The 72089-nt window shown below is 33.6% G+C and overlaps 1 pseudogene; it reads right to left on the reverse strand.

The window, feature by feature from the left end:
- Positions 1-31838: 31838 nt before the first annotated feature.
- LOC141552698 (beta-Ala-His dipeptidase pseudogene) lies at positions 31839-37564 on the reverse strand (annotated as a pseudogene).
- Positions 37565-72089: the final 34525 nt, after the last annotated feature.

Genomic DNA, 72089 nt, shown 5'->3' on the forward strand with positions numbered 1-72089 from the left:
CTAGATTGCAGGTAAGAAAAATTGGTTTGGAGGGGTTAAGAAGATTGGATATATATCTATATCTATATCTATATCTATATCTATAGCTATATATAGGCTTATAATGTGGGGTGAATTAAAGCTAAAATTTCCTAATTTTGAAAACAAAAATTACATATTCAGCATCAAGAACATTATTTTCTTTCTTTGGAGATTTTTTATTTAAATTAGGGGGTTTGGTTTGAGTGTATAATACAGAACTGTTACTGATCCTACTCAGAGGTCAGGGAAAACAGTTGGTACCCTATGATCCTTTATGAAGATTTTGGTCATTTGAGTCTAGTCCTCTTAAGAAACAGATTTTACAAGTCCATTATATACTCAGACTAAAATCCAGGAATGTAAAGAAAGGTAAAAATTAAATTAAAAATAAATTGATACAATCAGGAAATATGACACCCTCTCCCTATCAACACTTCATGTTTCTTCAACTTTACCATTTGTCCAATTTTACTTTTGCAGGCATTTTCCTTCTCATTGGTTTTGTATTTCCTTTTGGACTACTCTCATTTCTCTTCCTAATTTTTCTCTATCTTTCTTACTTGATTTTCAAAATCTCTTTTGAGCTCTTCCAAAGCCTGAATGTAATTTTTATTTTTCTTGGAGGCTTTGGATGTAGGAGCTTTTAATTTGGAACTTCTGAGTATATTTTTTGATCTTCCTTGTCAGCATAATAACTTTCAATGGTCAGAAACTTTTTGTATTGTATTCTCATTTTTGTAGCTTCTTACTTGACTTTTAACTCTTTTTAAAATTAGGGTTCTGTCCCAACATTCAGGGGTTTTGTGCAGCTGTTTTCAGAGTTCCTTATGGGGACCAGATCATGAGCACTCTTTTCTGTTTTGGAATTGTTAAGATTGTCCCTATCTCACTATAGCTATAAAATCTAGTGTGCTAAAGCAACTCAGTCCTTCCTCAGTCCAACAAAGAGAAATTCTGTGAGCTCAGGCCTCCAGAAGCTGCCACCCCCCACTGCCCACACCTACTTTGGTGCTCACTCTTGGTTTGCTGGTTTTTCAAGGTCCTCTAACCCAAAGACAAACTTTTCCTACTGAACTTGCAGGTTTTCTTTGATGTCTCTGGGTCAAAAAACTACCAGTGTGCCCTTTGATCTCAGAGGTGAGAAGAATGAGGCAAGAGACTCATAGAGTGTGAAAAGAGCTCTAGTTTATTATGCTATACAGTCTTGTTGATATACATTTTTGCAGGTGTAATCATTAGGCAATGCCTAATCACCATTTAGAGAAGCATCTCATGGGGTTTGCATATGCATGGTATCTGCCAATGGGAGAAGAGTTAATCCAGCCATCTAGCAACCTGCTCACAGGGGAGAAACCCTGTTAAGCATTCCTATTTAAGAGCAAGTATACTGTGACCCTCAGATGAAATCCTTTCCCATGGTCACAAATCTCTGATCCTTATTCAACAAGGGCGTTTCTGCAACATAGCAGAAAACTTACTGTGCACCAAAGGTGAGGTAGCCTGGGTACTCTCTCAGTGGAGTTCCACACCCTAGCAATTCCGCCTTCTTTTATCTTTTATATTAAAAAGTCCTTTCTTGAGCCACAACCCCTGAAAGGACAGCAGAGAAAGATCTACAAGGACATCTTAATATTACAGGGCAACAACAAAACAATAACAACGTAACAACACATAGGGCAATCCATGATTCTAATTTTAATCACCATGAAGAGGTATTATCAAACCAATGTATGATTTTTTTTGAGCAGTTTTGTCTGGATTTAAATCTTTATGATAAGCTTTCTCTATGTCAGATTTTAGTTTATATAAACTTTCTATTTCACCTTCAGTTGTGTTATGTAGAAATAAACCATTCAAATTCCTCTTGGTACTCTCCCAATCATAATCTTTTTTTTTTTTGTATGATTATACAGCAAAGGGGTTACATAAATTTTGTATATCTGTAGTCACATTGTTATTGAATCTGGAGTTTCAAAAACTCTATTTCTGCTCCTATTTCCAATGATTCTTCCCTTAAATCTTTTATTATATATCTAACTTGTACTATATTGTTTTGTACATTAGATATGGACATTGCAAAAGAGACTGATGAAACTATAAGTGAGACCAACGTAGTGATACTTAATTTGACACAGCTGATACATCTCTTTTTTCTAATGGGACTAAGGTCAGTTTGCTTCTTTTCTGTTATGGTATTGAACATATGATCTTTCTTTTGACAGGAAACATTGATACATTGTTAGGATTACTAGGTGAGAACTCAGGTTGTCTGGACAGTGACAAGGTGAGAATTCAGGTTGTCTGGACAATTACAAGGTGAGAACTCAGGTTGACTTGATAGAAGGAGCAAGCTCATTGGCTGAAGTGGTTCTTCCCAGAAGCCCTTGCATTATCTCACGCCCATTCTCTGGGAGGATAAAGAGGACAGCACTCCAGGAAGAGGGGAAGACTCTGCATTACATCAGCCCTGACGGGGCTCTCTGCAGGAAGGGAAGTCACTTCTAAGGACAAGAGTTAACAGCAACTGTCTGGAGACAACGGTTCACTACAGGAAGAAGAATCTGTCCGAGAGATTTGAGTAGACACAGCAGATCTCTTCCCAGAGAGCGATCCGGCAGCTTCTGGAGACGACAGCTTGCTACAATACATGAGCTCTAGTGATACATTGATACTTGAGCTCTAGTGACCACAAATATAGTCTGATTTTCAATTTCATTCTCTAAACAATCAATGACTGTTCATTTCCAACAAGTAACATTGTAAAAATCTAATGTTTCTTTGGTAACAGTTACAGTCTCCTCAAATGAACACATTTCTTTTCTAGACAGGCTTTAGTGTAGAACTAAATCCAATTCTCATGCCTTGAGCCCAAGATGTTTTTCCATGTGCTAAACTGCCAGCCCATAATGACAAAACAATGTATGACAAGAATGATAAAAATGTATCCCATGAAGGCTTATGCTTTCTAAGGGGGCAATCTGGGTTATCCCTTTATGTAGACACACCACAGCAACCTTCTTGCATGGATGAGGGTGTTGCTATGACAGGACATCGCCTGCATGTCCAGCATGTGTGTCACATGATACCCCATTACCCCCATGAGATAATCCTAGGCCATGGTGGGTCCATCATGATAGCCCATCTCTTGTCCTCTGTTGCCAGTTCTTATTGTGTGTGACACAAACCCATATATATATATATATATATATATATATATATATATATATACACACACAAAGCATCCTATTAGTAGCCTTGTGGGCACGTCTTTTCCTCTTTTTGACAGTTGCCTTTTCTTCCTTCTTTTTCTCTTCTGCTTTATGGACAACTTTGAGATGTCTGGTGGGAATCCTATGGAAATACAAGCATATCCTTGTCCTCACATTAAAACCCTAGAGGGTCCCTCCCATCACCATGGTCTTGTTCTTAAGGGGCCTTCTTAACTAAGATGGAGTTTTATCTTTTAGTGATTCTATGTCTATGCTCACCAAAGAGTATTTCATAGCTGGACTTAAATCATTTGAATTGAATTTTAAGTAATTTATTGTGTATTTACACTGCTTTATATCTTTCTGAGTGACCCTACCTCCATTTTCCTCTTTTTGTTTTTTGATGAATCTCTTGAGGGTCTTGATTAATCCTTTCTACAATGGCCCATCCTGTGGGGTTGTAAGGAATCCCACAAATATGATATCTGGAGAATTCCTGTAAGAACTGTTTTAATATTTTTGAGGTGTATGAGGGTCCATTATCAATCTTGATGGTATATGAGATGTCCATAGAGGCAAAACAGTGAAATAAATGTTTTATTGCATGTGAAGGCAGCTTCCCTTTGTTGAGAGTATGCAGCTACAGAGCCTGGATAAGTGTCAAATATAACATAAATGCATGTTTTTCCTATATGTGTAACATTCATCTGCCATATATCATTTGGCCTGTTACCTCTGGGGTTAGTCTCAAGCCCTACAAGTCTTTGAGAATTATATGTTGGTTCTGAGAAAGCAAATTTATCCCTGTCCTCAGGGTGAAGGGGGATAGAATAAAAGCAATCCTTAGTATTGATTATCTATAAGGATCATTCCCTAGGGATTATATTTGGGGACAGCAAACCTGCCTGTAAAGTATTCATGTCTTCCAGGACTGAGTTTATTTGTCTCAAATCTGTCAACATCCTCCATTTACCAGATATTTTCTTTATAACAAATACAGGGGAGTTCCATTGGCTGTTTGTTTCCTAAATGTGTCCTAACTCTAATCATTTGTATAAAAATTGATGTAAAGAAGCTGTTTTTTGGTCAGGAGCCATTGCTCCACCCATACCAGTGTGTTTGTAGTCCAAGTAATTTTGGGAGCATTGAAAGCCACAGCAGCAATGACCCTAAAAATCTGTGGTGATTTTCATCCCTAAGTGGTGTAAAATATCCCTATCCCATAAAGTAACATATAAGCCATCTATTATCAAAGGAAAAATGGTTCCTGTCTTTATCTTTTTGTCAATTTATTGGTTCAGCGGACATCAAAGCCTCCTTACTGTCTCCTACTTCTACTACTAAGTTGCTCAAAGTATAAGTTTATGTTTGCTCCTGAAGTAATCTGAGTGGCAGTCAATCAATAAATGGCTCCTTTTCCCTCCTTTATGATTTCCTTGGGATACAGACCCAGTAAATGGCACTGCTGGGTCAAGAGCAATATATGATGCAATGATGTAATAGGAACTGTGTCCCCCTGATCTTTATGGGTGTGGATCTGGGTTGAAAAAACCCTAAATCTTAATCCCTTCTAACTTTTGGGAACAATCCCACCCTCATACTTGATTCTCAGGGGAAACTCCCACAATAATCTCCACCTACAATTCAATTGGAGATTTTGGCCTGAGACATAATTACCTCCCATTACTGTTTAGTCTCTCAATTCATTTGGAGATTGCTCCCTAGCTTTGGACAATAGAAACCTAAATATAATCTGTGTTGTAAAACTCAAACCTTCCCTAATTCCTATCTGGAACTGGCCCACTGGGAAGTTATTTCTCAGTGTAATAAACCCGTTTTTTGACAAAAACCTCTTCTGGAGATTGGGATAGGAAATTTTTTTGCAAGAACATATACCACCAGCCAGGGAACTCCATTGCTGTTAGGGTATCTCTTACCCCTCAACATATTCAGTTTTATAGCCCTTTGGGCATAGTTCCAGATTGCTCTCCAGAATGGTTGGATCAATTTACAACTCCACCAACAATGTATTATTGTCTCAGTTTTCTCACATGCCCTCCAACATTTATGATTATCTTTTCCTGTTATTTTAGCCAATCTGAGATGTATGAGGCAGTAACTCAAAATTGGTTTAATTTGCATTTCTCTAATCAATAGTTATCTAGAGCATTTTTCATGTAACTTTAGATAATTCATCATCTGGAAATTACCTGTTCTTATCCTTAGGTATCTATCAATTGGGGAATAGCTTATATTCTTTTTTTTTTTTTTGAATTTTTTAAAATTAATTTTATAATTATATATATATATATATATATATATATATATATATATATATTTTTTTTTTTTTTTTTTTTTGACAGAATATATGCCTGGATAATTTTTTACAACATTATCCCTTGTACTCACTTCTGTTCCACATTTTCCCCTCCTTCCCTCTACCCCCCTCCCCTAGATGAGAAGCAGTCCCATACTTGTTAATGGTGTTATAGTATATCCTAGATACAATATATGTGTGCAGAACCGAATTTCTTGTTGCACAGGAAGAATTGGATTCAGAAGGTAAAAATAACCTGGGAAGAAAGGCAAAAGTGCAATAGTTTACACTCATTTCCCAATGTTCCTTCTCTGGGTGTAGCTAATTCTGTCCATCATTGATCGACTGGAACTGAATTAGATCTTCTTTTTGTTGAAGATATCTACTTCCATCAAAATACATCTTCATACAGTTTTGTTGTTGAAGTGTATCTCCTAGTTCTGCTCATTTCACTCAGCATCAGTTCATGTAAGACTCTCCAAGCCTCTCTGTATTCATCCTGCTGGTCATTTCTTACAGAACAATAATATTCCATAACATTCATATACCATAATTTACCCAACTATTCTCCAACTGATGGGCATCCATTCATTTTCCAGTTTCTAACCACTACAAAAAGGGCTGCCACAAACATTTTGGCACATACAGGTTCCTTTCTCTTCCTTAGTATTTCCTTGGGATATAAGCCCAATAGTAACACTGCTGGATCAAAAAACTGTATGCACAGTTTGATAATTTTTTGGGCATAATTCCAAATTGCTCTCCAGAATGGTTGGATTCTTTTACAACTCCACCAATAAAGTATCAGTGTCCCAGTTTTCCTATTTCCCCTCCAACATTCATCATTATTTGTTCCTGTCATCTTAGTCAATCTGACAGGTGTGCAGTGGTATCTCAGAGTTGTCTTAATTTGCATTTCTCTGATCAATAGTGATTTGGAACATTCTTTCATATAAGTGGAAATAGTTTCAATTTCATCATCTGAAAATTGTCTGTTCATATCCTTTGACCATTTATCAATTGGAGAATGGTTTGATTTCTTATAAATTAGAGTCAATTCTCTGTATATTTTGGAGATGAGGCCTTTATCAGAACCTTTAACTGTAAAAATGTTTTCTCAATTTATTACTTCCCTTCTAATCTTGTTTGTATTAGTTTTGTTTGTATAAAAGCTTTTTAATTTGATGTAATCAAAATTTTCTATTTTGTGATCAATAATAATCTCTAGTTCTCTTTTGGTCACAAATTCCTCCTCCACAAGTCTGAGAGATAGATTATCCTATGTTCCCCTGATCTATTTATGATCTCATTATTTATGCCTAAATCATGGACCCATTTTGATCTTATCTTGGTATATGGAGTTAAGTGTGGTCCATATCTAATTTCTACCATACTAATTTCCAGTTTTCCCAGCAGTTTTTATCAAATAATGAATTCTTATCCCAAAAGTTGGAATCTTTGGGTTTATCGAACACTAGATTGCTATAGTTGTTCACTATTTTGTCCTGTGAACATAACCTATTCCATTGATCAACTAGTCTATTTCTTAGCCAATACCAAATGGTTTTGGTGACTGCTGCTTTATAATGTAGTTTTAGATCAGGTACAGCTAAGCCACTTTCATTTTATTTATTTATTTATTTTTTTATTAATTCCCTTGAAATTTTCTGCCTTTTATTCTTCTATATGAATTTTGTTGTTATTTTTTCTAGGTCATTAAAATAGTTTCTTGGGAGTTTGATTAGTATAGCACTAAATAAATAGACTAGTTTAGGGATTATTGTCATCTTTATTATATTTGCTTGGCCTAAGATGGCTAGTATTCTTATAAATTTGACACAGTTCTTTATACATTTTAGAAATGACACCTTTATCAGAAATACTGGCTGTAAAGTTTTTTTTTTTTTTTTTTTTTTTGGAGCTTTGTATTTTCCATTTTTTTTTTCCTATTGGTTTTCTTTGTGCAAAAACTTTTTAATTTAATATAATCAAAGTTATCCATTTAGCCTTTCATAATGTTCTCTAGATCTTCTTTGATCATAAATTCTTACCTTCTTCAAAGAGTGGATAAGCAAATTATCCCTTGTTCTCCTAATTTCCTTATGATATAATCCTTTATGCTCAAGTCATGTATCCATTTTGACCTTATTTTGGTATGAGATGTGAGATGTAGGTTTATGTTAAGTTTCAAACATATTATTTTTCAGTTTACCTAGAAATATTTGTCAAATGGTGAGTTCTTATTCCAGAAGCTGGGGTTTTGGTTTTTATCAAATACAGATTGCAGTAGGTCTTGATTATAGTGATATGTGAATCCAATATACTCCACTGATTCACCACTATATGTCTTAGCCAGTACCAAATTGTTTTAATGACTGCTACTTTGCAATGTAGTTTTAGGTTTGGTGCTGCTAAGCTATCATCCTTTGTATTTCTTTCATTAATTCCCTTGATATTCTTGATATTTATTTTGCCAGATAAATTTTGTTATAATTTTTTTCTTGCTCTATAAAACAATGGTTTGGCAGTTTGGTTGGTATGACAGTTTTATTGGTATGACACTGAACTAGTAGACCAATTTAGGCAGAATTGTTGTTAGCTCTGTCTAGCCTTGAACAATTGATATCTTTTCTAATTGTTTAGATAAAATTGTGTGAGAAGTATTGTAGAATTGTATTCATATAGTTCTTAGGTTTGTCTTGGCAGGTAGATCCCCAGTATTTTATTTTGTCTACAGTGATTTTAAATGGGATTTCTCTTTCTATCTCTTGTTGATGGACTTTCTTAGTAAGATATAAAAATGTTAGTGATTTGTGTTTGTTTATTTCATATCCTGAAACTTTACTCAAGCTGTGAATTGTTTTACTCTTTTCATTTTGATGCTAGATGATTTTCTAGGATTCTTTAAATATATCATTATGTCATGTACAAAAAGTGATAGTTTTATTTCCTCATTGCCTATTCTAATTCCTTTTATCTTTTTTTTTTTTTTTTATTGCTAAAAGCCAACATTTCTAGTATGATATTGAATAATTGTGGTGATAATGGGTATTTTTGTTTCACCCCTGATCTTATTGGGAATGCATTCAGCTTCTCTCCATTACAAATAATGCTTACTGTAGGTTTTAGATAGATACTGCATATTATTTCTAGGAAAACTCCCTTTATCCATATGCTCTTATTTTTAATAGGAATGAGTGCTGTACCTTTTGTCAAAAGCTTTTCTCCACCCATTTAAAATATCATATGATTTCTGTTGTTTTTATTTATATGGCTATTTATTTTATTTATATGGCTAATTATGGTAATAGTTTTCCTGATATTGAACCAGCCCTGAATTCCTAGTATAAATCTCACTTGGTCAGAGTGTATTAGCCTGGTGATAAATTGCTATAATCTCTTTGCTATTGTTTGATTTAAAATTTTTGCATAAATATTCATTATGGAGATTGGTCTGTAATTTTTTCCCTCTCTGTTTTGGCTCTTCCTTATGTCATAGAAGTAATTTGGTAATACTATTTTACCTATTTTTCCTTATTTTCCTTATGCATAGAATTGGAATTAATTGTTCTTTATATATTTGTTAGAATTCATATGTGAATCCATATGGCCCTGGAGATTTTTTCTTAGGGACTTTATTAATGACTTGTCAGATTTCTTTTTCTAAAACGGGACTATTTAAACCATTTATTTCCTCTTCTGTTAACATTGGCAATGTTTATTTTTGTAAATATTCATCCATTTTAGTTAGATTGTCAGACAAGCTGCCATATAGTTGGACAAAAAAGCTACTAAATATTGCTTTAATTTCTTTTTTGTTGGGGGCAAATTCACCCCCTTCATTTTTGATGTTGGTAATTTGTTTTTTTTTCCTTTTTCTGATCAAATCAATCCAAGTTAATTGCAAGTTGTCTGCATACTGGTCTGTATCTTATAGATATTCAGTAAAAGTTTGTTAAACTGTAATATGGGAACTCTCCAGGCCATATTATGAGAAACAGGTGATGCAACAGATGGGACAATGTCCAGTTAAGCTTGAACATTTGCAAACAGGGACAATGGTATTGAATGACTCTAAATAACTGACCCATGGTTTTTCTGCATATTTCTCACAATGACAGTTCAAAATCTCCAGAGACTCTCTATTACTTATGAAGTAAAGTAACATCTTAGTTAGCATTTGTACGTATATAGAATCTGGCTGCAACTCATTGTGCTAAACTTATCTTATTTCTCTTGTATATTCATTATATCATGTATCATCTTTTATTTTCTCATCTTTATGCACATTGCAGGCCATCTCTATTTGTAATACAATCTCTTCTCAATCTACCATTAAATTCCTTCTCTTCCCTGATAACATTGATTGAAAATATTCTTTCTTACCTTGATTTTTCCTAGAGTACTTTGTATCTTTTTGTTCCATATTCGATTTTGCATTCTACAGATTTGATTATATACTCTATTATCCCCACCTGATAAATTGTAAATTCTTTGAGAATGAAGGCTAAAAAAATATATTTTTTTTTGGTCATTGAGTGCTTAGAGCCTTCAAAAAATATTTAATAAATATTTACTGAATTTAATTGAACCAAACCCAGTCTACATATTAATGCTCAAACAATTGAGAAATGGGATAAAAAAGTCACCTCGGACATTTTAGAACAAGGCACAACAAGGCACAACATATTATTTTTCAAATAATATATTAACAAGGAAAGAATTATTATATTCCTCTGGGACAAAGATTGCTTTAGGCAGAGGTCCTTCCTGTTGAATACATATTGTCTGTCACTGGCTATACATGTGGCAAGGAAGAATCCATTTCCCTAATTAGAGAATGCATGTTATAATCAAATACTACTTACTTTTTTCGACGTGGTCTATATCATTATAATTCTTTTATCTTCATAGGTATATTACTTGAAGAGAGAAAAGACTTTGGGAATATATAGGTTAGGTAACATAAATATTATTCCAAGCAGTTTTTGAAGAGAAAAAAGATTTTGAGAAAATATAGGTTAAGTATCATAAACATTATCTTAAGCAGTTTTTTCTCCTGGCTCTACTTTTGATTTTCAACTGTGTCATCATGTCTTAATTTAAGTGTCACACTGGAAATTTCCTTAATACCTGGGGCCTCCTCACCCTAGAATATCCATCAATCCCTTTGGCCTCCTTACCACCTGTGCTTGAAAGTTTCTTATTCTAGAATATTCTTCTGCTACATTAGCTCCTGTTTCTCATTTGTATCTTTCAGAACCTTATTTTTGTAAAGGAGCCACACTGTTCAATTTTTATTCCTTCTTGACTATTGGTCAGTTTTTCTGGATTTTAATATTATATGCCCAAGTATACTATTTTCTACTTTCTCATCCTTTTGTCTATCTTCCTGTTTGTGTGTTATCTTTTACTATTTTTATATAAATATACAAAAATATAAAACATCATATAAATATGATGATTTAATAAATATAATATAATGTAATATAAAATTCATATTTTTATTTGCTCTTATTTATTTCCCCAAAGCTTAGTATGCCTAACACATTGTAAATTTAACAATTACTTGTTACCTTGCTTTTGTATAGAATGGAATGCTGAATCAATTTTTTTTTATGAATCAAATTTTAAAAAGATGAAATAGGATAAATTTAAAATCTTTTATTTTAGTTTTAAAGTCAATTCCACAAAGAGAGGGAGGGAACAAGATTTCTTAAATGCAACATATATGAAAAAGAACTCAGAATTTTATATGATTATAGATTCAATGTGATTCAAGAATATTAAGTAGGAGCCAAAAATACTAATCTTATCACAGGCTTCATTAAGAAAAGTAACATCTTGACTCTTCCTCTACAAAATGGCTAATATAGAAATGTTTTGCCTGATTGCAATTGTATAACCACTATCAGATTGCTCATCATCTCAGGGAGGGAGGAAGGAAAGAGAAATACAAATTGAAACTTAAAGCTTTAAAAATATTTTAAAATGTTTTTATTGGGGCAGAAAATAAAAAAAACATATATATATATATATATATATTTATATATTTAAAAGGGAGGAAGCAATATCTAGAATGAATATAATGATTCTTGTGTTCTTAGTCTTCATTTAATCATACCTGGGTCATTATGTCAATTTCCTAGCCCCACATTTTTAAAGGAACATTGAAATATAAAAGCATTTTTACAGGAGAGTCTTAAGGATGCTGAGCAGTCTTGAAATCAAGTCAAACAGGAAAAGAACTGGAGATATCTAGTCTGAGGCAGAAGTCTTGGTTAACTCAGGGGCAGAAACAAATAATTTTCAAATATTTGATCATTTATAATATGGAAGATGATTTTGTTCTTCACTTATGTCCAATTCTTTCTGACCTCATTTGGTTTTTTATTTATTTATTTATTTTTATTTTGGGGCAGATATTGGATTGGTTTACCATTTCCTTCTATAACTCATTTTACAGATGAGTTTACAGTTTATTGAGGCAAAATAGGTGAAGTGATTTATTCAAAGTCACACAACTAGTTAGTGTCTGAGGTTAGTTATGATCTCAGATATTTCTGATTCCAAGCCTATTATTCCATTCACTGTACCACCTAACGCTCTGGAAGAAGATGAGATATTTTATTATTCAAGAAGGAAGATCCAGGAGCAAATGGGTAGAAATTACAGAGGGCCAAGTATTTGATTCACTGTAAAAAAAAAAAACAAACCCAAAAACCTTCAAAGAATTATAGATTTCTTTTTTTAAAAATCTGAATAAATTATGGCATGAATGTAATGGAATATTATCATTCTATAAGAAATTATGAGCAAGATGATTTCAGAGAAGCCTGAAAAAACTTACACAAACTTATGTTAAGTGAAGAATGAAAAACATTCTTTTCATTGTATATTTACACTATACTATATATAGTGTAAACACTATACACAGTAATAGTAAAATTATGTGATGATCAGCTGTGATGGACTTATCTCTTTTCAACAATGAGATAATTGAAGAAAATTCTAGAGACTTGAAATGGAAAAGGAACTATGAATACTCAATGTTTTCTTTTTCCTTTTTAATGCTTTTTTTTCTCTTTGATCTAATTTTCCTGTGTAGCATGAAAAATGTGGAAATATGTTTAGAAGAACAGCACATGTTTAACCTATATTAGGTTGCTTGTAATCTAGGGAATGGAAAAATTTTGAACACAAGGTTTTTCAGGAGTGAATTTTGAAAACTATCTTTTCATGAATTTTGAAAAATAAAAATCTATTATTATAATAATTAAGTTGCAACAACAGGATTATACTATGATCAATTCTGCTGAACATGGCTCTTTTCAGTAGTAAGGTGATTCAGGCTGGTTCTGATGGTCTTGTGACAGATACAGCCAGAGAGAGGACTGTGGGGACTGAGTATGGATCACAACATAGTATTTTCACCTTTTTGTTGTTATTTGCTTGTATTATGTTTTCTTTCTCATTTTTTCCTTTTTTGATCTGATTTTTCTTGTATAATATGATAATTGTGGAAATATGTGTAGAAGAATTGTACTTGTTTACCATATATTGGATTACTTGATGAATAGGGGAAGGGGTGAGGAAAGGGAAGGAGAAAAACATTTGAAACACAAGGTTTTGCAAGGGTGAATGTTGAAAATTATCTTTGTATATGTTTTGAAAATAAAAAAGTTTTAAAAAGAAAAAAAGAAAAATTAAATAGCAGTGAACTGTTCCTGAAAAACATCTTTTTTCTGTGTCTCAAATATAAATCTCCAAAGCCTCTTCTGGTCTGTGGACCCCCTTGTATTTTGTACTGGGGTGCCTTGGCACTAGTATATGATTTTCCTTCCAATAAAACTTTTCTGCTTTTAACTCATTTGAACTCCTCTTCATTTTGAAGGGTAAGCTTTGCCCATTTGACAAGTGGATTTTCCACAGAATAACATGGTCAAGTAACACAAGGGTTGAGGGAAGACAGATGACTTGAATTCTTCCCTGTTGAAAGAAATGTCCCTCATGAAGAGATCACAAATTCATTGAGGTATAAAAGCTAGGTGAAATGCAACAGATTTCCACATGAGATAATAAGTTCTCTACTACCAGAACTGTCTGATCAAAGGCTGTCTGACCCTTAGCTGGGGATCCAACTTACATTGTAGAAGAGATTCAATTGTCTGGCAAGGATTTAAATTATCTTACAATGTTGAGATTGTATGCTTCATGATTGTATATAATTGTTTTCAAGTTGCCTCCCCCTTTAGAATGTAAGCTCCAAAAGAGTAGGGAATGTCCTTTTCCTTTCTTTGTAACCCTCATGCTTATGTAGTAGGTATTTTAAAAATATTTGTTGACTAACTTCTGTATTTTGGTTTTTCCAAGGCCTGCTATCCAGAAGATTGAGAGCTAGAAAAGAACTGAGAGAGTATATAAACTTCATTTTATAAGTAAGAAAAATGAAGTCTAATGAGGTTATGGGAACTGTTCAATGTCACAAAGGAATAACAGCTTGGATTCAAAACCAGACTATGTGACTATAAATCTATTTCTCTATCCATTAAAGTATGATTGTCTTCAGAGTTAGTTGACTAACAGGAAGAGCTGGTTGAACAATACCAATTTAATCTTTCAATGTTCAGAAATATATACCATGCAATTCTCTGAGGTCATTTTGCATAGGCACCTTGAGGCATTTCTGGGAGGACATATTTCAAATTAATCAATAGCCAAATAAATCAAAGCAATTTTTTTTGGCAGTCATATCTGGCCTCCCTCCCAGGAAAAGGTTGGCACATCTAGCACACTCATGCACCTGACCTGAGCAAACTTCCAATTGTTACTTTTCTCCAATAAAAAATATCATCTTTCAAATCAAAATGATGTGACTTTTTAGAGATTGAGTAACAATGGCTCCTGAAAGGATCTAGTTGAGATAAAACATCAGTCATGGTGATAGTCAAGCCAAAAATACTCTTTTCATTGTATAAAATAAGTCCTTATTCTTTGACTTTCTCATAGGTTCCCTTTTCATCAGACAAATAATAGCAATGGAAGAATGATGGGCGAAAGAAGAATCTACATGGAAATTATTTGTAGTGTTATTTTGAATACCATCTCTTCACACCAATTCCTAACTCAATAATGAGATTTTTTTCCATCCACTTCAGTCTTAGAATGAATCAAGTCCTGGATCTGGAGTTAGGAAGACTTTTCCTGAGTTCAAATCTGGCCTTGGGTACTTAATATCTATCTAATTCCAGGAAAGTCACTTAACACTGTCTACCTCAATTTCTTTTTCTGTAAAATGAGCTGGAAAAGGAAATGGCAAATCGTTCAAGTATCTTTGCCAAGAAAACCCAAACTAAGGTCACAAAGAGACAGACATGACTGAAATGACTGCACAAGAAAACTTGTAAGTGAAGAGCGAATAAGAAATGCTCAGTATGAGATGTAGGTTTAGAAAGTTTATGTCCCCAGTAATGAGACTCTTTTCAGATCTCCAGATACTCATCTGCTCTAAGATGGTATACATTTAAATTATTTTTCCTAGCAGCTTTTGTTGCTGACTTGTTGCTGATTCAAGCTTGTAGCTTGAGAGGAATCTTATAGCATATGCTCTCCAATTATTTAATGTGTATCTTTGTAGATGTAAGGATTTTGATAGTCCTTGCTGTGGTTGTTAACAACATAAAGATTAAAAAAGGATTTTCTTTTCTTCTTAGGAAAAAAAGAGAATGCTTTAACTCTTTTGAAGGAAATGTCCCATCTCTTTTAAGTCCAAACTATAAATATAATCAACTGTGATTTTTTTATATTACTTTTATAGTTTCACATTTACTTTACTCATATTAATTTGGATTTGATCCAGCCCCTTCTTTTTTACAGGAAAACTGAGGTCCAAAAAAAGGAAGATTATTTGTTCCAGCTTTTGTTGATGAGTTGTTTGTCATGCCTGACTCTTTGTGACCTCATCTGGGATTTTCCTAGTAAATACAATGGAGTAATTTGCCATTTCTTTCTCCACTTCATTTTACAGATGAGAAAACTGAGGCAAAGAGGGTTAGGTGACTTGCTCAACTGTAAGTGACACCATTGAATTTGATTTGAATTTGAATTCAGATCTTCCTGTTTTCCTGGCCCAGTTTAAAGCATTATCTAAGTAATCCTGCCCAAAATAAACAATGTGATTCTATATGGTCATCTAAGTTTTTTGATTCCAATGCTCATTTAACTCTACCAGGCTTCCTAATCATTAGAAAGAAGTTGATTCAGCATCAATTTACTTCCACTTACTTAATTGCTTTATCATCAGTGGCCAACCAGTGCTCTAAAACAATATGTACACCACAGGTGAAGAGATCAGAGAGGATCAGGAATATCTATATCTAAGGTAGAGTGATGGTAGTATAAGTGGAGGGAAAAAAATGGGTGATGGAATTTATATGATAACTTTATTATATATTTAATTGGAATGGTGAGTTGTACATAATAGATTAACAGCTTCATGTGCAATCATCCTGTTTATTATGGCTGTATTATGAAAATATTTGACTTATTACATAAAATTTAAAAAATTAATTTTTTAATTAAAAAAAAAAATTCCCAGGTGATCAAGAAGATGAAAGATCATAGAATATCTAATTAAAGGCTAGGAAAGAAGAGAATGAAAAATAAATGAAAACTATTTCATAATTTTGCTACATTTTATTTTAGTTATATATTTGTTTTTCAAAGTGGTAGAAAAGGAAGTATTTGGTTTAAAATTAGTCAACAAAGTGGCTCAGTGGATAGAGAACTGAGCCTGGAATGAGGAAGACCTGAGTTCAAATGTGGCCTCAAACATTAACTGACTGTGGGAAAGTCGCTTAAACTCTTTTTTCCTTTGACTGCTAGAGAAGGAAATGAAAAGCCACTCTGGAATCTTTGTCAAGAAAATCCTGTACATGGTCACCAAGAGTCAAACATGACTGAATGACTGAATAAATATTCACTACATTGTGATAAGAATGAGGACATGAAAAATGTGTGTGTGTGTGTGTGTGTGTGTGTGTGTGTCTATGTGTGGAGAAAGGACCTGTCCCTTTTCTCAAAGAACTTCCATTCTCTTGCAAGAAACAACATGTAAATAACTATGTACATATTAAGTAAAGGGAGCATAATCTCAGCAGGAAGGCACTACCAATGAGGGGAACTTAGGTTTGAATACCAAGTAGCTACCATTAAATACCTGTGTTCTCCTGAATATGTTTTTATGATATGAATCTGGAAAAGGAGAGAATTAGATTGCATGATCTCTAAGATTCTTCCTAGCTCTAAATCCTGTAATGCTCTGATGCTGCCTAGACTGGATGCCCTGCCTCAGCCAAGTCAGTTTTTTCTCAGTTGAAGGAATTGTATAGAAGGTAGGAACTCTGAAAAAGGTGTACTTGAATCCAGAACAGCAGAGTACTTAAAACTAAGTACTACTTAATGTGATACAATGGTTCTAAAAACATATACTTAAATGATAAGGTAATGTGATAACTCTCCTCACCATTGGCACCTGCTGAATGTGATGTGGTGAATGTGTTGAGGCTAGGATTGGAGGGTGGAGGGAGAGAGTCAGAGTCTCTCTGCTGCATCATGCTCAGCAGGGAAGACTTCAGGCTCCAGACTCTAGGGATCCATCTTTGATGAGCCATGTGGCAGCTTGTCTGCCTCCTTCACTTCTCCTCTTAAAGACCAAGAACTTTGACTGATCCCGAGGCCCTCCAAAGAGCTAGCTTGGACATTATAGAATTGTTCATATTTAATTTGAAGAAGAAAAGAATCAAGAAGACATGAGACCAGTGTTCACATATTTTGAAGGACTGTCATATGGAAAAGTGATAGATGTTTTGGAGGATAGATTTGGAGGATAGACTAAGAGCAGCGCCAGAGTGAGAACCAATAAACATTTATTAAGTGTCTACTGTATGCAAATACTATATTAAGTTGTGGGGATGGAAAGTAAGACATATGTCTGTCCCTGTTCTCAAGGAATTTGTATTCTAATAGAAAAGATATGTACAAACAAAATATATACATTGTAAGTAGGAAGTAATCTCAAAGAGAAGATGTTGAATTATGAAGGGAGCAAGTAATTCCAGAAATGAGGATGGAGAATTTCCAAGGTAGGGGGTAATTTATTCCAAAATAAGAGAAGATTCAATATTGAGAAGATGCAAGTTGACTAGTTTATAGGGAATACAGTACATCTGAAGGAACAATGTGAAATAAGATATGTCAGAAATAGTTTCTGGAGTGGAGTAAGCACTAAATCACTGTAAATTTCCCAATTTACCATAAAATAGTGCTCCCAAACAAACCCTAGAATATCAGAATCAGATGAGAGGAAGCCATCTTTCAGCCCAAGAAACTTGGAAAATTGGCAAGAAAAGTCCGTCTTATTCAGGCTAAAGGAGAATGAAGTTCAAGACAGGAAATGTCCCAGCAAACCAGCAATAAGTCCCCCTCTGCAGATCAGTGGGATATTATGAGCCCCAGTGTAATGAAAAAGACAAACCAATACCCCATACACACAAACCTCAAGTTTAGTTCACCAAAGAAGATGATTCCTTAAAAATTAGAATTGAACAACTGGAAACTAATGACTCTATGAAACACCAAGATATGATAAAACACAGTTGAAAAGGAAAAAAAAAAGAGTAAAATTTCTCAAAGGAAAAACAACTGAACTAGAAAATAGATGCAGGAGAAATAATCTAAGAATTATCAAATCACTTGAAAGCCATGATTTAAAAAAAAAAAAGCTTGAACATCTTTCAAGAATTATTATCAAAGAAAACCACCCTGCTATATTAGAGGGCAAAATAAAAATTTTAAAAATCTATGATTCACTGCCAGAAAGAGATTATAAAATGAACATTTCCATCATAGAACATTACAGCCAAATTCCAGAACTCATAGATCAAGGAGAAAATATTGCAAACTATCAAAAAGAAAAAATTCAAATATCATAGAGGTCAGGATTATATAGAATTTGACAGTTTGTACATTAAAGAATCATAGGGCTTGGATATGATATACCAACAAAAGAGTTAGGATTACAACCAAGGAGCATCTAGCCTGAAAAATTGAATATAGCCTTTCAGAAGAAAAAAATGATATTTAATGAGAGAACCTTTAAGCATTCTTAATTAAAAGATCAGAGTTGAATTTTAAAAATGACTTCCAAATACAATACTCAATGTAAATATAAAAAGGTTAAAAAGAAAAAGAAGAAAGAAAAAACATAAATTCATTAAGGTTAAGCTGATAATATTTTAAGATGTTAAGATAATATTTATAACAATATTTTTACTATAAGAGCAACTAGAAAGAGTATATACATATATGACAAAATATATGACATAAAGAAGGAGAGAGTTTGATGGGATGATGCTCAAAAAATAAAATAAAGGTATGAGAAAGAAAGTTGCATTAGAAGATAAAGGTGGGGGGATTGAATGGAGTAAATTATCCCATATGAAAGAGGGATGAAAGAACTATCATAATGGAGGGGGAATAGGAAGAGGGTGGAAGACAAAGCTTAATTCTTAATTAGAATCAGCCCAAAGATGATAACAAACAGACTAAGTTAGATATAGAAATCAGTTTTCTATAGGAATAGGAATAATAGAAGGGGGGTGAGACTATTAAAAAGAATGTTATATTGGAGTAGGTAGTGATCAGAAGTAAAAAACCTTATGAGAAAGGAAAAGATGGGATGTAAGAGAGAGGGATAAACCAGTAAAAATAGGATGAAGGGAAATATAAAGTTAATTATCATAAATATAAATGTGAATGAGATAGACACCCATAAATTAAAAACAGATAACAGAATGGATTAAAAACTACAATCCCACAACATGTTGTTTACAAACAAAATAAAAATACACGAAGCAGAGAGATACACACATGGCAAAGGTGAGGGACTGTAACAAAATTTATTATAATTTAGCTGAAACAAAAAAAGCCAGAGTAGCAAGCATGATCTCAGACAAAGCAAAATCAGAAGGAGTTATAATGAAAAAAGATAAAAAAGAAATTACATTTTGCTCAAAGATACTGTAGACAATGAAATCATATCAGTACTAAAAATATATGCAGCAAATGGTTTAGCATGCATATTTTTGAAGAAAAGGAAATAGAAAATAAAATTACATTATTGGGGAACCTCAACTTTCCCATCTCAAAATGAATAAATCTAACAAAAAGTTAAACAAGAAAGAAGTTAAATAGATGAATAAAATTCTGGAAAAGTTATACATGCTAAATCTCTGGAGAAAATTGAATGGCAGTAGAAAGGAACATAACTTTTTTCTTAAAAGCACACGGCACCTACACTTAAACTGACTATTAGGACAAATAAACCTCACAGCCAAATATAGAAATAACAAATAATAAATACATAATTTCAAGATAAAAATGCAATAAAATCATATTCAATAATGGACAATGAAAAGAGAGATTAAAAATGAATTGGAAATTATATAATCTATTCCCCAAAAACCCAAGGGAGTAAAAAACAAATCACAGGAACAATAGCTAATTTCATTAAGTTTATTAAATTCATTGTTGTCACCAAAATTTATGGGATGCAGTGAAAGCAGGGCTTAAGAAAAATATTTATATCTCTAATTGTTACATCAATAAAAAAGACAGAAAAAACAGAACAATGAATTTAGTAGATCATGGGGAAAAAAAAAAAAAAAAAACTAAAAAAAGGACAAATTAAGCACCATCAATTGAACACCAAATTGGAAATCCTGACAATTAAAGAAGAGATTAATAAAATTGAAAGTAAGAAATAATAAAGTCAGAAGCTGGTTTTATGAAAAATGCAATAAAATAGACAAACTATTGGTTAATTTGATTTAAAAAGAAGGAAACCAAATTACTAGAATCAAAACATTAAAGGAGTGAATTCATCACAAATGAACAGGAAATTAAGAAATTGTTAGGAATTATTTTGCCCAATTTTTTTTTTTTTTGCCAATTTAACAATCTAAATAAAATGTGTGGATATCTACAAAAACATAAATTATCCTTATTTACAGAATAAGAAATAAAATACTTACATAATATAAACCAACCTTTGAAGAAATTGAAATTAATTTCCTAAGAAAAAATTCCCAGTATTAGATGGATTCAAAAGTGAGTTCTACTAAACATTTAGAGAAAAATTAATACCGATATTATATATATATATATATTAGTGCCACACCAATCAAGCTATCAAAATTACTATGTGAAGTTAGAAAAAATTACAAAATTAATGTGAAAGAACTAAAGGTCAAGAACATCAAAATGAAATGAAATTCAAAAGAAAGGTAGTCTAGTTATACTAAATCTCAAATTTTATTATAAAGTGGTAATTACCAAAACAACATAACAATGGCTAAGAAATTGAGTGATGCATTTAGCATGTATGGGACTGCCTGCTATCTAGGGAAGGGGGTAGAGGGAAGGACGGGAAAATTCAGAACAGAAGTGAGTATGAGAGATAATATTGTAAAAAAATTACCCATGCATGTGTACTGTCAAAAAAAATTAATAAAAAAAGCAGGTGGTGGGTGAATAACTTCTACAATGATGAGAGAAAAAAAAATTCCATAGATCATATTGATAACAATTTGAAATCCAAAATGTATGAGAACTTAACTTTAAAGATCATGTATTTTAATTTTAATCGTTTACTGCCATTATTGATGTGCGTGAGAGTTTCCATACAAATAAATTGTTTTGTCGCTTATATTTAAGAAAAAAAAAAAGAAAGAAATAGAACGATGAATCAGTGGAATACATTAGGTTCAAATTACTTTACAGTAGATGACCATAATAATCTAGTATATGATAAACCTAAAGATTCAAGCTTATTTGACAAAACCTGCTGGGAAAACTGGATAACAGTATGACTGAAAGTAGATATAAGTGAAATATCTTTCATTATATTCATGCATCAAGAAGATAGGGTCAAAATAGGTACATGATTTTCATATAAAGAGTGATATCATAAGCAAATTAAGAGAGCATGGAATAGTCTATCTGTAAGATTTATGGATATGAGTAAAACTTACGACCAAAGAAGATACATAGATCAATAATGTAAAATAGATAATTTTTATTGTATAAAATTGAAAACATGTTTTGCACAAGCAAAACCAGTGCAACTGAAATTATAAGAAAATCAGAAACTGGGAAACATTTTGCAACAAGTATCTCTGACAAAAGTCTCATTTGTAAAATATGTAGATAACTGAGTCAAATTTATAAAAGCACTAGTCATTCCCAATTTATAAATGGTCAAAGGGTATGGACAGCTTTTATATAAAGGCATCAAAATTATCTGAAGTCATATGAAAAATGCTCTAAATCAGCATTGATTAGAGAAATGCAAATTAAAACAGCTTTGGAGTACCATCTCTTACCTACATGATTGTTTAAAATGACAGAAAAGGTAATGTTTGATTTTGAACGAGATGTGGGAAAACTGGGACACTATTGCACTGTTGGTGGAGTTGTGAACTGATTCTGGAGAGACATTTGGAATTATGCCCCAAAGGCTATAAAACTGTACATGCCTTTTTATCCAGCAATAGCACCGTTAGGTCTACAACCCAAAAATAATGAGAAAAAAGTGAAAAGGGCCTATTGGTACACAAATATTTTCTAGCAGCTTTTTTTGTGATGGTTAAAAATTAGAAATCTAAGGAAAGTCCATCAATTGGGGAATAGTTTAACAACTGTAGTACATGATTTTAATGGGAAATTATTGTACATAAAAAAATGACAGGCAAAATGATTTCTGAAAAACATGAAAAGACTTACACGAACTGATACATACTAAAGTGAACAGAAGCAGAACATTGTGCACAGTAATAGCAATATTGTTTGATTAAAAAAATTGTGAATGACTCAGCAATTCTCAGCAACACAATGAACCAAAACAATCCTAAATGACTAATTATGAAGTATACTATTCACCTCCAGAGAAAGCATTGATATTGTTTGAACATAGACAGAAGCATGCTTTTCCTCCATATTCTTTCTTTCATTTTTTTCTTTTATTCAAATCTTCTTGTACAAAATGACTAATATATAAATGTTATACATAATTGTATAACGTATCTGATAGCTTACCATCTCAGGGAAGGAAGAATCAAATTTGGAACTCAAAAAAAATTTAAATAAAATGTCTTTTTTTAAAATTAATTTTATAATTCTAACTTTTTTTGAGAGTACATATGCATAGGTAATTTTTTTTTTTTACGTTATCCCTTGCACTCCCTTCTGTTCCGAATTTTTCCCCTCCTTCCCTCCACCCCCTCCCCTAGATGGCAGGTATTCCCATACATATTAAATATGTTATAGTACATCCTAGATACAATATATGTGTGCAGAACCGAATTTTTGTTGTTGTTGTTGCTGCTGCTGCTGCAAAGGAAGAATTAGATTCAGAATGTTAAAAATAAACTAGGAAGAAAAACCAAAATGCAAACAGTTTACACTCATTTCCCAATGTTCCTTCTCTGGGTGTAGATGATTCTGTCCATCATTGATCTCTTTGTTGAAGATATCCACTTCCATCAGAATACATCCTCATACAGTATTGTTGTTGAAGAGCATAATGATCTCCTAGTTCTGCTCATTTCACTCAGCATCAGTTCATGTAAGTCTCTCCATGCCTCTCTGTTTTCATCCTGCTGGTCATTTCTTATAGAACAATAATATTCCATAACATTCATATACCATAATTTACCCAACCATTCTCTAATTAATGGGCACCCATTCATTTTCCAGTTTGTAGCCAATACAAAAAGGGCTGCCACACACATTTTGTCACATACAGGTCCCTTTCCCTTCTTTAGTATTTCTTTGGGATATAAGCCCAGTAGTAGCACTGCTGGATCAAAGGGTATGCACAGTTTGATAACTTTTTGGGCATAATTCCAGATTGCTCTCCAGAATGGTTGGATTCTTTCACAACTCCACCAACAATGTACCAGTGTTTCCAGTTTTCCCACATCCCCTCCAACATTCATCATTATCTTTTCCTGTCATCTTAGCTAATCTGACAGGTATGTAGTGGTATCTCAGAGTTGTCTTAATTTGCATTTCTCTGATCAATAGTGATTTGGAACATTCTTTCATATGAGTGGAAATAGTTTCAATTTCATCATCTGAAAATTGTCTGTTCATATCCTTTGACCATTTATCAATTGGAGAATGGTTTGATTTCTTATAAATTAGAGTCAATTCTCTGTATATTTTGGAGATGAGGCCTTTATCAGAACCTTTAACTGTAAAAATGTTTTCCCAATTTGTTACTTCCCTTCTAATCTTCTTTGTATTAGTTTTGTTTGTATGAAAGCTTTTTAATTTGATGTAATAAAATTTTTCTATTTTGTGATCAATAATGATCTCTAGTTCTCCTTTGGTCACAAATTCCTTCCTCCTCTACAAGTCTGAGAGGTAAACTATCCTATGTTCCTCTAATTTATTTATGATCTTGTTCTTTACGCCTAAATCATGGACCCATTTTGATCTTATCTTAATATGTGGTGTTAAGTGTGGGTCCATATAAATAAAATATCCAAAAAAACCCAAAAAACCAAAAAAGATCTTCTAGTCGAACTCTCTAGTTTTATACTTGTAGAAATCGAAGGCCTCAGAGTTGAGAAGTGATTTATTTAAGACCAAATATGGAAGTCTCAAAGTCAGTATTCCAGCCTGGGTCTATTGACTCCAAATAAAGATCTTTGGTTTTCTCTTCCCTAACACTCAAATTTTGCATCTGTTGTCTCTATCACATCTGTATTGCCTCTGTATCAATCTATCGTATTCTTATGGAATTCTTGGTATCACATTTTAGTAATGACATTGACAGAAGAAGGTATGTGCTGAAATGAATTGAGAGTACCTTTCCATAAGTTGTGTCATCTGAGGATAAGTTAAAGAAAATTAGAGGTTTTCTTGGTAAGCGGATGGGTGGGTAGGAGTTGGGGGTGGAGGAAAGAGAGAAAGAGTTGCTTTTTTAAATTATAACTTTTTATTGACAATACATATGCATGGGTAATTTTTTACAACATTATCCCTTGCACTCACTTCTGTTACAACTTTTCCCTTCCTTCCCTCTATCCCCTTCCCCTAGATGGCAGGCAGTCTTATACATGTTAAATATGTTATAGTATACCTTAAATACAATATATATGTGCAGAACCAAATAGTTCTCTTGTTGCACAGGAAGAATTGGATTCAGAAGGTAAAAATAACCTGGGAAGACAACAAAAATGCAAGCAATTCATACTCATTTCCCAATGTTCCTTTTCTGGGTAGCTGAGAGAAAGAGTTGCTTAAAAAACAGCTAAGAGGCCCAATGGATAGAGTGCTACATTTATTCAAGAAGCCGAGTTCAAATCTAGTCTCATTCATTTTCTAGCTGTTATTATAGGTAATCACTTAAATTTTGTCTGCCTCAGTTTCCTTATGTGTAAAATTGGGATGATAATAGCACATGGTAAGATAAAATGAGATATTATTTGTAAAGTGCTCAGCAAATAGTAGGACTTTAATGAATGTTTGTTCCTTTCCTTTTTCTTTGCATATTTGAAGTTCTATTTTGGGGAAGAGACCTTAAATTTGAATTCTTTAGCTAGAGAACATAAGAGGAAACATGAAAGAGAAGTGGTAAAACAGACAATTTTGGACTGACATAAATGGGGAAAAAGTGCATTGCTTTTAGAGTGAAAGGATCTGGATATAAATCCTTTCTCTCACTCTTACCTTTTGTTTTAACTTGAAGTCACTCAACCCCTCTGGACTAAATGGTTGGACTAAAAGGACTCTGAACTCATTTTGATCTCTAGATTTATAATTTTATGAACTAGAGCAATCCCTAAGTCATATGGTCTACTTTGGAGGTACTGGGTTCCTTCTTCCTGTTAAGGAGCTTGTAACAGGGGTATTATTAAGGGATTTCTTGATCAAGTATGGATAGGACCAAATGGGATTCGAGGTTTTTTAAAATTTTGACAATGTATACTTATGTGATCTAATGTGCTAGGCTTCTGCATTTTATAGATAAGGTCATTGAGCATCAGGGAGAAGTATCTTATCCATGATCACACAATTTCAGAGCCAGGATTGGAACCTACCTATAGACCAAAGTTCTTTCCCCTATATCTTTCCTATATATTCCTCTATTTCTTTCCTCTATACGTATATCCCCCATTTATATCCCCTATATATTCCCTATATGCCTTTGTTGCATTGAAATCAATGAAATATAAAAATGACCAAAGACCATAACATTCCTAGTTCATTTAAAGCTGACTTTACACTTGTTTGGAATTCATTTATAATCTTTTTCTACCCACATTTTCTTGTAACACTTTAGGGACTTGAAAGCTGTAATATTTCTTAGAATAATTAAAATAAATTGCTGAATAGCTCAATAAACTCTAATTTTCTAGGTTAGAAAAAAGGAACACACCTAAATCCTTACCACAAGAATAGTGTTCTATTTCTCCCTCCTTCCTTTCCTCCATTTTTTTGATCTGCTCTAACCCTGGCTAGAGAATGATGTTCAATTCTGAACTGGCATCCTTAAACTGGAGAGAATCCAAATAACAACAAGTAGGATTGCCAAGAGTCTCAAGATCATGTCGTATTAGAATTGGCCAAAAGAACTGGGGGGAGGGAGAGGGCAGTGTTAGCTTTGAAAAGAGACTTAGTGGGGAAAATAGAGTTTTCTCAAGTATTTGAAGGATTGTTGTATAAAAGAGACTTTAGAATTGTCTTCCAGGTACCAGAGATCAGAATTAAGAGAAATGAATAGAAGCTGCAGAAAAACAAATTGTAATACTTAATATATGTATTACATATATATAATAAAATAAGCATTTCAATATATAATAAAATGATTGCATATGGAACTGCAAATCTATTATGCACAAGTTGCTATTCCCTTTAAATATATAATAGTTACTCATAATTTTTTTTGTCTTTTTTTCTGTCCTCTCCCTCTGAGATGACCAGTATTAGATAATATATTGTCATATATACACATACATGTTATAATATGAAATTATTCTTTAGATATTTCTATTTATCAATTCTTTTTCTGCATGCAGAAAGAATATTCCTTTATATGTCCTTTCTAATTAATTTGGATGTTTATAATAGTCAAAATGATGCTCACTCAAAGTTGTCCATAAAACATTATTGTTGTTTATATATCTATTTGATATCAGCAAATTGTCTAATAATGAAAATGATCTTTTAAAAATGGAATGGCCTGTCTTATGGTTTTATTCACCAGGAGTAGTTGGTGGCAAAGCGGATAGAACACAAGGTTAGGAATAAGGAAGACCTGAGTTCAAATAAGTTCTACTAGCTGTGTGATCCTGGATGGACCATTAATAGAATGTAAACATAATTATTTTAGTATACTATAAGTAATGTTATTTCCATTTTTCTTATAAGGAAATTGAGACTTAAGAAGATTAAGCCTAGAATTACATAATTATTGTCTTAGAATTGTGATTTAAACTTAGATTGTCTTATTATGCCAAATGTTCTTTTTATCATACTAGTATTCTTTCAAAGCTAGAGGAGACTGATTGGATTGACTAGAAAAATAGGAATGCTTGCATATTGTAAGTAATTCCCTGGGGTCCCCAAACCACTCCCAATTCATTTTGTCTTAGAGATTCCCATCTTACTCTTCAGGGTCTGATTTTTTTTTGAATTTGAGTAATTCTAGAATTAGTACTTATAATTCTAATACTCAGAATTATCATTCACACCACCTTTTAAATGAACTATCTGAATTCTAAAAAGAATGATGAATGGGGGTTGTGAATGTGATTGGAAAAATGAGAAATTATTGGCAGCTTAATTAAGATTGTCAAAGATAAACTTTCTAACTTTAACATTTTGCCTATGGCTGGATTAGTATAGGTATCTTGGGTTCTTCACTTTCCCTCACCTCACCTTTCTATTCAGTTGCTGAATTTTGTTTCTCTATTCATGGTATCTCTCCCATTAATATATCTATATCCATGCAACTACCACTTCACTCCAGGACCTCATCACCTATCACTTAGATCATTGCAACCACCTCCTAAATGTTCTCTCTGCCCCAGTCTTCTCACCACTCTAGTCAAACCATACAGTGCTCATACTTGTTTCTCAAATGCCTAGCACAATGCTTGGTACACTTAACATAACTGATTGAGTGAATACTTTATGAACTTTGAAAAATAACAATCTCTCTTTACTTGGCTTTCTTTATCTTTAATTCTAGGGGATTGGTCTAGATGACTTCTTAAAGTCCCTTTCAGTTTTAAATCTCAGAATCCTTATAGAATAAGATCTATGATCCTATTATTCTTCCAAATCTAACATTCTATGAACATCTCCCCCAATTTGGCATAAGAGAATTTAAACATTAACTTTTAAGTTAGAGAAACTACTTGGTATGATTATTGTGCTACCCATTCTCTGTCTGACCTAGGCAAATAGGGGAGAAGTTTTGCTAAATGGCCTCTGAATTCTCTTCCAGTTCTAGATCTTTGATCCTATTATCTTGTAATGTCTAAGGTCCCTGACAGCTCTAGGAAACATCCATTTGTTCTTTTTCGCATATCTCATATAATGATGGGACAGCTGATGGCAAAATGTTTCACTAACAAGAAATACCAGGCTAGTATGTAGAAACATATAGCTCATCAAAAGTTTAAGCAGCAAGTGAACTTAGAAGTTTCATTCAAGCCCTTTTAATAAGGGTTGCATTTTCAATCTTGAGTAAACACTTGATGATTATGATATCATTGAGCCTATTGTCCAATGTGTGGGTGGTCCAATACTAAATGTCCCACCTGATAAATAGAAACAATAATAAATAGTATTCAGTGAGCATACTAAAGGAAGGGATGACTGACAAAGGGGCAATGATATCTGAAACACAGTTCCCTACCAGTATTCATTCCCCTATAAAATACATTTACCTACCTTATGTTGTTTTATTCTGGATTGACACTCTTAGTGTCCTAACAAGTTGGAAATCTGTGAACTTACCATAAATTGTATGTTTTTCAAGTTCCTTTGCAGGGTATTTGCATAATGCTGACATTTTAATGGTCTCATTTAAAGTTAGCAACTTGGACCACCTGTCTATAATTCCTTGTGAAACCAATGGTAGGCTATTTCTGTGGAGGTTTAATTGGCCATATGACATTTTAAGAAGTTTTGTTTTCTTTTCTTTTGATAAGAAAGCATCCACAGAGGAATAATATAAACTTTTCATGGTAAAGGTTATTGAAGAATTGACAGAAACCATTGCTAGTAGAGAAAAGATCTGCCACCAATAAGAATCTTCACAATTAAAGTAAAGGGTAAGGAATATGTTGGTTTGAAGAGTTGGTTATATGCATATGTAATTGATGTGTACTTTAAGACAATGGCATACAAATGGATTTTAATCAGCTCATTTCACACCTTTGACTTCTAAGCTTTTTTGGGGACTGATAGTGCAATGTTTAGAGAACTGACCTCAAGTTCCAGAAGACCTTATAGTGCCAGAGAAACTGAGGCAAAACAGAGATTAGGTTTTTAATATTTTAATAGTGGAGAATTTGGACTAGCTGACACTAGCTGGTTGAATGTGACTCTTGTCTAAAAGCATCCAGCAATGAGCAAGTAATTCCAGAGACTTTTATAAAGCTCTGACTATCAGGGAAACAAAGAGAGGGGGGCACAAAACACTGGGTTAATGGAAATTCCAGGAAAGATCATAACTTTAGTTCTGACAGGATGAGGGATCAGGAAGGTTGGGGGCAGGAGACAGAAGTATGAATCAAAAAAGAAAGTGAGTGATACCCAGGCATTTGAGATAAGCCATCTGAAATTTTATGACTCACTTGAATGTGAGTGGCCAGAGATTAATGGGGTAAGGAAAGGTGGGGTGGCCATAACATTTTATTCAGGGTATAGCATAATAATTCAGGGAACTGAGGCAGTGAAACTGAGATATTACATTTCAGGGAACCTGAGGCATTATATCCTATATCTCAGTCCAGTGTCTAACAAACTTACTGTGTGATCCTGAACAATTTCCTTACTTTTCTCTGATTTTCCCAGACAATTACCTAAGACTTGAAATTTCAGAGAAAGTTCAAATCAGCTAGAAATTTCCTACACTATTGAAATCATAAATCCAGCAGCAAAACAAAATAAAAAGAACTGTCATAAAAGTTTTCATTCCTATGAATTCTTGGAAACAATCCTATGTGTAATTAAACCAGCCTGTGTAAGTTAGGTTGGTGCAAATGACTAATCTTTAAATATTTCTTACTTATATTCATCATTAGCAAGGCCTACATAATCCCAAATGCCCTGATGGAAACTAGATCTTTAATAATTCACTTCCTTTCATAATGTGACTTAAAGGATCATAATCTTAGAGCTGGAAGAAACTTGAGAAGCCAACTAATCCAACTCCTCTTTCCTCAGATGAGGAAACTGAAGCCTATAGATGTGATGTGACAGATCCAAGATCATATAGATAGTAAGTAATATATGAAGGCTTTAAATTTAAGCTGCCTGACTCCAAATCCAAGGATCTTTCTTCTGCATCAAGCTATTACAAATGCCACCTTATGTGACAATGTATACCAAACAGTTACCTAATTTTTCACATTTAATTGGTAGTGTATTATAGATATACTTAATTTTCTTGGGGATGATCCCTATATTTGAAAGGATTTATTGTAGAGGACTTTGTAGAAGAGAAAGAAAGCTATAAATATACATTGCAAAGAAAAAGAAGAGTTAATTCTATTGATTTATTTTGTTTTCACTAAATCTTATTTTCCTCTAAAAATAAAAACAAATTTTTTTTGTTTTTGTTTTGTTTCTCTTCCCAGATTATTTTTACCTTATGAATACAATCCTTCCTTTGCAACAACAACAACAACAAAATTCGGTTCTGCACATATATATTGTACTTAAGATATACTATAAGATATTTAATATGTATGGGAATGCCCGCCATCCAGGGGAGGGGGTGGAAGGAAGGAGGGGAAAAACTCTGAACAGAAGGGAGTACAAGGGATAATGTTGTAAAAAAAAATTACCTATGCATATGTACTGCTAAAGAAAATGTTATAATTATAAAAATTAATTTAAAAATGCTTAATAAAAAATAAAAAAATTAATAATAATAAAAAAACAAATAAATTCAATCATTAGATGTTGATATGTTTCTACCTGTTACTGCTACTGATCTATTTGAAAATGATCATTATTCACAATCAGAGTTCAAGAACAACTTGGAGATCTATGAAAATACTCTAAATCTGGAGTTAGAAGACCTTAGTGTAAATCCTGACTTTGCTCATTACTTATCTGTTATGTGACTTTTAGCAAGTCACTTCCTAAGAATGGGTCTCAAGTTCCTCATCTAGAAGATGAAAAGGGTCAGACTAAACAATCTTTACAATCCTTTTAGCTACAAAATTTTGTAATCTAACTGATTCATGTAGCTCTTTGATAAACTAAATGTCCTTTATCCCAACTCCCAATCTCACTATCTAGTTGAATCTTCAGAGTGATAGCTATATCTTCTTCAAAAACAAATTCTAGGGGTAGTGAGTTCTTCTAATTCTATAAGCTTGTATTTTCATTCTGCTATGTTCTCTTCAATATTAATCACCACTTACAAATAATATCTCCCATAGTACTACACTGCAAATTTTACCAGATAATATCTTTTTAAAAGAGATATTAAGTGAAAAGTCAGGAGTAAAAAAACATTTCTACTAACACCAGGGACCAACTACTCAGTCTTTACTATCTCAGTCCACAGGGAGAATAGGCTCAGATTTAAAGACTATCTTACAAAGTATTCATACCATTATATTCATCCACACCAATCTTCCAAAAGAGTAACCTAGATTGTTAAGTATCTAAAACTGTTTTAGCTAAGATTGGAAGAAAATAGAATAGTAACAGAAGCAGCAGAAAGATCATGAGCCTATGGCTTCACATAAACCTACTTAGGGAGAGTAAGCAACCTGTGTTATGTTTTTTTGGTTGTTGTTTTAACAATATTTTATCATTTGTCCCAATTTCCCAAGATATTTTCAATGAAGTGATTTAAACAATCTGTTGGCTAGAGAGAAAATTTTTCCTATATTTGGATGACATCCTTGTCCAGTAGGGTCTCCAGTTTAGTAGTCTTGAGGTTGGAAGTTTGAGTAAGTTGTGAATGTAAGTTATGAATGCATCTTAGCAACCTCCAGGAAAAAGGCTGCAAACAATTTGGATCTTTCTATATAGTTGTACCTGTTTATTTTCTCATTCTGAGGGTGTTCTCCATCATCAACAGCTCCTAGTAGAAACATCATCACACTCATTTGGATAATATCCTAGATCATTTTAGCAATTGGAATAGTCGATCCATTTCCAAACACTGTTTTAATTACTTTTCTTGCAGCCACATACTGACAATCATGAATATTAACCACCCATGCTGGGACTCCTAGTATCATAGTAACTTTTAAATTATTGGAACTATTGTGCTGAGAGAATATATCTTCAAGGTGCTTTTTCACCTGTGTCTCCATGACAGAAATATCCACATGAAGCACTAAGCAGATCGAAAATTTTCCTATTACCTGGGCAGGTATGACTGTTTTAGCTCCTTGTTTATCAATTGCTCCTTCAATCTCATGGATAAAAAAAGATGGGTACTGCCACAGATGCATTAGGATTTCCTCCTTGGTGTCAAATAGGAAATTTTACACTTGGCTACTATTTTGATATTATTCTAGGTTCAAATCAATAGTTTCATACATCTTCATTTCTTCTTCTGAAAGGGGAACCACATTATTATAAAAACCCAGGGTTCAGAATATGATGTGAAGAATCTAGCAGGTTTCCAAGAAGGGAAACCAAATTAGCCATTGGCTCATTGAGGATGCCACCAAAAGTTCCTGAATGAAAATCATGATCCCTGCATTTCAACTCCAGTGAAGTATATGCTTCCTCGGGTTCCATAGGTAAGTGCTGGCTTCTTGCTAATCCACAGGCTATCTTACATGAGAATGTAGTCAACACTGAGTAAGAAATTATCCTTTTCTCTTCTGAAAAACTCATCTAATGAAATTTAACCTGCTTCTTCCACTCTTCAATAATGAATTTAATATTCACTGGGGGTGGACCAAGATGGCAAAGACCATACACATTTCTTTCTGACCTTCTTTATAACCCTCACAATAATTAAAAAATCCAGCCTCTGAATTAGCTCTGGATGAGCAGAACCCACAAATATTTGGAGTACAACAAATTATCAGCACAAGATAATTTTAAAGATTGCCAAAAAAGGTCTGTTTCAATTGGAAATGGGAGGGAGGCAGCCAAGACAACCAATACAAATGCCAGCCCAGACAGCTCAAAGTCCTGGGACAGAGAATTTACAGGAGCAAACAGATAGAAATAGAAATAGAAAAGATCTATTTCAATCAGAAATGGGAGAGAGGCAATGAAGCACAAATAGCTGACCACAAAAGCCAGTACAGACAGAGCAAAACTCTGGGACAGAGCAGTCTCAGTGTGGTGGTGCAACTTCTGAGGGGCAAAGAGTTTGCGGGAGTAAGTGGACCAGAAAAGATCTGTTTCAATTGGAAGTGGGAGAGAGAAACAGTGAGGTGTAGGCAGCTGACTACAAATGTGAGTACTGATAGCTCAGAGTACCTGAGAAGTGCAGTCTCAGGGTGGCTCTGACCACAAATACTAGGGCAAACAGCACAGAGCCCCTGGGGCATTGCTAATGACTCCATGTGGCAGAGCCAGCACCAGGAGTGATTCAGCACTGCCCCGGCATAGTTGCAGTGGCTTGGAAAACCTCTCCCACCTAAAGGCAGACCTTAACTTAAAAAATTTTTTTTTTAAAGTAAAAAGGACTTTAACAATTGACAGCTTTTATGGTGAAAGAGAAGAACAGATTTCAAACCCTAAGGAGATTAAAGGCAGATTGTCTCCAGATGAAGCTCCAAAAAAGTGAAATTACCTGGTCCTCATCACACAAGGCTCTCCTAGAAGAACTTTAAAAGGATCTTAAAAGAGAGCTAAAAGAAAAATGGGGAAAGGAAATGAAAGCCTTGCAAGAGAGTTTGGAAAAGGCAACACAAAATAGACATAGTGAAGTGGAAAAAGCATATAACTCATTAAAAGATAAATTTGATAAACTGGAAAAAGAAAGCATCTCCCAGAAAAATAGAATTTGTGAAACAGAAAAAGAAAATAACTTCTTAAAAAACAGAATTTTTGAAATGGAAAAAAATTCCATAGAAAATAGCTCATTGAGAAATTCAATTGGACAAATACAAAATGAAGTAAAAAAATAAATAAATAAATGAAGAAAATAGCACACTAAAATTCATAATTGAACAAATGAAAATGAATGACTCAATAAAGCAACAAGAATCAGTTAATCAAAATCAAAAATATGAAAAAATAGAAAAAAAAATAGAAAATACCTAATGGGGAAAAGAACCATAGAGCTAGGAGAGACAATCTAAGGATTATTGGATTGCTGGAAATAAATGATGGAAAAAAAAAAAGCCTAGACACTATTTTTCAGGAAATCATCAAAGAGAAATGCCCAGATGTCATAGAATCAGAAGGGAAACATAGACGTTGAAAGAATTCATCGATCACCTACATAAAGAGATCCCAAAATTAAAACTCCAAGAAATATTGTGGCTAAATTTCAGAACTATCAGACCAAGGGGAAAATACTACAAACAGCCAGAAAAGAACAATTCAAATACTGAGGAGCCACAAAACATATCACTCAAGATCTAGCAGCTTCCACATTAAAGGATTGAAGGGCCTAGAATTGGATATTCTGAAAGGCAAAGGAACTTGGTATGCAGCCAAGAATAACTTACCCAGTTAAACTGAGCATTTTCTTCCAGGGAAGAAGATGCACATTCAATGAAATAGGTGAATTCTATTTATTTCTGATGAAAAAACTAGAGCTAAACAAAAAGTTTGACCTTCAAATATAGGACTCAAGAGAAGCACAAAAAGATAAAAAGAACTCTTGAGAATTGTATTTCTCTTATATACATAAAGAGTACATTATAATTTGGTTTACTGTTATAATATAAAAAAGGATCTAGAGGTAGCAAATTCCTTTTTTGACATAGACATGGTACTGATACCTAAAACAGATAGGATGAAAACAGAAAAAGAAAATTATAGGCCAATCTCTTTAATGAACATTGATGCAAAAATCTTAAATAAGATATTAGCAAAAAGATTTCAGAAAATCACACCCAGGATAATATACCATGACTAAGTAGGATTTATACCACACATGCAGGGCTAGTTCAATATTAGGAAAACTATGAATGTAATTGACTATATCAGTAACCAAATTAACAAAAACCATATGATCGTCTCAATAGATTCACAAAAAGCATTTGATAAAATCTAACATCCATTCCTATTAAAAACACTAGAGAGTATAGGAATAAATGGACTTTTCCTTAAAATAGTCAGTAGCATCTATTTAAAACTCATCAGTAAGCATCATATATAATGGTGTAAACTGGAACTATTCCCAATAAAATCAGAGGTGAAACAAGGTTGCCCATTATCACCATTACTATTCAATATTGTATTAGAAAGGATAGTTTCAGCAATAAGAGAGAAAAAGAGATTAACTAAATTAGAGTAGATAATGAGGAAACCAAATTATCACTCTTTGCAGATGTTATGATGGTATACTTAGAGAACCCCAGAGATTCTACTAAAAAGCTAGTAGAAATAATCTACAACTTTACCAATGTTGCAGGTTACAAAATAAATCCACATAAATCCACAGCATTTTTATACATCACTAATAAAATCTAACAGCAAGAGATACAAAGAGCAATTCCACTTAAAATAATTGTTGATAGTATAAAATTTTGGGGAATCTATCTGTCAAGGGAAAGTCAAGAACTATATGAGCAAAACTACAAAATACTTTTCACACAAATAAAAGATCTAAACAATTGGAAAAATATTAAGTGCTCTTGGACAGGTCAAGCGAATATAATAAAGATGACAATACTACTAAACTAATTTTTTTATTTAGTGCTGTGCCAATCAAACTCTCAAGAAATTATTTTAATGACCTAGAAAAAAATAACAACAAAATTCATCTGGAAGATTAAAAGGTCAAGAATTTCAAGGGAATTAATGAAAAAAAAATCAAATGAAGGTGACCTAGCTGTACCTGATCTAAAACTATATTATAAAGCAGTGGCCACCAAAACCATATGGTATTGACTAAGAAATAGACTAGTTGATCAGTGGAATAGGTTAGGTTCATAGGACAAAATAGTCAATAACTATAGCAATCTAGTGTTTGATAAACCCAAAGACCTCAACTTTTGGGATAAAAATGCACTATTTGACAAAACTGCTGGTGAATTAGTGTGGCAGAACCTAGGCATTGACTTACACTTAACACCATAAACCAAGATAAGATCAAAATGGGTTCATGATCTAGGCACAAAGAATGAGATTATAAATAAATTAGAAGAACATAGGATAGTTTACCTCTCAGACCTATGGAGGAGGAAAGAATTTGTGACCAAAGAATTACTAGAGATCATTATTGATCTTGAAATAGAAAATTTTGATTATATCAAGTTAAAAAGCTTTTGTACAAACAAAACTGATGAAGACAAGATTAGAAGGGAAGCAATAAACTGGGAAAACATTTTCATAGGTAAAGGTTCTGATGAAGCCTCATTTCCAAAATATATAGAGAATTGACTCAAATTTATAAGAAATCAAGCCGTTCTCCAATTGATAAATGGTCAAAGGATATGAACAGACAATTTTCAGATGATGAAATTGAAACTATTTCTATGCATTTGAAAAGGTGTTCCAAATCATTATTGATCAGTGAAATGCAAATTAAGACAACTCTGAGATACTACTACATACACCTCTCAGATTAGCTAAGATAACAAGAAAAGATAATGATATTAGAGGGGATGTTGGGAAACTGGGACACTGATGCATTGTTGGTGGAGTTGTGAATGGATCCAACCATTCTGGAGAGCAATTTGGAACTATACTCAAAAAGTTGTCAAACTGTGCATACCTTTTGATCCAGCAGTGTTACTACTGGGCTTTCCCAAAGATATATTAAAAAAGGGAAAGGGACCCACGTGTGCAAAAATGTTTGTGACAGCCTTTTTGTAGTAGCTTGAAAATGGAAATTGAATGGATATCCGTCAATTGGAGAATGACTGAGTAAATTTTGCTATATGAATGTTATGGAATATTATTGTTCTTTAAGAAATGCCCAATAGGATGAATACAGACAGGCTTGTAGAGAATTACATGAACCGATGTTAAGTGAAATGAGCAGAACCAGGAGATCATTATATACTTCAACAACTATACTATATGAGGATCAATTCTGAAGGAAGTGGACCTCTTTAACAATGAGAGGATCCAAATCATTCCAATTAATCAGTAATGAACAGAACCAACTATACCAGCAAAAGAATACTGGGAAATGAGTGTGAACCACAACATAGCATTTATACTCTTTCTGTTATTGTTTGCTTGCATTTATGTTTTTCTTCCCAGGTTATTATTATTTCTGAATCTGATTTTTCTTGTCTAGCAAGATAACTGTATAAATATGTATACATATATTGTATTTAACATATACTTTAACATATTTAATATATATGGGACTACTTGCCATCTAGGGAAGGGGGTGGAGAGAAGGAGAAGAAAAGTTGAAACAGAAGTTTTTGCAAGGGTCAGTGTTAAAAAATTACCCATGCATGTGTTTTGTCGATAGAAAAAACTGCTAAAAATAATGTTATTAAAAAATATTCACTGGGATATCTTGGCTTAGGGCTTTCATGGCAGCCACTGCATTAATCCAAGCTAAAATAGGTCCTTTGTTGGTGTACATTTTTTATAGTGACCGTATTACATTTTTCTCACCCACCTAGAAGCTTGACAGTTCTTGCCTCAACAAAATTTAGGGGGGCAGCTAGGTGGCGCAGTAGATAGAGCACCAGCCTTGAATTCAGGAGGACCTGAGCTCAAATCTGGTCTCAGACACTTAACACTTCCTAGCTGTGTGACCCTGGGCAAGTCACTTAACCGCAGCCTCAGAAAAAAAAAAAAAAAAAAAATGAAAATAAAAAAATAAAATAAAATAAAAAATAAGAAAACAAAATTTAGGAAAGAAAAAGATCTTTGGATAATTAATCTTTTTAATTTATCAAAATAATTTAATTGATATTTTATGTTTTTAAAATCACCATATTTATCTTAAGTATCTCTCCTTGTCCTCCTCCTAAAGAACTTTCCCCTATTCATTCATTAATGCAACAAACATTTAATATTTATTAATTTTTTTTATTAATTATATTTGTTTTTAATTTATCAGTGTTAGGCACTATGCTAAATGCTGGGAAGACAAAAGACAATACATGCCCTAAAGCAACTTATAATCTAATGGGTGAAACAACATGCAAAGAAATATAAAAAGTGAGGGATGTTCAGGATATATAAGAAATAAATAAAAGGGAAAGCAGTGTCATTAAGAGGGGTTGGGGAAGATGTTTTGTAGAGAGTATGATTTTAGTTAGGATTTAAATAAAGACAGAAATGTCGTCACTTGAAGGAGAGGAAGAAAACTTCTCAGGAATTAGGGAGAGCCAGAGAAAGTGTCTGTTTGGTGGATCTTGTTCATGGAGCAGGAGATAGAGTCATTGAATCAAAGAGTACTTCTCAGGAAGTAAGATGTCAGAACTCTGGAGAAGGCTAGGTTATGAGAGGCTTTGAATGCCAAAAAGGGTATTGTGTATTTGATCCTAAAGGCAATAAGAAGACACTGGAGTTTTAAATAGGGATGTGTGTATATGACATGGCCAGATCTGCAATTTAAGAAAATCTCTTTAATAGCTGAATGGAGAATAGAGTGTAGTCAGAGAAGACTTGAGGCCGGCAGTGAACAAGAGGCTATTGCAGTCAAAAAGATACAAAGTGATTAGGACCTGCTTTAAAGTGGTAGGTGACAATGTCAGAGAAGAGAAGGAGACATTTCAGGAGATGTTGCAAAAAAACCTTGGTAACAGCTAGGATAAGGGGGTAAGAGATAGTGAGGAATCCAGGATGATTCCTAGGTTGCAAGCCTGAAGTACTGGGAAAATGATGTTACCCTCTACAGCAATAGGGAAGGCAGAATGTTTAGCGGTACAGATAGTACTTTTTTGGTAGAAGAAAAAATCAGCACAACTTATTGATACAAGCCAACAAAACATGTACAATTTTTTTTAAAATCTCTATTCAAGTCCTGTTTGAGCTTTATAATTTTATTACGTTTACTTTTTGATATACTTTTTTTGTGTGCAAATGTTCTTTTCATTTTCATTACATAGTTCATTTTCATACATAGTTATTATGTATATTAAATTGGTGTCATTTAAAAGCACATAGTTCTGACTTAACTTACCAATAGATTTTTTTTTTTTTTGCCAGAAGGTATATTGAAAGAAAGGAGGCAGCCAATAAACTTATTGAATGGAGAGTCAGACTTGGAGTCAGAAAAATCTGGGTTCAAATCTAAACTTTGATCCTGTTTGACTATGGGAAAGTTGCTTACCCCTGTTTGCCTTAGTTTCCTATCTGTAAAATGAACTGGAGAAGGAAATGACAAACTACTCTAGAATGTTTGCTAAGAAAATCCTGAAAAGGGGTGCTAAGAGTCAAAGATAACTGATAAATGACTAAAACAACCACAAAAATGGAAAGAAAGCAGTAATAAAATGCATATGTATGTTCTGAAGGAAAAAGCAGTATCCTTCAATGAAAACATCTTAGAACAGGCTACTGAAGTATTCAGCTGGAAAATGGATTAAACAGAGTTGGCTGCACATGCTCCAGAGCACTAAACCTTCATTAATTATTTCCCAATTATATTTATAAAGCTGCAGTAAGGATGAGGTTTTTTAAATCATAAATCACTCTTTTGATTTCCTATTTTCAGTATCCATGATTCCATTGGTGAAAGGACCTCTGGGTGAGTGAATTATCCTTTAGCAATGTAGACCTGTAATCTTTTTTCAATTTAAAGGTTTGCTTGGAGACATTAAGAGTTTAAGTTACTTGTCCAGGGTCAAAAGTCATTTTATGTGAGAAGGAAAACTTGAATCTAGTTCGTCTTAAAACTAGTGGTTTTATATCCCTTGGCCACACTCCCTCTGGACATATTTTTATGCTGCTTATCATTACTATCTATGATCCTTCTCATTATAACTGTCATCTAGTTCAACCCTCTTATGTACCAAGGAAAAAAAACCAAGGACCACCATAGAGGTAAATGATTTGCCCAGGATCACATGGTTACTTGATGACATAGACTTAAAACCAGGCCTCTTGCTTCCTAATTTATGCTCACTACTCCATCCTTTCTCTTACCTCTGAATCATCATTATAGGCTCTTGGGATTTGAAACATTTAATTATTTGTATTCTCCAACCTGATATTGGAATCAGTGACCCATATGGTGATTTAGAATATGACTCATTGTGAACCTTTGGCTAGTCATAACTATAATCACATGGGCAGTATTCCTGTTAATCAGGAAGTCTTCATAGAATAATTGGATGGTTATTACTGACTATTTCTACTGACTAATGAACCAAAAGAACAAAGTTTCTTTTCAGTTTATCAGAAACTTGGTGTCAACTTAACTTAAAGGAGGGAAGGGAGAGGAGAAGACAGTAATTAGAAAAACTGCGATTTACTAAGTGCTAATACTGTCAAAGCTTCTGAAATGTGAAAAAGAAGTAGACATTTGTTAAATTCTTTTCCCTCTATATATGTATTTATGTAGAATGGTAACCTTTGCAACAGAACACTGCAGGCATTGATTTAAAATTCTCCCATCTGGAATTCTTGGTAGAACACATTCATGTGTTTTAAACATATACTTTGCATATAATCGGTACTAAATAAATTTTTGTCATCTAAATTATTCTACAATCCCTGATTTGCTTTCAGTCATTCAGAAAGCCTTAGAATAGGAGACAACTCTGAGCATATTCGATACATATTCACTAGCTTTCTAATTTTTCTCCTTTCCTCAATCAAGGGAATATAAAGAGTTGGAGGAAACTTCATATTATCTCAAAAAAATAGTAAAAAGAAAAACAAACACCCTTAGGAGATTAGAAGAGACAATCCCTTTGATTCCTATTTTATTTTAAATCTTTTAGGTAAATCAGACAAAGCAAATAATGTTTAGGGAGCTATTTTCTGTCTCTTGTCTTATCAACCTGTAATTCATTGGTAAAGAACTTGCAAAACTGAATTCTGTTTATCTGATTTCTTTTTTGTTTAATCTATTTTCTTAGCCATAGAAAGACATCTGACAAGGTCATTTCTCTTTTGCAAAATTTCCTGGTTCAACCCATTGCAAACCATTTATAATGCTTTGGAATTAACACCATGATGCCACTCTGTTCATTCCCTGATTCTCTGATTGCAAGACTATTTTGTTCCCTTTGTGTTCTGACATTAAAGCAACTAAAACTCACTGAGGCACAGAGCATTACAAATGTAAAACAATTTGCTATTGTTTGAAAAGTCTTTCAACTGCAACTTTTGCAGATTAGGCACCTATGAAAATACAATATCTTTTATTCTAAGGTTGCACTAAGGGACACCATCAATTCAAAGCAATCTTTCAGAGAAAACTGTATTCATTTGTTTATTCATAGCGCAAACGTTTACTAAGAACCTAATATATGCAAGGTGCTGTGTTAAATGCTCAGAGAGATATAAAAAAAATAATAATTCTCTTTAGAGTTTGCAAAGCACTTTCTTTACAACAAATATATGAGATAATTTCTGCAAGAATTATTGTCTTCATTTTACATCTAGGAGACTGAACATGTAAGTGAGTAAATGGTTAATCCTGAGCTCCAGTCTTTTTTTTTCCTTTCCCCCACCTTTTTCCATTTTATTTTTCATAGTATTTTATTTTTCCAAATACATGTAAACATAGTTTTCATCAATCACTTTTTCCAAACTTTGTGTTCCAAATTTTTTTCCTCTTCTCTGCCCCCCAAGACAGAAAGCAATCCAATATATATTAAATATGTGCAATTCTTCTAAACATATTTCCATATTCATCATACTGTACAGCAAAACTCAGATCTAAGGGAGGGGGAATGAAAAAAAAAAAAAGACAAAGAAACAAACAACAACAACAATGAAAAGGTGAAAATATTTTGCTTTGATCCACAGTCTCCATAATTCTCCTTGAGCTCCATTCTAAAGGTTGTATTTGAATTCCAGGTAAAACACTTTTGCCATTTTGTTTTGTCCCTTTCCAAAGATAAATGAAATAGAATTTTTACTTCCAAGTAGTTTATAGTGGGAAAGGATGGAGATAAGATAAAGAATTAAACAATACACATGAATATGATAAGTGTAACATAAATATAAAATGTCATGAAAGGAAATAAGGAATACTTGTTACTGGAATAAAAAAAAGACTGGAACTAATGATCTAGAAACTGTGTGGAAGAGTGAAATGAAAGAATATTGACTCTTATAGCAGAAGACCTGGATTCAAATTCTGCCTATGACACTTTCTAACTGTTCATAAACTAACTGTTCTTTAGGAAATCATTCAATCTTTATGGACCTCAGTTTCCTCATCCATAAAATGAAGACATTAGATTAGAAGGTCTTTGAGGTCACTTTGATGGGGGTGATAGCCCCTTTAAAATTCCTTTTTCTGATCTACAACTTCCTTTGGGACTGACCTTTGATTTACAAGATCTGGTCAAAACCACCCTTTTGTATTCCAAGGGGAAAGATCCAGATCTGAGCCAGTTTGGGCTTGTACCCAGCCTCTACTGGATATGAGCTGGCTTGGATTTTTCTCAACTCGCACTATCTGCTCAGGAACAGTTTCTTCCTTATCTGAAAAGCTCGCCAAGAATTTGGCCACTGCCCTAGGCTTCTTGAAGCAAATAAAAGAGCCTAGGTGGAATTATCCTTTGGCGGAGAGTTGAAAGATGCCAGCAACCAACTCTCTTTCCCACCACTTTTGATGTATTTCTTCCTCTATCTAATACCTTTTACTAACCAGACTTTAACCTTGTTTCCAAACCCTACAATAAGCCTCTTTTTATCAATCTAGGTTTTTGGGCCTGTAAATTCATTTACAGGGGACTCTCGCCACCACTAGACCTCATTTAACTTTGTATCCTTGCACCGAGTCCAACGGGGGTTGCAAGGGAGCTCCATGTGACTCCCTGTACCCCAATCCTGCTACTAAATCTCAATTAATCCTAATTTTATTGAGGTATAGATCTCATCATTAGGTATATACCTCATCATTTTCCCTTTAATTTATTTCCTAGCCATAACCATAACCTAGTTCAATGGAGGAATTAGATTCAATGACTTCTAAGGTCACTTTTACCAATAACTCTAATGACCTATGTCCTATGGAAACTGAAAAACAGTCATCTAAACCAGGGTTGGCTACTGATTTACTGTGTAACTTTGAGTAAAGGCATTGGAGCACAGGTCTGAAGGCAGAAGATAATGTAAAAGCAATCTAGTCCAAACATTTTATTTTGTATTTGAAGAAGGTGAATGAAGCATGTAGATATTAAGTGGCCTAGATAGGAAGCATCAGAGACAGGATATGAATCCAAGTCCTTTAATACAGTATAGCTAGATTAAGTGTCACTTTCCCACATAAAAGAAATGAAAGAATTCTTAGCTTTCCTTTCCCTACCTGAATTCAGGGATTAGATAATTATACTATAATTATTTGATGAATAGTATGGTTCTATTGCTGAATCATCAATTTATTGGTCCTGTTATGGCTGTGTGAGCAAGGTATTTTTACAAAGAGTAGTTTACCCTGTCCTACAGAGACTGACCTATTTAACAATATTACAGGAAAAAATAATTGATACAAAAGTTTGTCTGTATAAGGAATCATATAACTAAGGAGAATAAAGAGTCAATTTTAGGAGGTAGAAACTATATAATTATAATAGGGAAGAATTTCACAAGTTGCATATTATCTATGTTAGACATAAACAACATTAACTTGGTTCATATGAAAAATTATGAAAAAGTTTTGTAAATCATGAAAAGATAATTGGCATCCCTCATGCTGAAGATTTATAGCTATGCTTTTTCTTTCTTTCTTTCTTTCTTTCTTTCTTTCTTTCTTTCTTTCTTTCTTTCTTTCTTTCTTTCTTTCTTTCTTTCTTTCTTTCTTTCTTTCTTTCTTTCTTTCTTCCTTCCTTCCTTCCTTCCTTCCTTCCTTCCTTCCTTCCTTCCTTCCTTCCTTCCTTCCTTCCTTTCTTTCTTTCTTTCTTTCTTTCTTTCTTTCTTTCTTTCTTTCTTTCTTTCTTTCTTTCTTTCTTTCTTTCTTTCTTTCTTTCTTTCTTTTTCTGATTTACAGGTTGTTACAGGATGGAAAAAAGTGGGGTTGTTTTCAACTCTCAGATATTAAGATTTTACACTTCCCACAATTGGTTCCTTCAGATCAATTATACTAGTTAGTACTGAATCTGAGATGGTCCACAGAAAACCTATGACTAAAGGGCTTAGGGAGGTTATAGAATGGAGTAACATAGAAAGGAGGTAGAACTTGTGTTATTTTTCAGTGCTATATAGCTAATTCCCACCCACCTGCCTTGGCCTTCAAAAGATTCATCTTTTTGTATTCTGTCCTTTGAAATTTAATTCTTTAGTCAACCCTCTAAGGAATAAGAATGGGACCTTTGCTGGGGACATTCATGATGATGAAAGTTTGCTTGTTTGCTAGGCTGAGTCAACAAGAAAGCCTTTTAAAATGACCTATTGTGTAAAACATTCCAGGGTTCTTGTAGGGGTAAAAAACTTCATTAAGATGACTGAGCAGTCAAGAACGTGAAACCATCCACTTGGCAGAATGGTAATGCCCCTCAGGATTGTAGGCATCAGGGATGGGGGTGGGGATGCTTGATGAGGTTACTGCAGTGAGAACTAAAGAAGCCAGTTATTTGTTAAGGACATATCATGAATGCCTCTGTGCCAGACTTGAACATGAAGGCTGAGAAATAGCATGCCAGCACAAAATTATTATTCATGAGAACATACACTGCCAAGGTCCGAGAGACATGTTGATTCCTGAAATAAAAGAAGAAAATCCACTCTCAGCCTGCATCTTATTCTAGTCCTTGGTTTTTATGCTTCATAGAGGGGAGATGAAAATGGTATAAAATGCTAAAAAATGATGAAGGTTTGTGTTTTTCCCTAGTTTATGAGGGGAGGCAAAGGTTACACCTGGTCTCTTTTGATTACCATTACCATGGTATCACCAATTAATAACAAGCTAACATTTATAAAAAAGCTTTAAGGTTAGCAAAGTGTTGAGTAGATATTGTTTTATTTGATCAACAAGTCTGTAAAATAGATCAGTCCTATAATTATTGGCTTTTTATGCCCAGAAGAAAAAATTGAGACCAAGAGATAAAATGATTTGCCTGTCCACAGACAGCTAAGTAAAGTCTTCCTGACTCCAAGTCTGGTACTTTAATGTTTTTCCCTACCTACCTTTAAAAAAAAAATTTCTAAATGGTGCATGAAGTCAAAAGATTTTAGGTTTTCCAAATTTCTCCCACTTACTTTTGTAAATTCTTTCCTTATATTAATGATTTCTTGAGATGTGATTACTATAATGGTGAAATTTCCATTCATCAGAGAGCTAGGCAGGCAGAGAGGATGTTGTCTGGTAACATAACTAGAACACTAGCCTTTCCATGAAATATAATGAAAATTCACTGAAATTGCAATGTATTGTAATACAAACTTCCCTCATTTCTCATTTGGGAACTATATGCATCTTGGCAATCATAAAAAAGATGTGGGTTTTAAATATCACCTTCATCAGTAGGTAAGTGAAGGTGAGGCAAGTAGGGTTGGACAGCAATTTGCCTGAAAAAGATCACAGAATTTTAGTCTATTGAAAGCTCAAAAAGAGGCTTCAATGTGTCATAGCAACCACTGTAAGTTAATATGATCCAGGATTTCTTAAGAGAAATCTTGTTCCTTTGTTCTTGAAGATAACCATAACATCAGGGAGATGATGCAATGACATAACAAAGACATTCCCAGAATTCAAGGAATAAGAAATATTTCACCTAGATTACTAAAATAACCTAATTCATCTTTATCCATTGAATCTCTTTTTTCTTTAATCTCTCTTCCTTGGAGCTATCAGTGATTTTCCCAAAGTGAAGATCTAACTTTATCCCACCTACTTAAACAAAGGATTCTCTATTGCCTCTAGGATCAAAATATAGATTATTCTGTCAGTGAAATCCATTTACAACCTAGTTTTACCTACTTTTCCACTCTTTTATTTTTTTAAAAAACATGTTACCTTTTTACATGTTATTCCCCTTCATATGCTTGTTGGTAAAGCCAAACTAATTTTTTTTTTTTTTTTTACTATGCCTCCCATACAATATTCCATCATCTCTGGCTGTACCTCATGCATAGTATGATCAGCCTGTTTACTTCCAATTGAAGGTGACATATTTGGGTCTCTAAATTCCTTCAAAACTCAGCTTAAGATATACCTTCTATATGAAGTCTTTCCTGATTTTTGACACCTTCTCATGCTTAGTCCCTTAAAAAATTGCCTTTTGCTTTTTTCATTTATATTTATTATATAAATGCTACCTCCCCTTGTAAGATGTATGATGTGCATCTTCTGGTATACAAATGTTTTTGAGGGCAAGACTTTCAGTTTTGTGTTTTTATTCCCAACATCCAGAACACAGAGTAAGCATTTAATATATGCTTGGTAATTTACTTGCAGGTTTTACTCTGCACTCTACCCTGTTCATACCACATTTGGAATAGTGTATTCACTCCTAGACATCACAATTTTGTAATAAGATGTAATGGTAAACATCTAGAAGGGGATAGCCAAGATGAAAAAGGACCTTATACTTGCCTTATGAAAATTACTTAAAGGAACTGGAGAAGTTTAATCTGGGGAAGAGAACAATCACATGTGGTATGATAATTATGATCAAATATTTAAATGACTCGTATCTGGAGAAGGTATTAGATCCATTTTCTTTGGTCCCAGAAAGCAGAACTAAGAGCAATGGTTAGAAAGTGAAAAGAATAGAATTTAGGCTTGAAGTCAGGAAAGCTTTCTAACCATTAGAATTGTCCAAAATTAGAATAAATTGCCTTGGGAGGTATACTCTTCTCTTCACTGGAAATGTTCAAGTAGAGGATGGAATTCTCAGATATATTATAGACTGAAAATTACTTTCCTCAATGGTTTGATTGGATGACCATATAACTCTCTTCTAATTTTGAAGTCTAGGATTCTGGCAGAAACTTTCTGAATTTTGAATCTGACTCCTAAGACTGTTTTCAACATGAAATTCAACATTGGAACCATTGTCAGTCATTTTTATTTTGTCACTTGCCTCTGGAAGAGAAAGTGAGCCTTATGACTTTGAACACTTCTCACTTCACTTAAACCCAATTCACATGCAAGTCAAGATATCATCTTTGTGATGTCATTAATCTGTTTTGAGAAGTAAGGCTGAAAAACAATAATTTGTATACTAGAAACTGTAGCTACAAAAAACACCAAGGTTAATTTCACCTCTGACATAAACTGAGTATAAAATCTCTAGATAAATCATGTAACTTCTGGTTCTCTAGACAACCCTTTCAAACTAATGATAAAGAAAAATTTTAGAGGACAGCTAGGTGGCACAGTGGATAGAGCACCAGCCCTGAAGTCAGGAAGACCTGAGTTCAAATCTGATCTCAGACACTTAATACTTCCTAGCTATGTGACTCTGGGCACGTCACTTAACTCCAAATGCTTCAGCAAACAAAAGCAAAAAACAAAAAAAGAAAAATTGCACATCTGCATTGGTAGGAGTTTCCTTACTGAGAGTTTCCAATGAGATAGATTTGAAAGACAGCATCAACAACAACAAAAAAAATATGCTAACCATTTTGCAAGTTGCAAAATGAAAACTATCATTTGCCCTCAAGAAGCTTACATTTTACTAAGTAGAAGCAACATGTAAACAGACAAATAAATATAAAATATATTCATTCAAAATATAAAATAATTTCAGAATGAGGTAAATACTAGTAATTGGAGGCATTAGGAAAGTTCTCAGATAGAAGATATTTCACTTGAACTTTAAAATCGTAGTCTTAGAACTGGAAGGAACTTGAGATTCTTCAATCTCCAATCTCCAATCTCCAACCAGAAGAGGAAACAGGCACAGAGAAGTTTATTCTCTTGTACAAAGTGTCCTATTATTTAAGTAGTAAAGCTGGGATTTCAGCATGATAACATGTTGATTCTTTCCTCAACTGAAGCTGTGAATTCTAAATGGCAGATATGATGCAGAGCATTCCAAGCATGGATACAGTGGGTAAAGGGATGCCATAATGGATGAACAGCAAGAAGTCTGATTTGTCTAGAATATAGGGATCAAGAAAGGGAATAATATGGTACCTCTAGAAAGGGTAACTGGTTGGTTCAATGGATAGAGTGTTATGCCTGGAGTCAGAAAGACTCATCTTCCACAAAACCACAAAATCAACTAAGTGACTTTGATCCATTTTATAATAGCATAAACATCATTGATTACAAGAGAATATACAAATATTTCCATAATCTCATTGATATAGATGCTTCCTTCACTGATGTGAATTGCAATCCATACATAATAAAATGAATGCCTGTACTATGTTATTCTTATATAATATCATTTAACAATCCCAACAATATATTAATCAATCAACCACCAGTACTTATTACTCTCAGACACTATACTAGACACTGGAAATGCAAAGATAAAGATAAAATAGTTCCTGCCTTCAAGGAGTATACATTCTTTTTTTTTTTTTTTAGGAGTATATATTCTAAAAGCGAAGATAAATATTTACATACTATTGCTTCAAAAAGACAGAAATACAATGTTACATAAAAGTCATGCCTTATTATTTTATATATTTGTGTTTAGCATATTGTGGAGCTCACTGAGGATGGGAATCACAATTTAAGAATTCAATGTTCATCACCTCTTACTGAAAACTCTATTAAAAAAAAAACAACACAAAAAACAATTGCTATGTGACCTGGGCAAGCCACTTAACCTTGATTGCCTTGAAGAAAAAGCAAAACAAAACAACAAAAAATAAAGAACCAAAAAACCTCCAAGACCTTTGGAAATGGTTTCTAGAGAGTAGAAGTACTGTCAACTGTATTTGTGATATGTAATTTCAATCTTTTAGGGACCCATGGTCTTTTCACTGTGGACATTAATTCAAATATGCATTTAACTTGTCTTTTCTGATTTGTGCTCAATATCTTCAATGAGCAATTCATGAATTTATACTAAATCTGATGATGTCAGTCTCTGAACTTAGCTTTTTGTTGTGGTTCAGGAAGATTAATGAGAATAGGCAGTATACCACCAAGCTATAAAGCCATTGTGAAATGCTTATTTTAATTAAAAATTATATCTTTTCTATTTTTATTTCATTTATGAATTTTTTATTTTACAATTTTCCTAAACTAATGACTAAGATTTAATCTCATCCCCATGAATGAGGAATCATTAAGTTATATTTTATGTTGCTCTTTTTTTTTTATTTATAAGATATATGCATGGGTAATTTCATAGCACTGACAATTGCCAAGCCTTTTGTTCCAATTTTTCCCCTCCTTCCCCCCACCCCCCACCCCCAGATGGCAGGTTGACCAATACAGTTACATATGTTAAAGTATAAATTAAATACAATATATGTATACATGTCCAAACAATTATTTTGCTGTACAAAAAGAATTGGACTTTGAAATAGTGTACAATTAGCCTGTGAAGGAAATAAAAAATGCAGGTGGACAAAAATAGGGGTATTGGGAATTCTATGTAGTGGTTCATAGTCATCTCCAAGAGTTCTTTTGCTGGGTATAGTTGGTTCAGTTCATTACTGCTCTATTGGAACTGATTTGGTTCATCTCATTGTTGAAAATGGCCACATTAATCAGAATTGATCATCATATAAGTATTGTTGCTGAAGTATATAATGATCTCCTGGTCCTGTTCATTTCACTCAGCATCAGTTCATATAAGTCTTTTCATGCCTTTCTAAAATCATCCCATTGGTCATTTCTTAAAGAACAATAATATTTCATAATATTCATATACCACAGTTTATTCAGCCATTCTCCAATTGATGGGCATCCACTCAGTTTCCAGTTTCTGATCACTACAAAGAGGACTGCCACAAACATTCTTGCATATACAGGTCCCTTTCCCTTCTTTAAGATCTCTTTGGGGTATAAGCCCAGTAGTATATGTTGCTCTTTTATAGCACCAGAAGAATGCTCTTTTATAGCATCAGTTTTGGGCACTCAGTAGACCTTCATAGCTTATTTGCTTGATTTCAAAATGCTGACTAGAAAAGAGATTATATTATCAAAAGGACAATATTAATACTAGTGTTTAAAAAAATAAGAAGATCAAAAGCAGTATTTCAAATACATGATTATCAAATATCTGATTGAATACTTAAAGTGATGCTTCTCTATGAATCAGTTCATGTCCTTCTCCCCCATCCCTTACCACAGGTCTTTTTATTATATATTCTCTTTCAATTCAATTGAATAAACATTTAGTAAATTCTAAGTCAATATCAGGCTTCCTACATATAGGAAATTAACAAAACCACAACTTCAATAATAGTAGAAATAATTGGCATTAATATAATGCATTATAATCTGCAAAAAAAAAAAAAGACATCTTATCTCATATGATCCTAGAGGCAAAGGCCCATATGAAACTTTATTTCACTAAAATCAATACCATATTTTGTCTGTAACAGGTCTGTGACTCTTCATCAAATGATTTGCTTCATTCTCTGATTCTCGTTTCCTTTTCACTCCAAATCTCAATTTTTGTATGGCATCATTTGTATGGCCAGAAAACTATCAAGTCAACCTGAGTTCTCACCTTGTAATTGTCCAGACAACCTGAATTCTCACCTTGTCACTGTCCAGACAACCTGAGTTCTCACCTAGTAATCCTAACAAAGAAGAGGGCAAGGTTAAACAATTCTTCAGGATCTGCTCTGGATATATCATCATCATCAGAAGAATAAAAATTAAGGGAGAGGGAAAAAAAATCAAATTTCTATAATGTTTAATGATTTATGAAGTTTCTTTAAATCAACTCTCTAAGTTCGGTAAAGTATGCAATCAATGAGTAAATCTAACCTTTTGTCACTACTTAAATGATTTTTGGAAAAGATGCAACTACTTTAGTTTTCTCACCTGTGAAATAGGATGAGTTGAATGAAACAAATTCCGGTGTTCCTTTTAGACAAAATTAATCATGTTCAGAATCTCTGAGATCAAAGGTGCCTCAGAGATCATTGAGTTCAACCTACATGTTGAGAATCCTTTTGACAACCTTTCAAAGAAATGATCACACAACCTTTTATTGAAAGCCTCCTGTGAAAAACATCACCTAATAATCCATTGTGATTTTGAGTAGCTCTAATTACTAGAAAGATTTTAATGACATAGATCCTAAATTTTTTTTGCAATGTCTACTGATTGCTGTCAGTTGTGCCCTCTGGGGATAAATAGATATGCTTAATGCTTCTCCCATGTAACAATCCCTCAAATACACAAAGACAATTAACCCCTAAGACATGACCTGCTAAATCTTTTTTTTTTTTTTTTTTTTTTCTCTGCATTCATCTCTACTTCTTTCTATTGATCCTTATGTGGTATATTATTAAACCCTTTTTTCCCTCTTTGGGATTTTCACCAGTTTATCATTTTCCATCTTAAACTATGATATTCTAAGATAACACAAAAACAATTATATTCTAATAGCCACTAACTAAAACAAGGAGAAATATGATACAACTATTATGTCCTTGATGCAATAGGACCTTTGATTCTTCTTGATTTAAAATCATGTTTATTACATTTGTGAAAAAATATCCAAGACCATGATTTGTTTGTTTGCTTTATCATTGGTTCATTTTCTGTTTTTTGGGTTTTTTTTCCCCTTTTTGATCTTGTGATCTATGGTTAATGGTGAATCTATGATTTCTGTAACACTGTCTGGCACTACAGTTATCTCTTTACCCTGTAAATTTGGTTATTTTATATATTTCTCATGCTTCATATTTCCCTTGCAGGTTCTGCAGAGCCATTTTATGAGCCACACAAGAAATTCAGTCTCACTGATTTATAATCACCTTTCTTTCTCTACTGTGAATGTATTACTCAGATTGATCACCTACCTTATTTACCAGACACGGCTCTGTCCAAAAAAACAAAAACAAATAATAGGCTTGATTTGTCACCATTGAATATATTTAATTCTTAAGATTCTTAAGAAGATTCCCAATAAGCAGTTGTAGCAATGTTTGAATTAATGTTGCTATTGTTCTCACCCAGTAAGGATTTTGAAGGTGACTCCTTAAAGTCATTTGTGATTTGTGTGTGAATTCTTATTTATGTTTTGAAAAAAATCAATCACATTGCTATTACATTATACTATATTACAATCACAAGACTACTATATTATGTTACAAATCATAAAACTAATATAGTCATACCCTGAGCAAAATAATCTTAGCATTGAAATAAATAATATTTCATAATTTGAACAACAGCAACTCTTTAGGAATTCAGTCTGTCTAGCTAAGTTTTTTGCCCTTACTTTGTGACAATCAATTTTCCAATCATACTTTTTATATATGCCTGGTACTTTGCTCTCAATATAACTGCTAGATATTTTTAAATGAAGACATTTGTACAGAGACTGTCAGAGAGAGTGAAGTTTTAGAGTTCTAGTCCAACCTCTCAATTTTTTTTAATTAATAATTTTTTATTATATATATATTTTTATAATATTATCCCTTGTATTCAATTTTTCCAAATTATCCCCCCTCCCTCTATTCCCTCCCCCTGATGACAGGCAATCCCATACATTTTACATGTGTTACAATATAGTCTAGATACAATACATGTGTGTGAATATCATTTTCTTATTGCACAATAAACATTAGATTCTGAAGGTACATGCAACCTGGGCAGACAGATATTATTGCTATCAATTTACATTCACTTCCCAGTGTTTCTTCTCTGGGTGTAGCTACCTCTGTCCATCATTGATCAACTGGAAGTGAGTTGGCTTTTCTTTATGTTGAAGATTTCCACTTCCATCAGAATACATCCTCATACAGTATTGTTGTTGAAGTGTATAGTGATCTTCTGGTTCTGCTCATTTCACTCAGCATCAGTTGATTTAAGTCTCTCCAGTCCTCTCTGTATTCCTCCTGCTGGTCATTTCTTACAGAGCAATAATATTCCATAACCTTCATATACCATAACTTACCCAACCATTCTCCAACTGATGGACATCCATTAATCTTCCAGTTTCTAGCTACAACAAAAAGAGCTGCCACAAACATTTTGGCACATATATGTCTCTTTCCGCTCTTTAGTATTTCTTTGGGATATAAGCCCAGTAGTAGCGCTGCTGGGTCAAAGGGTATGCACAGTTTGATAACTTTTTGGGCATAATTCCAGATTGCTCTCCAGAATGGCTGGATTCTTTCGCAACTCCACCAGCATTATTAGTGTCCCAGTTTCCCCACATCCCCTCCAACATTCATCATTATTTGTTCCTGTCATCTTAGCCAATCTGACAGGTGTGTAGTGGTATCTCAGAGTTGTCTTAATTTGCATTTCTCTGATCAGTAGTGATTTGGAACACTCTTTCATGTGAGTGGATATAGTTTCAATTTCTTCCTCTGAGAATTGTCTGTTCATATCCTTTGACCATTTATCAATTGGAGAATGGTTCGGTTTCTTATAAATTAGGGTCAGTTCTCTATATATTTTGGAAATGAGACCTTTGTCAGAACCTTTGTTTTTAAAAATATTTTCCCAATTTGTTACTTCCCTTCTAATCTTGTTTGCATTAGTATTGTTTGTACAGAAACTTTTTAGTTTGATGTAATCAAAATCTTCTATTTTGTGATCAATAATGATCTCTAGTTCTCCTCTGGTCATAAATTCCTTCCTCCTCCACAGGTCTGAGAGGTAGACTATTCCCTGTTCCTCTAATCTATTTATGATCTCATTCTTTATGCCTAAATCATGGACCCATTTTGATCTTATCTTGGTATATGGTGTTAAGTGTGGATCCATATCTAATTTCTGCCATATTAATTTCCACTTTTCCCAACAGTTTTTTCCGAATAATGAATTTTTATCCCTAATGTTGGTATCTTTGGGTTTGTCAAAGATTAGATTGCTATAGATGTACCCTTTTTTGTCCTTTGTATCTAATCTGTTCCACTGATCTACCGGTCTATTTCTTAGCCAATACCAAATGGTTTTGGTGACTGCTGCTATATAATATAGCTTTAGATCAGGTACACTTAGACCACCTTCCTCTGAGTTTTTTTTTTTTTTTTCATTAGTTCCCTTGCAATTCTCGACCTTTTATTCTTCCATATGAATTTTGTTGTTATTTTTTTTGGTCATTGAAATAGTTTCTTGGGAGTCTGATTGGTATAGCACTAAATAAATAGATTAGTTTGGGGAGTATTGTCATCTTTATTATATTCGCTCGGCCTATCCAAGAGCACTGAAAGTCTTTCCAATTATTTAAATCTGACTTTATTTTTGTGGCAAGTGTTTTGTAGTTTTTCTCATATAATTCCTGACTTTTCTTTGGTAGATGGATTCCCAAATACTTTATACTCTCAACATTTGTTTGGAATGGAATTTCTCTTTGTATCTCTTGCTGTTGCATTTTGTTAGTGATATATAAAAATGCCGAGGATTTATGTGGATTTATTTTGTATCCTGCCACTTTGCTGAAATTTTGAATTATTTCTAGTAGCTTTTTAGCAGAGTCTTTGGGGTTCTCTAAGTATACCATCATGTCATCTGCAAAAAGTGATAGTTTGATTTCCTCATTTCCTATTCTAATTCCTTGAATCTCTTTCTCGGCTCTTATTGCCGAGGCTAGCGTTTCTAGTACTATATTGAATAGTAATGGTGATAGTGGGCAACCTTGTTTCACTCCTGATCTTACTGGGAAAGGTTGCAGTTTATTTCTATTGCATATTATGCTTACTGAAGGTCTTAAATATATGCTCCTGATTATTCTAAGGAATAGTCCATTTATTCCTATACTCTCAAGAGTTTTTAGTAGGAATGGATGCTGGATTTTGTCAAATGCTTTTTCTGCATCTATTGAGATGATCATATGGTGCTTATTAATTTGATTATTAATATGGTCAATTATATTAATAGTTTTCCTAATATTAAACCAGCCCTGCATTCCTGGAATAAATCCTACTTGATCATAGTGTATTATCCTGGAGATGATTTTCTGAAGTCTTTTTGCTAATATCTTATTTAAGATTTTAGCATCAATATTCATTAAGGAGATTGGTCTATAATTTTCTTTCTCAGTTTTCGATCTACCTGGTTTAGGTATCAATACCATGTCTGTGTCATAAAAGGAGTTTGGTAGGACTCCTTCATCCCCTATTTTTTCAAATAGTTTATATAGCATTGGAGTTAGTTGTTCTTTAAATGTTTGGTAGAATTCACATGTGAATCCATCTGGCCCTGGGGATTTTTTCCTGGGGAGTTGATTAATAGCTTATTCTATTTCTTTTTCTGAAATGGGACTATTTAAGCAATTTATCTCCTCCTCTGTTAATCTAGGGAGCCTATATTTTTGGAGGAAGTCATCCATTTCACTTAAGTTATCAAATTTATTGGCATAAAGTTGGGCAAAGTAACTCCTTATTATTTCTCTAATTTCCTCTTCATTGGTGGAAAGATCCCCCTTTTCATTTGTAAGACTATCAATTTGATTTTCTTCTTTCTTTTTTTTGATCAAATTTACCAAAGGTTTATCTATTTTATTGGCTTTTTCATAAAACCAACTCTTGGTTTTATTTATTAATTCAATAGTTTTTTTACTTTCAATATTATTGATTTCTCCTTTTATTTTTGTATTTCAAGTTTAATTTTTGGTTGGGGGTTTATAATTTGGTCTTTTTCTAGCCTTTTAAGTTGTAAGCCCAATTCATTAATCTTCTCTTTCTCTATTTTCTTCAAATAAGCCTCTAAAGATATAAAATTTCCCCTTATTACTGCTTTAGCTGCATCCCACAGATTTTGGTATGATGTCTCATCATTGTCATTATCTTGGGTGAAATTGTTAATTGTTTCTATAATTTGCTCTTTCACCCAGTCATTCTTTAAGATGAGATTATTCAGTTTCCAATTACTTTTTGGTCTATTTACCCCTAACTTTTTACTGAATGTAGCTTTTATTGCATTGTGATCTGAGAAGAAGGCATTTATTATTTCTGCCTTCCTACATTTAATTTTGAGATCTTTATTTCCTAATATATGGTCTATTTTTGTATAAGATCCATGAACTGCTGAGAAGAAAGTATATTCCTTTCTATTGACATTCAGTTTTCTCCAAAGGTCTATCATACCTAGTTTTTCTAATGTTCTATTTACTTTTTAAATTTCTTTCTTGTTTGTTTTGTGGTTTGATTTATCTAAATCTGAGAGTGCAAGGTTGAGATCTCCCACTATTATAGTTTTACTGTCTATTTCTTCTTGCAATTCTCTTAACTTTTCCTTTAGAAAGTTAGATGCTATACCACTTGGTGCATATATGTTTAGTATTGATATGGCTTCATTATTTATGCTACCTTTCAGCAGGATATAGTTTCCTTCCTTATCTTTTTTAACTAGATCTACTTCTGCTTTTGCTTGATCTGAGATAAGGATAGCTACCCCTGCTTTTTTGGCTTTACCTGAAGCATAATAGGCTCTGTTCCAACCTTTTACCTTTACTCTGTTTGTATCTCCATGCTTTAAGTGTGTTTCCTGTAGACAACATATTGTAGGGTTCTGCTTTTTGATCCAATCTGCTATCCGTCTCCGTTTGATGGGATCGTTCATCCCATTCACATTTACAGTTAAAATTACTAATTCTGTATTTCCTGCCATCATATTATCCCCAGATTATGCTTTTTCCCTTGACCCCCCCTGATCCCCCTCCCCAATATTTAATTTACAGACCCCCCCTTGTGACACACAACTCTCCCTTTTTTTTTTAGTATCCCTCCCCCCTCCCTCCAAGTCCCTTCACTTATTCTCCTTTTCCTTTTCCCTTTTCCTCTCCGCCCTTTTAATGAGGTGAGAGAAAATTCTCTGAAAAACAAATATGTTAATTATTTACTCTTTGAGCCTCTCCTGATGAGAGTAAGATTCACACAATGATTCTCCCCCTCACTAAGTTCCCTCAGATATGGTGTATTTTCTATGCTTCTTCCTGGGATGTAGTTTCCCTCTTTTTATCATTCCTTCCCCTTTTTTTGAAATGACCTCCTTCCCTTTACTACACCCCCCTTTTTTTCTTTTATATCAGTAAAATCAAATTATCCTTGAGTACTTTTTATATACCCACAACAGAGTTATAGTTCTCAAGGGTTCTGTGTACCTTTTTCTGTTTCTCTTCAGTCTTGTGGATGTAGATCAAATTTTTTGTTTAAGTCTGGTTTTTTTCTTAGAAACATATAGAATTCCTCTATTTCATTGAATGACCATCTTTTTCCATGGAAAAAGATGCTAAACTTAGCTGGGTAGTTCATTCTTGGTTGCAGTCCTTGATCTTTTGCCTTACGGAATATCAAGTACCAGGCCCTTCTATCTTTTAATGTGGAGGCAGCCAGATCTTGAGTGACCCTTATTGTGGCACCTTGGTATTTAAATTGTTTTTTTCTAGCTGCTTGCAGGATTTTCTCCTTTGTGTGGTAATTCTGCAGCTTAGCCACAATATTCCTTGGTGTTCTTTTTTTAGGGTCTATTTCAGAAGGAGTTCGATGAATTCTTTCCACATCTACTTTCCCTTCTGTTTCTATTATCTCTGGACAGTTCTCTTTGATAATTTCCTGTAAAATAGAATCTAGGCTCTTTTTTTGGTCATAGTTTTCTGGAAGTCTAATGATCCGCAGATTATCTCTCCTAGATCTATTTTCCAGGTCTATAGATTTTCCCAGTAAGTATTTGACGTTGTTCTCCAGCTTCTCATTTTTTTTGTTTTGTTTGACTGATTCTTGGGTTCTCTGTGAATCATTCATTTCTATTTGATCCATCCTGACTTTTAAGGAGTTATTTTCTTCTTTCACAGTTTTTGGTTCTTTTTGTAAATGCCCAATTTCGTTTTTAAATGAATTATTTTGCTCTATTGAATTTTTTTCCATTTCCCTAATTTTTTTTTTGAGAATTATTTTCTTTTTCCAATTCAGAAATTCTATTTTCTTGAGACTTTTTTATCTTTTCCAATTCAGAAATCCTACTTTCCTGTGATTTTTTAACCTTTTCTAATTCACAAATTTTGTTTCCCTGCATTTCCTGTGAATTCTTTTTTTTTTCCAACTCCAATTTCAGGACGTTGTTATTCTCTATCATAGCTTCCCTTTCCTTTCCCCATTTTTCTTCAAACTCCCTTAATTTTTTAAGAGTCTCTTCTAGGAGAGAGTTATGTGATGGGGGGCAGGAATCGTTCCCCTTTAGGTTGTTATCTGCTGACTCTCTGCTGTTAACTTCCTCAGGGTTGGATACCCGCTCTTTCTCTGTATAGAAAAAATCTATGGTTTTTCTGGCTTTTTTGTTCATATTTTAGAAATCTTTTGGGGTCTGTCCCTGGGGTAGGAAATTATTTATTTACTTCTTTACCAGCTTCCTCCCAGACCGGATGGATGCAGCGGCCCCTGTGCCTGAGCTAAGATAGAGCTCTGGGAGAGAGTTCCCCACCCCCTCCCTGGAAGTGCCTCAGAGGTGACTAGCACTGCTATGCCCCAAGGGCGCTGTGTTTTAGCGACTTCCCTGAGGTTGAGATTGAACAGTAAAGGCAGCTCAAAGCCCAGCCTATGCGTCCCGGTGGGGCGTGGATGTCTGCAGCAGGTGACGTGAGAAGCCCCTGCTCTCAAACTGGAAGTGTCTGCCAGAAACCGCGGTCCCTAGTTCAAAGGTTCCGCTTCTCTGGGACTTCCGGAGCTGAGTTCCACTCCCTCCAGCTGAACTAGGCAGTGTGTGTTGCCTTGGGCCGTATCCACCCACTTGTCAATCTCTTAACTATTCTCAGGTGGGAGCTGAGGCCACACCCCCTGGTGCCGAGATCTGCTGAGTCACCCCCAGGATCCCGGGAAAATCTAATCTATCTGAATTTTTAAGGTATTTTAGCTTTCTCTTCTGAACTGCTATATAATAAGCAGAGAAGAGCTAACAGCCTGTGCCAGATTCTTTTATCTCAGTGGCTTCTCTGATCCCAGAGCCCTTCCCAGCGCAATCGGCGCAGTATGCGGGCACCCAGCCGTCTGTGCTGGCCTCTCTTCTTCCTCCCCTGGGAACTGACCTTTTCTGTTGAAACTCCAGATTCTCTTCAGCTGGTAAGTCGTGCTTCCAGTCCATGTGGTATCTATCAGTCCAGGGCTTTTTTTTCTGAGGCTGATTTATCTAATTGGTTGTGAGGGAGTGAGGACGTTCACAAAGTCATGTGTTTCTTCTCCGCCATCTTGGCTCCGCCCCCCCCTCCCCTCCCCCCCCCCTCAACCTCTCAATTTTATAGCTGTGGAAACCAAGGCTTATAGATAGTAAGTGATTTGCCTAAGATCATATTTCAATTGACAGAGGCTGCATGTCATTCTAGGTCTCCTCAAGATAAATAAGTTACCTTCTACATCATAATGTGGGTACACATCAAACCTGACTCTTTGCACTTCATTGGGTATAACAAGGCCCCTCACAAAAGAATTATGGAAATTCTATATGATGACTTAGACTTGCTTTTCCAACAAATTTCTTATGTTGGACAAAATAACTTTATATTTAATTCTAAAGGGAATCCACTGTAAAGAAAGCTAAAAGGGAGCCCTAAATTTATTGAGTAGGAAGGTAATATGATAATGACCACATTTTAGGAAAATTACTTTGGTATCTATGAGGAAAATGGATTAAAATAAGGACAGACCAAAGACATGGAGACAAACTAAGAATCTAGGAAGTAAAATATTCCCATGAATAATTTTGCTTGCATTTTCCCCTCTCCTGGTTTTCACTAAAAAGTCTTCACCATGCTCCCCACTCTGGTTCCTGAATTTCCAGGATAAATTAAAATTTTATCTTTTTAATATTTAATGTATACTGCTCTGTCGCCCCTACCTCATTTACAATCATTCTTCTTGTTCTTGTTTTTGTTTTTCTTCCTTTTTTTCTTCCTTCTCTTCTTCTTATTCCTTCTCCACTTCATCCTCTTTTTTCTCCTTCTTTCCCTCCCTGTTCTTCTTCTCCTCTTCTACCTACTTTCCCATCTCTTTCTAGCTCTCTCTCCCTTCTCAGTTTAAATCCTTTTTTACAAATCTATTATCAAGATTGTAGTAAAAATTATTATTTTTACCACTTGCTAGTAGTACACTCAAACCTTTGTTCCTATATTTTTAAAGTCACCATCCTGAAGTCCAAATCCCATTATAAGAAAATGTGTCTAATGATTAATTTAACCCCATTTTATTCTAATGAGTATTGTTCAATTTATTGTAATTTCATAGGGATTATTTCTCTCCTACCTATTAATATACATTTAGATTATAGTAAATCTATTCATTAATATTAGTACATATTTCATATATCTTATATTTAGAGATAGTTAGATGAGGTTAGATAGATTCTTTCATATATTAAGCCTCAGAACTTTAAACTATAAATTCACTTGTTTAACCACATGAAGCTAATTAGAGAATGTCCACCATTTTGATTGATTGAGTAAGTGACCAAGATCAGCTTGGTAGAGATGACTTAATGATATGGAAAGTCACCCATTGGAATTAGCAATGAATTCTTGGCCAACATGTAACCCTGATTAATCATTCGTCTACTGGCCAATTTAACAAACCTGTTTAGCCCTTCTGAACAATTAGACAATTTCTTTTTGTCAACCAATGAAATTTTGAATTTTACTCTATATCATCTACATCATCTGGGTATTAAAAACTAATGCCCTGGGAAAGGAGGTATTTCAGACTATGAGAAATATCTGATCATTAAAGCAAGCCAGGTCTCTTTCATAAGTAGACATTAGCTGAGAGCTCTGGTCAGTTTTTTTTTTTTTTTGCACTATGGATATTTTGAAGCCCACAAAATCATCTTTGTAACCAACTGTCTCCTCAAATCTGTTTTTTCAAAACATTTGCTGTGTATCTGCAACAATGAGGTAAAAAAAACCTATACCTCTAAAGAGAGCCTTGATTTCTTGGCTTATGTGTGATAACTCTAAACAATGCTTTCTAGGTTCTTCCTGGAATCATTATTTCTGTCTAGAAAAATAAGAAGAAGTATGGAATTGTGTGTCTAATATATTAAGGATTTTAAAGAAATAACTTTGGTTGGGTCCTTATACTGGAATAAAATCCTCATTTTTTTCTGTCCTTAGACCTTTTGTAAATTTTTTGGTTGCTCTTGTGACCAGCTCCCATAGTGAATTGCCTGTTGGATTTCCTTCAGTGATTCTTATAAATTCTTACACTCATGCTTACACTACTTATTGCTTAATACTTATTACTAATCAATGAAGATTATCATATTTATGACCCATTTGCAACTGCCAGAGGTCAAGAGAGAGTACATGGGAAGCATTAAACTTCTCTAGGCCTTGTCCACAAATTTTAAGCTTTTAACTGAGGAAAACATCAAAGAAAAAGGGAGCACAAGGTTGGAAGTGAAATAAAGGTCTTTAAGGATAGGAATAAGGATATGATTATTCACCTCTCTAAACTACACTCTCTATATATAATGATTTCAAGAACTCTAAGATGTGCCTTGGATGATTCCTAATATTTTACTGAGAAGATGTATGCCTTCATCTTAAGATTTGATCCCCTTTACCACCAAAATCATACTTAAGCTATCTCTTAGAATCCATGCCCTAATTCCTGAAGAAGCTCTCTACTTATCTTTGGAAATCTTATTATAGGATTCAGTCATCTTGATTGGATAAGTACAAAGTTACCTACTATTCTATCTAGTTGGTTTCAGATGCCAGCCTCAGATCAAGTTTTACTTTTACATTCCACTCAGACATCCATCCAATCCAGCTTGTTATCTATCATGGCACATATATTTTGTTATTTGTAACTTCAGAGCTTAGCAGTGCCAGCATAAAGTAAGTGTTGATTCTTAAAATGTTTTCATATAAGTTTTTTATACATTTAAATAAATGAATTTATGAATGTTTCTTGAGAGCTGTATTTTGAGAAAGAGAATAAAAACTCTACATGTCTGAAATTTGGGCTCTGTGTGTATGTGTGTTGTGTACACCAACTGACAATAATTGGTCATGCATAATAGTATGCAGATGTGGTAGTGAAGGAGAAGATGGAGAAAAAAAAATGGGTTATAGGAGAAAACCTGCTCAAAAAGCAGAGGGAACAAGGATATAGATAGATAGATAGATATAATATGATAAGATATTCTATGACATAGGCTATTTGTAGCATATTTAAAGAAACTGTGAGAATTATGACATTTGTAGGATTTAAAACATCACGAAACTTAAAAATTGATTTAGTTTAGTATCCTTACTTTACAGGCAGAGAAACTAAGAAAATTGACTTTATCAAGGTCATAGAGCTATAAAGCTTGGCCTTATAAAAATAATCATAATAGGTTTCATTTTTATGCTGTGGCACTAAAGTATAAAATATTTTTTAAAAAAAATCACATCCTGCTAATATAAAAATCTGTTAATAGGCATTTGAATGTAATAGAGTCCTAAATTCTCCATAGTTAGAAATACTGAATAACACAGAGCTACTTTTAGTCTAGTATTTTTCTGATTTAAACAACTCCCTTTTGCCTATTATATATTATCCAACTCCCAGTTACATGACCTTGGGAAAGACAATTTACCAGATTAAGTTGTTGGACTAAATGATATCTAAGGTACCATTGAGCTCTGTGACTTATATTAATTCTTAAATTTTAACACTTTTTAATGAAAGAGAAGGAGAGAGAGAGAGAGAAAGAGAGAGAGAGAGAGAGAGAGAGAGAGAGAGAGAGAGAGAGAGAGAGAGAGAGAGAGAGAGAGAGAGAGAGAGAGAGAGAGAGAAAGAGAGAGAGAGGGGGAGAGAGAGAGAGAGAGAGAGAGAGAGAGAGAGAGAGAGAGAGAGAGAGAGAGAGAGAAAGAGAGGGAGAGAGAGAGAGAGAGAGAGAGAGAGAGAGAGAGAGAGAGAGAGAGAGCGCTAAAATAAAACATAATGTGGTATAAAGAGATTTGGAATCAGAAGACCTAGCTTCAAATCACAGCCCTATCATTTAATAGCTTAGTGACTTGAAGCAAGTACCTTTCACTTGATGGACTTCACTCTCTTCTATAGAGTAAAAAGGTTGTATTAGGTATGGATTCTTAACTTTTTGTTAGGTACTCCTTTGCCAGTTTGGCAAAAGCTGCAAGCTTTTTGCCATGGTAATGTTTTTAAGTGCTTAAAATAAAATAAATGGATTTATAAAGGAAAGCAATTATATTGAAGTATAGTTATCAAAATATATATGAAAACAAATTTAAAGACCCCAGTTTAAGAATTCCTGGATAATCTGTACAATATCATCTAGCTCTAAATCCTTTGTAGCTGAATGGAAGATTTCTTCCTTTTTTTTTTTTCCCCCCTTCCTCTTTTCCTTATTTTCCGAAGAAAAAAAGAGATAGAATTGAGCACCATGTTTTAACTCCCTTTTGATCAGGCTAACATGACCTTGTACTATTTATATTCCAACTAGGATAGCTGTCCTTTATCATCTAGTTCAGACATATATATTTATATAGTTTGTATCTTCTTATTGCAAGACCCTACCTCCTCTTTTCCTAGTTCTAGCATGTTGCTGGCTGATGGTTGGATTTCAAAAGAAAGTGATTTATGTTTCTGGTTTTATTTAGATTTGATTCCCTTGGTTTCTGCAACTTAAAGAACAAGATAAACATTCTTTCTTGCGTTACTTTTGAAATGTTTTTGATTCTCTGTCATAGAGAAGGTGCTGAAATGTTCAGGGCAAGATTGGGTGTGCCTGAAGTCTGATTTCATAGTTTTAAAAGCCTGAAAGGGAAGGGCCATTTAGATGATATAATACAGTCTTTTTATTTTAAAGAATAGGAAACTGAGACCCAGAAAGGAGACCTGATTGGCCCAAAGTCATGTGGAGAGGCAGAGTAACAGCCGAAAATTGGATGAGTGTTGGAAACATTGTATATTTTGTGTTATTGGAAGTATGTTTGAGCCAAGATAATATCAATGTTCAATATGGCTAATGCTTTGAAAATTTATTGTCTAGTTCCTATCACTCAATGAAAACAAGGTAGATTCCTATCCATTCTGCCTTATAGTGAAGATGAATGCACAGAATATTGATAAAATAAGCATATTGAAAAAATATTTCCTTTCCATCCATCTTGCGAATGTTAGTGTACTTGTTCTAAGGAATAGCTGTTTATCTAGTTGTCACCTATCTATTTAATATAAGGAAAAGGAAGAAAGGAGGGAGAAAAAAAGGAGATATAAGTGTAAGAGACAAAGAGAGAGACAGAGAGACATAGAGAGAGACAGAGGAGGGAGAATGGTGGACTTAAGACTTGGGTTAAAAATAATTAACATTTACAGCATCTTACTATGTATAAGGCACTGACTTAAGTGCCTTATAAGTGGCTTATTTGATCTTCACAACAAATGCATTATTATTATCCTCAATTTGGAGTTCGGGAAACTGAGACAGACAATGGATTAAATTATTATTTGCCCAAGGACACACAGCTAATAAGTGTTTACAGCTGTATTTGAAATCAAGTCTTCTTGACTTCAGGCCCAATACTTTGTTCATTATGCCACCCGCTGCTTCTGATTCAGTACTAACTGTCTGATTGTGGGAAACATAAGTTACCTAAACTTTCTATGACTTGAGCAACTCTAAGATTTTAGGATAAATTTCATTGTTTATGAAGATAGTTCTCATCCTAACAAAGTCAAAAATCATGTAGATGGATTATGTGTGTGCAGGAGTGAAAAGGAATTTTCTTCTCCCTTTTTAAACTATGGCTATAGAATGCTTAGCTATTAATAATAGTATATATGTATATTTATACACACATACATATGTATATATATATATATATATACATATATATATATTTATGGATGCATTTATACACATACACACATACATGTATATAATTTTCAAAAAGATTTTCAAAATACTTACTAGAGAACTTACTATAGAACTATTATTCTTCTAACAATCCTGTGAAGTAAGTGCTACAAGTGGATTTATTACCATCTCACCAAAGAGGATGCTGAGACTCAGAATTACTAATTTATTCTTAAGTTCCTACTATCTATGCTAAGTACTTAGAATACTAAGAAAAGAAACACAATCTCTGTACTCTAGGAGTTTACAATCTAAGGGATGAAGATAACATATAAAAGGAATCAGAGAAGATTGAGGGGGGATGGAATGGCCACAAAATTTTCCTGAAATCACAAAGGTGGTAAATACCTAAAGAGAGATTTTAATATAGGTCATTTTGACTCTAGGTCTAGCAGTGCATCTACTACACTATATATACTGGTTCTCAGCTTATATTATACAACTCTAAGCAAGTCATGCTTGCCAGTGGCAAATATCCTAGTCAGAGATATAGGAAGAAATATATAGATTTCAAAATATTTTTCAAAATATTATCTTTGCAGATTTAAACTTCCAAAGCTATGGAAAAATATCATCATTAGCAAAAAACCTCAGTCTTCTTGAAGTCTGATACTCATGATTAATACATAATTAACAAAAAGATTAGTGTCATCCTCCCTGAGCTATCCTATGGTTGTCATTCTCAAGGATAATTTAAATTCTCTGTGCTGATTTTACTTTCTTAGGTTCCTACTTTTGACAAAATTAGGTATATAAATGAAGAAGATGGTCTATGGGGAGGGAAATAGGAAAAGTTGGGTAGTAAAAATCTAATTGACATGAAAGGTGTTTATATCCCAATAGAAATAAAGATAAGCAAAGATTTGGGTTAAAATGCAGAAAAGAACTGGAATGCTGAACCCTGACTACAATCTACTTTCTTTCCTTGTCTCCATCATTTACCACATGACTACACTCCTAGACTTCATCATGATCTCTAGTAACTCATCATCAACTCTGAAACTCACACTTCCATAGCATCCTCTGCCCTTGGAACCTCTATCTCCCTTTGATTGGAAAAGGTAGAGGGTGTGTATCAGGGAGCGGTCCTAGATACTTCATTGAGTGAGGACACCGAGGATAGCCATCTCATCATTTCCCACCTGTTTGTATTCTTCTGGTCTTCATCATCTTCTCACTCTCATCCCATAGCCAGTACTTTATTTACCTTCCCCCCATCAACTTTCTCAGTATCTTTTTGCATGTTATCTTCCTAGATTGTAAACTCCTTGGGGGCAGGGAACATCTTTTCTTTGTGTGTCCAGAACTTAGTATGTAATAGTACATAATAGGAACTTAATAATAAGCTCAAACACAAAACCAAAACCCAAAAACAAACCAAATGGGTTCGCGAAGGTTGGATGAAAAATAAATGAACAACAAATGTGTTTATTTACTATTGACTAATTGACCCCATTAATATCATTCTGAAACTAAGGAGAAGGAAAAAAGAAAGGTTAGAGGAAGAGAGGGACAATATAGAAGAGAAGCAACTCAGAGTAGAACACAAAGATGAAGCAAGAGTCATGTGCAGAAATTTTTCTTAGGGAGACATCAGGGTATAATGGGAAGAATAGTGGACTTGGAAATGGGTTCAAGTTCAAGCATTACTACTTATCTGCAATTCAACTTCCCTGAATTGCTTTTCCCTCATAATCAAAATGCAAGAGTTAAGTTGATAATCTAGAAAATCCTTCTCAGTAGAAGTCTTATGTTCCTATTAAAATTCCCACCATCTTCCACCATTGCCTTTGATCAAGGCCTCTCCTTTGAAGAGTGTCTTGAGTGTCTTGCCATAGAACTTGAGAAAATGGGAGAATTCATTTTTAAAGGGTGATATATAATATTAAGTAGATAGAATCTCTAAGAAATGTTCTGCCGGTCTATTGCAGATAATCTGATGATCATTCTAAGAATAAAGAAATGAATGAGTCAAAAAAGGAAAGGATAAATAGCCAGAAATAAGTATTTTTGAAAAGCCTGCAGACCTTTCTTTATTGAGAAAGATTTTTTTTTCAAGAAACTCTTCTTGTTAAATTAAACTTTGTGCCAAACTGAATTATTTTCAAATGTACCACAGAGTCTGTGGATTAGCAACTTCTTTTTAAATAGAACAAAATGAGACAATATTTTCATTCTTCCGTTCAGAGAGATATGGTATTTGGGGTATATGGATTTTCAGGAAGACTAGCACCACTGGTGTGAAGGTTTGCTGAATCCTTTTCAGGGCTGTTTATTCAACTTTGTGTCCACTTTCATCCAGCTCTGGGAGCTTTGTGGCTCTAAGAATCTGTAGCATGCTCAGCACCTATATCCCATTAAGCTGTCTCAGCAGATGTGCTAAAGCAGATTGAAGGAAAACACTAGGCTTCAAACCCATTAGTGAGTTAAAGGGATATATACCCAAGCATGTGAAGACCTCTTTCAGTGGAACTGGCAGATGAAGGAGAATGAAGTATAGTTAACATCAGAGACAAGAGGACACAAACCCAGATTTTTGGACAGTGCTCTTTCCATTATACTAGATGTTATGCCGATGTTCTTTTCATAAACAGATGGTTAGCTATTGCATTGATCCTGCAATGAGGAGAATCCGGATTCTATAATAGTATATTTACGAATTTTCCCATAACAATTTTCCCATAGATTCTCTTATTTTACTTTAGTAACAGTGATGAAATAGAACAAATGGGACATACTTATTATCATTTTGCACTTTGAGAAATTGAAGCACAAAGTGATTTTTCCCAAACTTAATAATAAATATTTATCAAACACTTATCATGTATCAATCACTGTGCTAATTACTAGAAATACAAGTACAAAAAAAAAAAAAAAAAAGATGGTTCCTGCCCTCAAGGAGTTTACAATCTAATAAGGGAAGACATCATGCAAAAGGAGGCTGAAAACAGGGTATTAATGGGGATTCCCCTCTCAATATTATATAGGCAGAAGAGAAGGAAAGAAATAGAAGTTTTCTGACTCTGAGCACTATGTCCTTTCTATCAGATTATTCTGTTCTAGAAATATGAATATGGATGTATGCATCCCATTTGGAGCTTTAAGGTGTATTTTGTTATGAAAATGGCATGTACTTCTCTATATTTATCTTTCCTGAATATTTTTCCTAAGTTGGTCACTCATTTCTATGAAATTGACTAAGAGTTATTCACAGCAAGAAATTTTTGGAGTTCTATGAAGACAGAATAGGTTCATAGTTGGTTAATTCCCCCCTCACAGTTGAGCAGATCTAGTTTTCTGATGACAGAGAGGAAATATATGTTAATAAGATTTTTGTCTAGCAAGATTTTTTTACTTCCCTCTTCAATTTTTTTTGTTTGTTTGTTTGAATATATCCTTAGTCACTGATTTTTTAAAACAAACCTTAACAAATTATATTGAAACCATGGAAAATTTTCTTTAATTTGTAATTGAAATTCAGTTAATTGCAGCTGAAGCCTGGTATTTTATTATTTGGAATCTGAAAAGACAAATTTCTCTTTAAAAAAATTAAGGCATAAATTATCTTGTTACATTTGTGAAAATGAGTAAACTTGCAGCATACTTCTTGGATTTTTTCCAACTTGATAAGGAATAAAGATTCTGAGGTGCCATTTCATGGAATTTATAGGAAAGGAAGTCATGAAATGTTCATTTAGCTATATCTCATCTCCATATCCTATTAGTCCTATTAGTCATTGAATGTGTAAATAATTTGAAATTTTGTGACTGTTAATTATTCAGGAATGAATAAACATTTATGATAAGGAACATACAGCATACCTAATATTTGGAGTAGTTTATTGCTTTGATAATTAATTTTCCATTATCCAAAGACTGATGAAAAAGTGTTAATAAGATATTATCTAGATACTAGTTCAGGAGCAATAGTCTTTCAGACTTAGAAAACCACTGGGAATTTCAAAAGGCTATAAATGGAAGAGACCATTAACTTGAAAAACATGACACTATGAATCTTTTGCTTTGTGTTCTAGTTCAGCTTTAAAACTTATGCTTATTTATTCTAAACTAGATTGCTGATAACTAGTCAAGATAGATACATATAACAAGATCATTTGAGAATAAGTTCAGCAAATCAGGGGGAATGAGGATGGGAAGAGAGAGAGACAGAGAGACAGAGAAAAAGACAGAAATAGAACACAGAGAGAAATAGATACACACACACAGGGTTTTGTAGCTTTTTTAGTAATAATCTTTATGAATTCAGAGAAAGCATGAAAAGGAGCTATAATGCAGTGAAAAATGAAAACCCGTTACCTGCACTCAGTGAAGAAGCATTTTTTTAATCTAACAAAAATATATGAGATTATAAATTATAAGGAAAAGACTTGTTGCTTGGTTTTAGTATTGTACAAAAATTGGTTTTCAAAGTTTAGCTTTTATTTTTTCCTACTATCTTTCTACCACAGATGATGACAAAATTCATCTTAAGGAAAAAAATATCAGAGTATGTCATTATCAGTATAACAGTATCTTGCTATATGTAATATCTAAGTAGAATATTTTTAATGGATTTTGAGTTTGTACTAGCCAATCATATTTTATTCCTATGGGCTGTGTAGTCTGTTGGAATCATATAGTGGCTTGCCAAGAACATGAGTCTTTAAGTGGCACTGCAATAGACAAATTGCATATACATATTGGTTAATAATTGTATACTTGTGGTGAAGACTAATCTCAGAAACACTTTGAGAGGAATTTGTAGTTGATACACTAAGGTTGGACAACCTTGCACTTAAGGCTAATTACAAATTGGACAATACTCTATTAGCATAGGCTTGGAAAATGGCCCTTCCCACTATTCTGTGATGGTTCAATCTTTTGGTGTATACAGAGAATTGTAGGAAAGATTAGGGGGTGGAGTAAGACAAGCCAGACTCACTTTGGCAGGAGAGGAGGAAAAAGAAGGTCACAAAGATCCTGTGTCCATTCCCTTCACTTCTACCCCTAAAGATCAAGAATAAAGACCAAGGACTTTTGCTTATCCTGACTCCGGCTGATTCTAAGGTACCCAGGCTGCTAACTCAGTCCTCACAGGAATTGAATCATGATGAGTGCCAACTGAGAAAAAGAGAGGCAAGGTGAAGAGAAAAACAGAGATGCAACAAGGGGAAAGGAAGAAGTAAAATGAACTCTAAACTGTGGAGAAATTTTATTCTTTTGTAGATGCATATGCTAAAGAGAAATTATTTGGGCCTAATAACTTATATGATTGAAGAAGAACCAACTAGTAGAAAGCTAAGAAGGGCTAATAAAGTCTTCATTATGTGTTTTGCATATAGTTAATGAAGTCTTCAAGATAATTGGATTGTTTTCATTAGACATCAAAAAAGATTACAACGTGTATTCTTATGTTTGAATCAATAATCCCATATTAAACAATTGCTATGTGATACACTGTAGTAGAATTTGTCACTGAAGCTTGAAAATACAAAAATTGTCATATTTGTTAAGATTATCCTATCAAATGGAAACTTTTTCTGTTTGGGTTCTCAAGAAATTTTTTTAGAAAAAAAGATTTAGATTTTTATTTTTTTATGACAATTTTGCTTTGATGATAGAAGATGAGTGTTGGATGTGATTGGGTATCAGTGCACAGACAGAGAAAGCTTTGCTTTAGAAGGCTTCCATTGCCTGTGGTATTTGCGAAAAGAAACTAAAAATGAATGTTGAACAAGTGATATTACATGTTGGAGAAAAAGTAGTAGGCAAAATGAAATAGCTCTTGCTTGATCCTAGTCTTTTGTGTAAAATATGATCCAAGACTACAAGACTACCTAGTGTAAATGAAGATGGCCTGAGGGAATAAAGGTAAGAAGTAAAGATTTTAAATAGTTGATGAGAGTCTGAATTGAGGATATGAAGAGGAAGGAAGAGTGATTATTACCACCAGGATCATAAAAGGCCACATAGAGATCAGAGGTATCGGATAAGACAGTGGAATCAAGAGAATGTTTGAATCAGGAGTGAGTATAATAATCAATAATTCTAGTGATTGAAACTACAATGCATGTAGAAATTAAAGGTCAGGGCAACAGTTTCAAATGCATAAGTATACATATACTTATATCTGGATTTATTTCTATATCTATTTCTAGATTTGCACATACAAACACATCTAAATGCAAAAAAAAAAGCAGTAGTTTAGAAGTTTAACAGGCAGACAAGAGCCATAACACAAAATGTATTAATTTGACAAATACCATTGAGTGCTTACTACATGTTGGGCATGTGTCCTTATAATTGTAATAATTATATTTCAATATAACTAGTTTCCTTTGTAATACTGTGTTCTCTCCCTCTCTCTCTCTCTCTCTCCCTCTCTCTCTCTCTCTCTCTCTCTCTCTCTCTCTCTCTCTCTCTCTCTCTCTCTCTATATATATATATATATATATATATATATATATATATATATATATATATATATATATGTATGTATATATAATATTTAGAAACATGGAACTGTGTTAAACACTTCATAATTATTGTCTCATTTGATTATTAAAAGGATGAAGTCAATTGTCTGCTATTCTGCATATGATTGCTGCCTAAAATTTTTATTAATGACTTCAATAAAGATGCTATTTAATTATCAATTTTGTAGATAAGCATAAAGTAGAGAGGGAGAACTATCATACTAGCTGATATTGAAGATTAAAAGAAAGATATTGATAAACTAGAATAATGGAACAGATAAAGAATTTTTTAAAAAATGCTTATATCCAAAAACTTACCTTCACAAGCGAAAGGTGGTAGACACGTATCTGACAACCATTCACTTGAAAATTATCTGGAGTTTTCAGAGGACCTATAGCTCAACATGTGTGAATAGTATATTACAGCCAAATATAAATGGGACCTTGAGTTACATTGAGAAGCCAACACCCAAAATTAAGTAATAGTCCCATTATATTCTATCCTGATCAGACCATGTTTACAATGTTGTGTATTTGTCAGAGTCACATTTTAGAATGAATATTAATTAGTTAAAGAATATCCAATAAAGGACAAAATTATA

This window comes from Sminthopsis crassicaudata, chromosome 2 (assembly GCF_048593235.1).
Source record: "Sminthopsis crassicaudata isolate SCR6 chromosome 2, ASM4859323v1, whole genome shotgun sequence".
In the NCBI taxonomy this organism is placed as follows: domain Eukaryota; kingdom Metazoa; phylum Chordata; class Mammalia; order Dasyuromorphia; family Dasyuridae; genus Sminthopsis; species Sminthopsis crassicaudata.